Below are 58,949 nucleotides of genomic sequence, written 5' to 3'. Positions count from 1 at the left end.
AGGAGCCGTTTCTTTCACATGAAGATCGCATCATTAATTTGTGTTCAAACAAATGACCTCACAGCGTAAACAAGGGGCTCAGCAGCTCATTAACATAATCAGGTCCGTTTTAAAGGAATATAAGTGGAAATTATTCACATTTTTGCAGAGAGTTATACGAGAATATCAATCTACAAGACACACATGAAGCTACAGCCAGCAAGAGACAATTAGCTTAGCTTAGCACAAAGACTGGAAACAGGTGGGAACAGCTAGCATGTCCAGCAGCTCCCGGCCGTGACATCGTCACACACGGCAAAACTGCAAACTTTGTGTTAATTAAGGAGCAAAAAGTTCAGGAACTAAACTAGGAACTGAACGTCTCTTCTGAACGTCTTGTTTAGGTTTCCAGCCGCTCTAAAGAACTGTGAAGACAAATTAGATCCCTGGTGGATTAAAACACCATCATGTGTTGTTCTTCGTGTTTATTGTTTGATGTATTGAATAAAGAAATGCAGAGGAGGAAGAAGAGACTGAAGACTTCAAAGCGTCCGTCTCCCTCAGTGGAGATCTGCCCAGCGTTCATTTAATTCTGCTTTTATAACGTGAACACCATGAGCCCATTAAGTCACGTTCAGGCCGGGACTGTGCTTCAAACGGGAATACACGAGAAGAAATGTCCAATCCTCATCCTCATGTCTATACTCGAGTGTAAACCTCAAAATGTCCACAAAGAGACACAACACAACTTCAAAGAGACACAACACAACTACAAAGAGACACAACACAACTACAAAGAGACACAACACAACTACAAAGAGACACAACACAACTTCAAAGAGACACAACACAACTTCAAAGAGACACAACACAACTACAAAGAGACACAACACAACTACAAAGAGACACAACACAACTACAAAGAGACACAACACAACTTCAAAGAGACACAACACAACTTCAAAGAGACACAACACAACTACAAAGAGACACAACACAACTACAAAGAGACACAACACAACTACAAAGAGACACAACTACAAAGAGACACAACACAACTTCAAAGAGACACAACACAACTACAAAGAGACACAACACAACTACAAAGAGACACAACACAACTACAAAGAGACACAACACAACTACAAAGAGACACAACAACTACAAAGAGACACAACACAACTACAAAGAGACACAACAACTACAAAGAGACACAACAACTACAAAGAGACACAACACAACTACAAAGAGACACCAACAACTACAAAGAGACACAACACAACTACAAAGAGACACAACACAACTTCAAAGAGACACAACACAACTTCAAAGAGACACAACACAACTACAAAGAGACACAACACAACTTCAAAGAGACACAACACAACTTCAAAGAGACACAACACAACTTCAAAGAGACACAACAACTACAAAGAGACACAACACAACTACAAAGAGACACAACACAACTACAAAGAGACACAACAACTACAAAGAGACACAACACAACTACAAAGAGGCTCCATAACATACAGTCTGGCTCCTGGGGGAGAGCTGAGGCCTTCATGTCTGTATCGAGGGGCCCATTGTCTCATAATCCACCAACGATCAGCGTCACTGGTCTGTAAACTTTGCCTCCAAAGTTAAGTTGTGCTTTATATTAAGAGTTAAATGAACATTTATAGCATCAGATTTGTTCGCAGGTATAAAGTAAATATAAGTTTTATTCTCTTTAGACGGAATATTTCTGTTTTCTATTCAAACATCTGACAGGATTAAAACAACAACATCTTCACTGCAGCAGACGACTTCATTCACAGCATTTACTGTGTTTACGTGTGTGTGTGTGTGTGTGTGTGTGTGTGTGTGTGTGCGCGCGCGCGCGCGCGCGTCGGGGGGTCTCTGTATTCAAAGGTGTCAGAGGTCAGCTCATCTCAGAGGGATGATGTGACAAAGCTTTGAGACAGTGTCACCTGCTGCTATTAAAGAGTAGAAGAAGAAGAAAGATACCAGGAAGTCTTGTGTTGAGTAACGTCTCCACTTCATGACTCACATTAACACAGTTATCTTTTATATTACAAGTGTTCTGAAATGTGATGTTAAATATGTAAATGAAGCATTATGTCATTAAAGATGTGCTGATGTGCTCCATGTCCAGATCTAAAGAGAAGTTGGATGAAGCAGGTTCAGAGTGTTGCATGTTGTTCACATGTCAAAGGTTTGTACAGATTCTGGATCTGTCTTTGTATCACTCCATAAATCACTGAATCCTGTCAACACACAGAACTCTGTGCATCTCCTGCATGTAGTGAGTGTAGCGTGTATAACATGAGCTGTGAGTGACATGTGAACAAAGCCCTCTGCACAAAGCTTCAGAATATAGAGAGGATGTTTAAATATTATGTAACTGTTGGTGAGTTTAGGACACAAATACACAAAGTTAGTAAAATAAACTCCTAAATATGTTTGAAAGAAGATGTGTTACAGAAGCTACATAACCTCCCCTGATTGTTTTAGGAGCCTTTGAAATATATAAAAATACATATATGAAAGAGAGAAAAAGACAGAGAGGAGAGAGAGAGAAAGAGGAGGGAGGGAGAGAGAGAGAGAGAGAGAGAGAGAGAGAAGAGAGAGGAGAGAAGAGAGAGAAGAGAGGAGAGAGAGAGGAGGGAGAGAGGGGAGAGAGAGAGAGAGAGAGGAGAGAGAGAGGAGAGAAGAGAAGGAGAAGAATAGGAAGAGAGTAGGAGGCGAAGAGAGGAGAGAGGAAGAGAGAAGAGAGGAGAAGAGAAGAGGAGAAGAGAAGAGAGAGGAGAAGAGAAGAGAGGAGAAGAGAAGAGAGAGGAGAACAGAAGAGGAGAAGAGAGGAGAAGAGAGAGGAGAAGAGAGAGAGAGAGAAGAGAAGAAGAGAGGAGAAGAGAAGAGAGAGGAGAAGAGAAGAGAGAGAGAGAGCGAGAGAGAGGAGAAGAGAGAGAGAGAGGAGAAGAGAGAGAGAAGAGAAGAGAGGAGAAGAGAGGAAGAGAGAGAGGAGAAGAGAGAGAGAGAGGAGAGAGAGAGGAGAGAAGAGAAAGGGAGAGAGGAGAAGAGAGAGAGAGAGAGAGGAGAAGAGAGAGAGAAGAGAAGAGAGGAGAAGAGAAGAGAGGAGAAGAGAGGAGAGGAGAGAGAGAGAGAGGAGAAGAGAGAGAGGAGAAGAGAGGAGAGAGGAGAGGAAGAGAGGAGAGAGAGAGAGAGAAAGAGGAGAGGAGAAGAGAGAGAGAGGAGAAGAGAGGAGAGGAGAGAGATGGAGAGGAGGAGAGAGGAGAAGAGGGAAGAGGAGAGGAGAGATATAGAGGATATGATAATATAACACAGTATATAGAAAGATTAAGAATGATAATATATATATTATAATATAAATATATTATAATATAGAATTTAAGATATTATAGATTATAATATATATATTATATATATATAGATATATACAGTATATATAATATTATATTATAATATACAAAGTATATATTAAAATAATATATTATAGAACACAGGATATATATAAGATATAATAATATATATACACAGTATAGTATATTATAATATATACATGTGTAATATTATAATTAATATATATATATAATATACAGTATTAATCTATAATATATATATTATAATCAAAAGTATATATTATAATATAATATATTATAATATACACAGTATATATTATAATATAATATATATTATAATATACACAGTATATATTATATATATATATATTATAATATATACTGTGTATATTATAATATAATATATATTATAATATACACAGTATATATTATAATATAATATATATTATAATATATACAGTATATATAGAGTATTATTTTTATTCTAAACACATGATTTAAAAACCAGCCGACATATTTGCTGTTCATCTTGCAGTCAGCAGATGGCAGCAACAGCTTTGTCAAAACATACTCACACACACACTCTCTCTTACTCACACACACACACACGACCTTTGACCTTCACAGTGCTTCATTTTGTTTGTTTTCAGGTTTAAAAACACACAAACGCTTACTTCAACACACACACACACACGTTGTAATTAAGTTTAGTAAAACGATGTATATTTGTTACCATGTCAACGCTCTATTCTGGAGGACCGACCTGATTGGCCGGTGTGGACTGGGAAGGCGGGCTCTGTTGCTGAACATGTGACTGCAAACATTAAAATATATATGTACAGTTTGCTTGTTTATATATTCATTCAATTCTGTATATAAAACTGTTATTTTAAAAAGGTATGATTGTTATTAAATTTAATCTCACAGGATAGATGAGGACAAGCTGCTGTGTGCACATCTTCGTCCTGCGTGAGAAACGTCCGCCGTTAAAACCACAGCGAGTCCAAATCACTCGTTCTACACAAACGTCCTGAAGTTATCTCCTTCACTATTGAGGTTAATGACAGGTTATTACTCGCTCTGTACGGTTATTAAGTCTCTGAGGATCTCAACTCACAGGTGCGTTACATTAAGTCAGTCAGGTTCAGCACAATACGCATGTATCGCCCCCTAGTGGCCCGGAGTGGAAGTATTCTCCATGAAAACATGGACCTTCGACTCGTTACAGCAGGAAACACACAGGTAGACACACAGGTAAACACAGGTGTAAACACAGGTGTAAACACAGGAAACACACAGGTAGACAGGTAAATCAGAGGAATGAAGGAAACAATTAACATTTCATCTAAAAATATATAAAAGTATAAGAACTTTAACGCCGTCAAGTCCCATTGCCCATCTCCTAATCCATGCATACACACACAGAGTTAGAAGTACCCCCCCCCCCCCCCACACACACACACACACACACACACACACACACGATTTATCCTACAATTATGTACAAATGTATATATTTTTAAATCAATGAGGTTGACATAAACATTTTTAGATTATTAAATAAAGTAATGAAACTTAAAAAATAAAGAAAATAATGACATAAATGTAATATAAAGTACAATAAAAATGAAAATAATATTTTTTTTAAACATTTAAAAAACGTAAAATCACAAGTAAACATAAAATAAACATAACAATAAGTTGTATTGCTCTTGAGGTTCAGTTGTAGCTTCATATCAACTGAATAATACAAATAAGCAATCAATAATGCAAATCAAATAAGAAACTATTAGAAATCTAGTCAAATGAAAATATAAAAAAAGAATATGTCAAATAAATGCAAATATAACAAAAAAAAGAAGTAAAAAGTAAAACATATTCTAAATAAAAACATTAATACAAAAAAAAGACAAAGATCTCAAATTTCTAATGTACTTTACAAATGCACGTTTCACTGCCAGTGTGGGCACACTTACCTGACCTTTGACCTTTACGCTTAAAAAACCTAAAAACGTTTAAAAAAAGTTTTTATTGTGTAAACAAAGAAGTCTTAAAGGTAAAAAAGCAAAAGATAACTTGTACAAAATGTTTCTATTGTAAAGCGTCTGAGTAATTATTATTATTATTATTAACTTCTTTAAAATTAAAACTTCATCTTCATCGCTCTGGAAGTTATATTAACGTTAGAAACTGGAGTTGATATCTGAACCTTTCTGCACAACATCTTTTAATCCAGATACATTCTACTTCTTATCGTTTACTCGTTTGTATATTTACAGTTTTTGTAGAATTGTTTTGATTTTATGATATTTCTGTATTTGCTCTTATTTTACATTTTAATTTCTCTGACTTTATGTTTTATACACCAAAACAAATTCTGATTCTGAATCCAGCGGGGAAAAAGACAAATAATGAAAGAAAGAAAGAAAGAAAATAAAGAAATAAAGAAAAATAATGAAATAAAAAGAAAGAAATAAAAATAAATAAAATAAATAAAGACAAATGAAGAATTGGGACACAGTTCACAAGTTGAGACATGTCAGTGAGTCCCGCTCTCCTCTCAGAGTTATGGGTCGGTGGATTCTTCTACTCTCAGGAGCCAGGTGGTCTGGGTGCCTCCCTCTCTTCCCCCTCCTGGATGAGTGGGCTCTCTTCAAGAGGCGTTCAGGGCCCCAGCTGCTTGGCCTAATGCTTCTCCAGAGAGCCGAGGATTAAACTGAAGGGAGTCTGCAGAGACGTGAAAGGAAGCGAAGAGACAGGAAACGTAAAAGGAGGGTTAGAGTGCCCCCCCTCACCCTCCTCACCCCCCCTCCCCCTCCAGCCTCAGTCTGAGACATGAGTCAACGCCACAGGTGGAGAAAGAAACAGGAAAACTTAAGTAAAAGTCCTGAATTCAAAATGTTATTCAAGTAAAAGTACGTCAACAAAATGTCCTTAAAGTATAGAAAGTGAAAGTGAAAGTAAAATTAAAAGTGAAAGTGAAAGTAAAAGTGAAAGTCCTCATTATGAAGAAACAAACATGCAGAGTCCCTGCAGGTGGAGTCACAAACAGCTGACTGAAGCTGCAGCAGCTGTTTAGCATCATCAGCATCAGACCAACACAAAGAACAGCTGAGGAAACATTCAATCTAAACACGGGACGCATTAAAACTTCACACAATATTCTGAGGGAGGCTGAATATAATATATATATATATAATATATATATATAATATATATAATAATATTCTGAGGGAGGCTGAATATAATATATATATAATATATATATAATATATATAATAATATTCTGAGGGAGGCTGAATATAATATATATATATATATATATATATATATATCTAATATATATAATAATATTCTGAGGGAGGCTGAATATATATATATATATATAATATTCTGAGGGAGGCTATATATATAATAATATTCTGAGGGAGGCTGAATATAATATATATATATAATATATATATAATAATATTCTGAGGGAGGCTGAATATAATATATATATATAATATATATATAATAATATTCTGAGGGAGGCTGAATATAATATATATATATATATATATATATATATATATATATAATAATATTCTGAGGGAGGCTGAATATAATATATATAATATATATATATAATATATATAATAATATTCTGAGGGAGGCTGAATATAATATATATATAATATATATAATAATATTCTGATGAAACCAAAGAACTGAGGTTCAGAGGAAACACAGCCAGAAGTATTAATATCAAAATATAAAGTAAAAGCATTATGCAGAACGAGGAATAAAATATATTAAGTTACTGAATTATAATTATGTGTTTGTTACTTTAATGTCGCAGCTCATTTTAAATACTTTGAATAATAATAATAATAATAATAAAACATTTATATTTTCTATCAACATTCTGAATCTGCAAAGTTACAAGTAAATACAAGTCATCAAATTCATTTAGTAAAAGGTGAAATATTGACCTCAAAATTGTATTTAGTTTCTTACCCGAATCAGCAGGACAGGAAATATAAATGTTGGTAAACTAATATGAATCTTTACTATGTGCATAATATATATATATATATATATATATATATATATATATATATATATATATATATATATATATATATATATATATATATAATTCAACCGGTCAGTCGACTACTTACTTTATTGACTTTACTTTTTATTATCGTGTCGTGCGAGTTTCTTTCACAGCTGAGACTAAAATGTTATTTTATCTTAAATAGCGTTGAAACACGTCGAGCAGCTCAGAACTGTTTGAAGTCGTAACTTAACTTCTTAATAAACAAAGTTATGAAAACTACGATGACTGAAAGTTTGTTTCATTAGAAAGAACATTTATCACTAACGTTGATATAATACTTAGAAAGTTAGATTTAACCTTTAAACATGAACTTAAACTCCTCACAATCTCAGCTGCTCATTTACACATGTTTCCAAATCACAGAAACAAAAACAAATAAAACAATTTTAATAAAAGTACAAAGTTATATAAAACCTATTTCAGCTCTGAAGCTATATACATAAATATAAATATATAATATATATATATCACTTGAAATCCAGTTTCCAGTCTGAATATTTGTGTTGACACAAAGCAGGTTTTTAAATTAAGTTAAATCAGGAACGTTTGTTTGGTTTTGGACATTTCTGAATAATTAAATGTTAAATAAAATCATAAAACGCTGTTTAATCAAAGAGAAACATCGCGCAGAGATCTTACAGCTGTTACAGTATTTTATCTCCACTGCTTATACACTCACTTTTAAACATTAAAGCTTCGTGTTCAGAGTTCACGCTCTTCTTCTGTGGTTTACAGGATCTCTTACTTCATTACAGACGCAGAAGAAGAAAGTTCACTGACCTCCAGAGACTTTGAGGTTTAGGAAGAGAGAAAGACGTGAATTCTTCTTCTGCTTCTTATTTACTGACATTTCTTCTCTGATCTTGTAAACGTTGAATATTTTCTACAGGAACATTTTAAAGAAACAGGAAATGCAACTTAAATGTAAAATATGAACTGAAACAGGAAGAATGAAAATAAATAATAAATAATAATATTACAGAAGATGCAAGAAACTAAATGTCACATTATCTTTATTCAGTTTCCGAACATGAAGTTAAGACAAGACGCATTAAATACAATGATGAGGAATAAACGCTAAATAATGTCTTTATTTATGTTTTGTTGTCCAAAACGTGATTAACTAATCCGTTAACGCCAAAGACACTTAATGTACAAATATAAAGATAAACAGATTTTAATGTCTCAGTTATTATTCATGAAAACAAGTTTCTACTAATATTAAATAATAAGAATAATTATTAACACTTATACCTGAGAATATTCTGTGTTATGATAAATGAGGTTTAAACTTCCTGAGAACCACAAACCTCCACATCTATACTTTAATAATAATAATATAATATTAAGAGTTAGAAACTGATTTTAGTATCAATTAAACATCCAATTAATCATTAATTAAGACCCCTTTAAATAGACACTTATAATATAAAGTATGCAATATAATAAGAATAAAAACTAAACTTTATATATATATATATATATATATATATATATATATATATATATATATATATATATATATATATATATATAATATAATAATATAACATGTAATCTTCACGGGAATATAATTCAATCATAAAATATTAAAGTGTTAAACGGCCTTCAGTATAAAAGATTCACCATAAATCATGAGGTAATAATATTATAACATTTAAAAACACATTCTACTTTATTAATCTGTATGTAATATTATAACATATAGTGTATATTCAGGGTTAAACACTTCAGTATCGTTTATTCACCTTAAACTGATATAATAATAATAATAATAATAATAATAATAATAATAATAATAATAATAATAATAATAATAATAATAGTAATAGTCCCCACAGAGACTTTATAATATTAAGTCACATTTGAGTTTTTATACTTCTGTAACACATTAATACAGTTTAAGAATTAAAACCTTTCAGCTTCAGTTATTATAATTACAAGTTAAAAAGGCTTCCAGTATAATTACGTTATAATAAAGTGACACATTATTGGGACTGTTATGATATTAAAAAGCTTCTTTAAGTCAATAAACATCAGACACAAAGTAACATGAAGTGTCTTTAGGAATATATAATAAAGGATATTATAAGAGTTAAAATCACCTTCTAGTAGAATTTAAACTGTAAAGGAATATTATGAATATTAAGTCGACATGAAGTAATTAAACATTATATTATTATAAACATCTATAATATAAGAATTACATTAACTCTCAGCTTTAACCGTCAGCTGGGAAACATCCCGGTCCTCCCCGGCGGGTTACCTCTCTCTGATCCCGGGGTGAAGCTCCGGTGAGGTCCCGGTCCCTCCTGCAGCTGAACGGTTCACCGGAGAGCCTCGTTTTTAATCAGCCGCCGGAAACTAGGAAGAGAGCACGTGAGGTGACGTGACGCAGCAGGTCAGCAGGTGATTGGCTGCGGAGGCTGCACGTGTGAAAGGTGCATGATGATGATTATTATTATCATTATTATCATTATTATCATTATTATTATTATCATTATTATTATTATTATTATCATTATTATTATTATCATTATTATCATTATTATTATTATTATTATTATTATTATTATTATTATTATTATCATTATTATCATTATTATCATTATTATTATTATTATCATTATTATCATTATTATCATTATTATTATCATTATTATCATTATATTATTATCATTATTATCATTATTATTATTATCATTATTATTATTATCATTATTATCATTATTATTATTTTATTATTATTATTATTATTATTATTATCATTATTATCATTATTATCATTATTATATTATTATCATTATTATTATTATATAAAGAGGAACATGCAGGAGAATATATTTAACTGCTCAGTGAGAAGAGTGGAAAAAGTTTTAAAATTATGGAGGAGAAAAATATATTTAATTAAATTAATTCAAAGTAAAAAACTGCATTCAAAGTTTAAATCCTGCAGAAAGATTAAAACTCTTTAATGTTTCTGAGGATCAATAAACTTCTGATCATCACTTTTTATAAATAAAGAATCAAGATATACAAATATAATAAAGAAACATTAAATATGATCATAAATGAATAAAGTTTCTGTGGTTAAGTAAACAAACAGACTTTAATGGCACGTGAAATAAATAAACAGGCCAAATAATAAATACATTTGTTTTTTCAGCAATTTTAAAATACTTGTGACAAAATAACTGAAATTCAAGGTAATAAATGGACGAAAACTAAATCAGAACATTAAGAAAGTTGAATTAAAATGTTTTTAAGACTTTTATCTTCACAATTAGTGAAGATAAAAACAAACTTTGTATCATATATACATTAACAGCAGTCAATGTGTTAAAGAGAACAACACTTTTAATATCTACTGTCGAGTTTTAAAGACTTCAATCACTAAAAACTCAACAAAATACAAATAATAATTAATGACAATCTCACTTCGCGTAAAGTGATGTAGAAAACGTATCTGCAGCTTTCATTCACTTCCATTCGTGCGTAATTGGAGATGAACCGGAGACGACACGCGCACAAACAGACCGGAGCTATAAATTGGTCAACATGAAACCGTAAAGTTCTGTTAGTCTGAACATGAACTTGCTTTTCCAAACAACGAATGATCCCAAAATGTAAATACTCAAATGTTTAGCTGCTTAATACTATAATATTAATAAGTGTCTCCAGCTCGCAGTTCAGGGATCACCGTTACTTATTAAATAGGATTACATTCATCATGTATGAATTCACAGGAAAGTGAAGCTCGTCTGAGACTTTGGGAATTTGTGCATCCGCGTTTTTGTTTGGGTCAAACCTCAGAAAGCAAACAGCATCCGCAGAAGAAGGAGAAAGTAGGTCCAAACCATTTTCTCCACTTACCTCTGTAATGTCAACTGCCATTGTTGGCTGATGTGTCCGAGTCGCTCCGCCCCTCCATGTGTTGAGTCCGGCGGGATAAGGGCAACTCGTCTCCTCCTGCAGCCGATCAGCTGGACTTCTTCCCAGGGACACAGAAGCAGCACGAAGCCGGAGGGAGGGAGGGGGACGCAGGCAGAGAGTCTCCCGGACAGACCCGACCACATCCAGGCAGAGCACGGGGTGTCCACCGCACCATGTCCTTCAGCCCGAAGCACTCCACCCCCTTCTCAGTCAGCGACATTTTGAGCCCGATGGAGGACAGCTACCGGAGGTTTGGAGGTATGGAAGCCGCAGCGGGGAGCCTCGGGTCCCAGCTGGGCGCCTACCGGCAGCCGCAAGTCTCTCAGCCCGGTACGCAGCACCATCTACACCACCAGGCGCAGCAGCAGCATCAGTCGCCTCATCTCCATCATCACCACCACCACCATCACCATCACCACATGTCCTCCTCTTCATCCTCATCCTCCTCCTCTTCCTCAGCAGCAGCAGCCGCCCTGGGACCCGGCGGGCCCTACCATCACCATGTTCCCCACGGAGTGCCGCAGTTCTCCGGGGCCGTCGGAGGATTCTGCAACGGCGGCATCGGGAACGTCGGAGACCTGCCGTCCTACCAGGACACGGTGAGGAGCGGGGGGGCGGCAGCGGCGTGGTACAGCAACCCGGAGCCCAGATACCCGACAAGTAAGAGCAGCTTCAAATAAAACTTTATTCTTTAGTTTTAAATCGGAGAAGTTTTCAAAAGGAGAAATGTTCCTAAAAATGTGTCCCAACAGGAGATTAAATGGGCCTTTATTTTAAGGCCCAAACATTTCTACTATTTCATCTCCACGAGCACCTGAAGCAGACAGTCACCATTTAATTATTGCCTTTAATTAGAAAAGTTTGTCGTCATTTAAAGATTCTGTGGATTTAATAACTTGTCATTTCTAATCATATAGAACATTAAAACATCGGAACACGTGACTTTAGGTTTTCCCTTTTTAAATAAACTTAATGTATTCAGTAATAACAGCTTCGATAACAGGATATAATACTAACATTAATCAGAAGTTTAAAAGATGTTAACTTGTTTACCACTAAACTTTAGGCTTTTTTAATTTTATTTTTCTTAAATGTTAGTCTAATAAAATTAACTTATTTAAAAACAAGCCATTACATTAATCAAGATACATTTAAGGACGTGATTAATTATGTTTTCTTTCTCCCCTTTATTTATTCAAACGTTGATCATTTCTTGGCTAAGTTTCCAGATTCATGGGCCCCCCCGCCGGGATGAACATGTCCGGCATGGTGGGCAGTTTGGCCGGGATGGACTCCAGCGCCAAGTCTATGGTGTCGCTGCACTCCGCGCCGCGGAGGAAGCGGCGCGTGCTCTTCTCACAGGCGCAGGTGTACGAGCTGGAGCGGCGCTTCAAGCAGCAGAAGTACCTGTCCGCGCCGGAGCGGGAGCACCTGGCCGGGCTGATCCACCTCAGCCCGAATCAGGTCAAGATCTGGTTCCAGAACCACCGCTACAAGCTGAAGCGGCAGTCCAAAGACAAGACCGGGCAGCCGCTGCAGCAGGACGGGAGCGGCGGCGGCGGAGGAGGAAGCGCTGCGGGTCTGTGCGCGACGAGCCACCGCTCCTCCTCCGTGTCCCCGGTTCTCAGCAAGAACGGTAAAAGCTGCCGGGACGACTCCAGCCACGGAAACCCACAGAGGAGCTCGGTGGAGATCATGACTGCGACCCCGCAGCAGCAGGTGAACCAGCTGTCGTCCACGGAGGAGCTGGAGGATTTGTCCCAAAGTCCGCCGCTCGGCCTGCACGGTCAGATCAACATGACGCAGACGGACGCGGCGCTAATCGAGTACACAAACAGCATGATCGGCTCCAATTTACTGTACGGGAGGACTTGGTAGGGACACCGGGAGGCGGACAGACACGAGCGGGCCTGTGGGGCATCATTCCCGGGTTGGATATTTTGAGAGAACCGGCTCGAGGACAAAACAAGCACCAACTTTCCGCGCGTAACGTTCTGGTTTCTTTACGCACACAGAGACTCAAAAGACACTCCGTGGTTATGAGCAATAAGGTGCAACAATAAACAGTATAATAGAGCCTCGGACTGAATGTTAAATATGTATTTTCTTCCTCTTCATATTTGTTAAGTCTGTTTTTGTAACGACATGTGACTGCTGCTGCGTTTCAACCTTAACATCGGAATTTAAGGGGATTCAGGATGAGGCACGCGCACTGTGCTTCCCATTCATTTACACGTCAAATTAAATTATTGCAGGTTTATATATAAAGTTAATACAAAGTGAAGCAATAGAGGCCGGATGGAAACATTATTCCGCAGTTTCTCGGTTCGGAATTAAACGAAGAGAAATATTTTCATTGGAAGTAAAATCAGTAAAATCTTCTGTCACAATTTGTTTCCAGTATTGAATAAATGATATTTTCATTTTGGACATTTCAATGTTTATTTGTCGAGCCTCAAGCAAACATGTTTAAAACGGTGTTATTGTGATGTGCGGGATAAGTGCGGGACACACGCGGGATGTGGATAGAAACGCGCTGTTTGTCCCGTTTCAGCCAAAGAGTTTCAAAATGCGTCAAATAATCTGCAGCTGAATCTAAAACATCACTTTTCATAACGAAAGCTCAACTCGGGAGGTGCGAGTTCTAAGTGTTGCTGTTTAAGAGTAAATGTCCCTCAGATGAATATAAGCCCAACATCAGTTATTCTTTTATTCACCCCCCCCCCCCGGGGAGATAAAGAATGAACACATTGGACACTTCGTCCTTGACACACTTGTATTTGTTTTACAGGCAGTTCGTCTTAAAAATCACAAGTTACATAACAATTTTTTTTTTGTTGTAAGTAGAATAAAAAGAAAAAAACAAATTTAATTGTTCAAGAAGACAATTGTGACGTTTCTCCCCTAAAAACAGTGCCCCCCCCCCCCCCCACACACAGTCCCAAAGTCCAACATTACTTTGAGTTTAATTCCATTCATATCTCCTGGAGGCGGGGGGAGCAGGGTAACCTCGGCCGGCGCCGCCGTAGCCCTGAAACACAGAATACAACAAGTTACAACAAGTTCATGAGAAGATTCTAAATCTTTATTATAAGTTCGTCTTTAAGGTTTGATCCATCTTCAAATCCAGAGATTTAAAACGGTTTCATTTCATTTAATTAAAATTGGGTCAAAGTAAAATAAACGATCTTTAATATGAACGATCTGCAAACATCTGAAGTTACGAGTGAACGACTCTTTAATACATTTAGGTTTTAAAAACTGAAAACTTTAAACATATTTATAAAAACTGTGTAAATGTGTTAAAGTTCAGCTTAAAGAGTTTCATGAAAGTCAAGAACATATCAAGGAAACATTTTATGATAAATGGAAACAAGTTAATCTTTTAATTTATGATCGACAGACAAACGTCTCACGTGACGATGTTATAAGATTTTAATTAAAGTATTTTCAAAGTCTCCTGACGATTTAACTTTTCCCCAATTAACTGGAAACATTTCCTTTTTTTAGACCATTCAGACTTTAAAACAAAGTAAAATCCAACTCAGAATAAATTAATCAAGAATGTAAAGAGATTAGAAATTAAGATTTGCGAACAAAATGTTTCCTAAAAGTCACAAACACTTCAAAGAGTTTATTTTAATAAAGCAGTGAAGTGGGAGGAAGTTCAGCAGCCAATCAGAAGGCTTCATGAGTCAGACTGAACTTTTATTTCTCATTTGTGCCCAAAGACGAAAAACCACAATATTTGTTCTGATTGTTGTAAACTGACGTTATCTTCTTAAGTTCTGCAAACATCTACTTTTTATGTGTTATTGTTATCTCATAGAATCACACTTTGATCAATAGTCAGGATTTCTTTTCAAATATTGTGTTTATTAAACGTCTTTCATATGAATTGGTTTTATTTTCACTGATGCTCAGATACAGAAAGGTTCAACATGTGAACGTCTCAGAGTTCCTCGTGGTTTGAGGAACAGACACTTTGTGAGCGCACGGCTTCAGTCTGAGGCCGCGTGGAGCTCTGCGTGTGTGCAGATATGACGAAGCAGGGAACGCTACGTTTACGGTTCCTACAGCGCAGAACGACGACTCATTTTACGTGCAACCTTCCAGCGTTTCAGATCTTCACGAGAGAAGCTTTTGGGAAAGAGATTTTATAATTCAACGTGACAAAAGATTGACTCTTAAAATCCTACTTCATTTTTAAGACTGAAAGATCTTTTAAGACATTTTAACCAATTAAGGTTTTATTAATGAATCCGATGCTTTAAGACTTTAAATAAAATATAAAAACTTTATTCAGATTTGTTCTTCTGGCAAAGTTTAGAAAATTGAAATTGAATATTTCACTTACGGGAACAAATAAAAGTTTAACGATGTTTTACTGCGTCAAGCTTTTATCTACAACCTGCTACAAAGCTGGAGACGGGACTGTAACTCCGCCTCCAGTCAGAAGAACGTGCAGCGTTACCTGATGCTGCCCACCCCGGTTGTCCCTGCGGTCATCGTAGCGCTGTTGGTAGCCGCCTGGCGCCGCCCTGCCCTGTGCTCCTTGTCCTGCCTGTCCACGGCTCATGTTCTGCTGGTACGCCGACGGCTGCGACTGCGTAGCCCGATTCCAACCGTGACCCCCGCTGCCCCCGTACTGCTGCTGCTGCTGCCGCTGCTGCTGCTGCTGCTGCCTGGAGACACCAACACAACACACCTGGTTAAGTACTTCTAAGGTCTCAGTACATATCTTCTAAGAGTTGTTTCTGTGTGAAGTGGATATAAAGACCTTGGAAGAATAAGAAGTACCTGCAGTGGAAATTCAAAACATCCCATAATCTGTTACTGCAGTGCAACACTTCACACGAAACAATAGTGCATTACATCAGCATGTTCAGGTAATCTCAGAAACTCGCTCCCGCAGGTTAACGCACAAGGACGAGGCCATTTTAAAGTGTTACAGCATGTTGACATCATCGCCTTTTATTTAATTTCCCATGAAGCTTTTACTCAAAGAGCGCCGCTCTTTAGTGGCTGAACAGTTTATCCAGCGTGGAATAAAGTACAGAGAGCACGAATCAAAACCAGAGACAGCTTGCTTTATTATATATTTATATATTACAGGGCTTTATTTTATTTATTTATTTATTTATTTATTTATTTATTTATTTATTTATTTATATATATATATATATATATATATATATATATATATATATATATATATATATATATTTTACAGGGTTTTATTATATATTTATATATTACAGGGTTTTATTATATATTTATATATTACAGGGCTTTATTATATATTTATATATTACAGGGTTTTATTATACATTTATATATTACAGGGTTTTATTATAATTTATATATATTACAGGGTTTTATTATAATTTATATATATTACAGGGTTTTATTATATATTTATACATTACAGGGTTTTATTATATATTTATATATTACAGGGTTTATTATACATTTATATATTACAGGGTTTTATTATACATTTATATATTACAGGGTTTTATTATATATTTATATATTACAGGGTTTTATTATAATTTATATATATTACAGGGTTTTATTATAATTTATATATATTACAGGGTTTTATTATATATTTATATATTACAGGGCTTTATTATATATTTATATATTACAGGGTTTTATTATACATTTATATATTACAGGGTTTTATTATAATTTATATATATTACAGGGTTTTATTATAATTTATATATATTACAGGGTTTTATTATATATTTATATATTACAGAGTGTCATTATACACGAGTTCTGGAACCAAATTATTTCTCTGAATACTATTGTTTGAAAGTAGAAACATGTGGTTCCATGCAGTAAAACAAGCCCGTCTTCAGTATTTTAAACAAGCTGACATAAAAATAAGTGAAGAATAAACTATAAACTATATATAACCAGCAACTATTATGATAGATTCATCTGTTCCGTCAAAAAGCTCCAAACATCTTCATGTTTTGGTTCTTCAATGAAAGATCTCACAGCTTCTCTAAAGTTTGAAACGGGATCTGTTTTTGGACGTTTGGTTGGTAAAAGATATTTGCAGACAGTTTGTAAACTGGACTGTTTTTATTAATCTGAGAGTCGCAGTTTAAACTGGAAACAGGAAGTGTTTGACTCCGAGTGTTGATGTTAAAATCACTTAATATTTTAAATGTATTTATCCATCAGATAAAATGCTGGAGCTTCTGATGAGGCGGCCTTCGACTCGGCTTTGAAGTGACCTCCCTTGAAATCCCCATCGACTGGCGTTTAGCGAGGGATCGCGCTCTCGAGGAGATAAAACGTCCTCTCCTCTCAGATGACTTTGCAAAGATGCACATGAAAGACCAGAGTATGAAATGAACCATATTCACATACGGCTCGGATCACCTTCATCCCTGAAATGAGGCGTCCCGCATGGCCTCCGTGGGACCGAGCGTAGAGTCGGCACGCCACGGCCCTCCAAACCGCCGGCGGACAATGCGTCAATGCAACAGTGATATTAAAAAGTCTCTTTTAAGTAACAATGAGGAGAGAAGAAACTAAGAGCAGCAGCCCCATCCCTCATTACTGAACCATGTCACACCCGATAATCCCCCCTCCTCAAAGTTCCTCCTGCATTTCATTTGGTCCGGTCCTGAGTAGTTAAAGAAACTGTGTTCAGTCGCCGCTAATAACTACTGACCCCAGGTGACACGGAGCCACAATGGGCTTGAAAAGTTGAACTGGAGAACCTGATTAGGACTTCTGAGAGGGTCTGCAGCCAGGATCAATAGCAGGACTGTGCAGCGGCGGCGGCACAGAACGCCGCCGCCTCCAGCAGCATTAGTGATGCCTCATTAAGTTGCACAAACCTCCTCGAGAGAAATTAGTTTTAGAAATCTTAATTCAGCAGCAAAACCCCCGACGGAGGAAGGCCATGCGCTGGTGTAGAAAGGCTTCACATGTTTCATGATTGTAAAAAGATAAGAATATTCTCTAAACTCTTAATGTTACAAAATCTAAACTTCGCTGACGGTTTAACAAAACACTAAATCCTATTTGTATCAGTGTTTATATCCAAACCCTCGGAGCAGTTGAAGCACAGCTCCAACACGGCAGTCATCAACTTTACTTTCCAGAAAACCCAGATTCACAAAAACCCAGCAGACCAAACGGGCCGACTCACCTCGGGTACTGGGGCTGGTGGTAGGAGGGGGGCGTTCCCAGCAAACTGTTCTGCCTGGAATCTGCAGAGAACAAAAGACGACATGTTCAGAAGAGGTTCTGCAGAGCTCAGTCTGAAGCGTTGGAAGAAGCAAAGGGGGGGGGGGGGGGAGACTCAGGACGACAATTCAGCCTAAATGTGACCTTTTTATACAAAATGAAAGCAGCAGGTTTAACTTCAACATGCGACACTTTAAAAACTCAACAGATCCCAGAACGAAAAGAGGAAATTCAGTAAAACTGAGAAAATCCTCCAATTTTATTGTTTGGAAGAGAAAACGTTAAACCGACACCATTTAACCAAATATATCAACTATTTCATTTCTGTCATAGACACAGAACGAAACAGTCGTCATGATAAGAACTTAAAGTCTTTAAAACGTCGAATGGCAGCGGCTCTATAGGGTGGGGGGTGTGGGGGGGCGAGGGAGAGCCACATTTGCATGTTTTGTTCAGAAAATGAAATAAGCATTCAGCCGGCAGCATTGTGGACACCTCAAGTACCCGGGCTCCATCGCTGCGAGCCCTTCACAAAGACACACTTTAGAAAAAAAAGGAGCTAACTGCTTCTTCCAGATTCGCTGTTGCCAAGGCGATGACCAGCTGCGAGCCTGCGGACTTGTTTGTTTATCGGGGCGGGCCGGCTGAGTGGCTCGGCTCAGGGTGGGTGAAGGGTGCCATGGAAAGCACCCGGAGGCTCACATTTACAAACCTGGGGAGAAGTCGCCGTAAAAACATGAAGTCGATAGCGAGTGTCGATATTAGAGCTGCAGGTTCATCAGAACATATACATCACGCACGCCGGGTCCCGTGTTGACCCGAGCACAACACTCAGGTCGGGAACAAAACAACTCTTCATTTAGCTTCATCAGGACAAATGGAAAACATTATTCTCACACACACACACACGCACACGTCAGAGCAAGGAGGCTCCACGAGCAGTTTGGTTCTTTGCTCAAGGGCACGAGGAAGTGGACTGGCACCTCTCCAGCTACCAGTCCACAATCTTTACTTGGTGCGTGTGGGGACTTGAACCGGCAACCCTGGGACTGAGCTGCTTCAGCCCAACACTTTGGTTTATGACCAAATGATGTCCCGTCAGTGTCAGCTGTGCTTTGTGTTCAGTGCTAACTATGCTAACAAGCTAAACTAACATAATAAACCCAGAAAACATTTCACCTGCTAAACAACATGTTAGCATGCAGATGTTAGCATTGAGCTCAAAGCCCCCTGTACAGCCCGACAGAGCAGCTCGCTGTCGACGCTCAAGTCTCCACGACGGTCTGCATGTTTGAACCTTTTAAAGCTCAAACAACTGATTTGACATTTGTACGACGTACAAAGTAAAGCCGGGCGACATGGAGACTATTGATCTGATCATTACTCACCAGTAATGTGGATATAAAGTGGATGAAGGCAAATAAACCGTTCGGTAAACAGAATATTTCATCACTTTACTGTCGACTGTGTAAAGCAGCCGTAACCACGAAAAGTCATCTTATACCATATCACAATATTGATATAATACCGTTATATAATCCACAGCCAGTTAGAAATCTGTAAATCCTCTATAGTTCGTTTCCAACATGATGTGCATTCTCTGGACACCAAAACTATTTAAGCCATTTAACTAACACGAACCCGACACAACGTATCCTACTGTAAATTAAGAATGTAATTAGAAATAAAATGTCTGATACTTATCAAAGGACAAACATCAGTAGAGACTTTGGACACTAATGAGACTTCAGCGTTCTGGAACTCATTAAAAAGTAAGAAAACACTGAATCAGTTTTTATTTCTTAAATATTCCACCTGTTCTGTTGCCAAATGTAGTAAATACACACAATCACCAGCCGGCAGGCCGACTGCTGTCGACACATCATTTTGTTTTTGTCGTTCAGTTTCCATGTTTGATTATCTCCACCAACAAACTTTAAGTGGACCACCCAGTTGGGCTCCAATTATAACTCCACAACACGCCGGTCTTCTTGTCCTCTTCGCCAGCGATGACTCAAAAGAGAGAATTACAAGTGGACACCTGTCAATCTCCTTAATTAACAATGATCTGAAAGTGTATAGACCTCCAGTCTGCGCCGGACAAAAGCCAACAAGGATTACGCTTTAAATCCTTAAAACACGCTGCGTCCACTGTATTAATGCCGGGATTACAACCGCTCTAAACAACTAAACGCCTCGCTCCACCTCTTTTCAATTAGTTCAGAGACTGTTTGACTCAGCTCAGCGTCCAGCCGGACTCACAAACCTTCTTCTGCTGCTGCACAACCAGAGACTTCATTTTCAGAAGAGACGAAAACATCTAAATGAGAGACGGAGGAGACGCGTTGGTTCTGATCTGAAGATTTGTCTGGTGGACACATAACGAAGAACCATCAGGTTCATAATGTTTGATGTCATGAAGCAGACGATATACGACATCCAGGACAAAGACAAAGCAAGACGCAGTTCTAAAAGGCATCAGTGTTTAATTACGCTGCACATGAGCGAACATCCAATAATCCGACACTAAACTCAAAATGACGGACAAAGGTTCTTATAAACAAACGGGTTTGAACTACTCGACTGTCTTATAAAAAGCGTGTTTTCAGTTTAAATAGTACAAGTACGAGGACAGCAGCAAGTAATAGGACTGCAGCAAGTACGAGGACTGCAGCAAGTACTAGGACTGCAGCAAGTACGAGACTGCAAGCAAGTACTAGGACTGCAGCAAGTACTAGGACTGCAGCAAGTACTAGGACAGCAGCAAGTACTAGGAATGCAGCAAGTACTAGGACTGCAGCAAGTACTAGGAATGCAGCAAGTACTAGGAATGCAGCAAGTACTAGGACTGCAGCAAGTACTAGGAATGCAGCAAGTACTAGGACTGCAGCAAGTACTAGGACAGCAGCAAGTACTAGGAATGCAGCAAGTCTAGACTGCAGCAAGTACTAGGATGCAGCAAGTACTAGGACTGCAGCAAGTACTAGGAATGCAGCAAGTACTAGGAATGCAGCAAGTACTAGGACTGCAGCAAGTACTAGGACTGCAGCAAGTCAAGTACTAGGAATGCAGCAAGTACTAGGACTGCAGCAAGTACTAGGACAGCAGCAAGTACTAGGAATGCAGCAAGTACTAGGACTGCAGCAAGTACTAGGAATGCAGCAAGTACTAGGACTGCAGCAAGTACTAGGAATGCAGCAAGTACTAGGACAGCAGCAAGTACTAGGACTGCAGCAAGTACTAGGACTGCAGCAAGTACTAGGACAGCAGCAAGTACTAGGAATGCAGCAAGTACTAGGAATGCAGCAAGTACTAGGACTGCAGCAAGTACTAGGACTGCAGCAAGTACTAGGACTGCAGCAAGTACTAGGAATGCAGCAAGTACTAGGACTGCAGCAAGTACTAGGACTGCAGCAAGTACTAGGACTGCAGCAAGTACTAGGAATGCAGCAAGTACTAGGACTGCAGCAAGTACTAGGACTGCAGCAAGTACTAGGACTGCAGCAAGTACTAGGACTGCAGCAAGTACTAGGACTGCAGCAAGTACTAGGAATGCAGCAAGTACTAGGACAGCAGCAAGTACTAGGAATGCAGCAAGTACTAGGACTGCAGCAAGTACTAGGACTGCAGCAAGTACTAGGACTGCCATCTCTGCGGCAGAGTTCTCGCCATCATTACGGTTGTTGGTTATTCCTCATTCAGATCGTCCTCATGTTACATTTTCCATCAATGAAAGTGACTCCAGTCTTACGGTGCGCTGAGAGCAGACGGCCGCCCTTTACTATTCAAAATATTCTTTGACAGCCAAAGACACATTTTGCTCGGTATTCAAAAAGTATTGAGCCCCGAAGCCTTAAAGATCCCGAGAACGTTGTTCCACCCTTAAGATTTATATCCAACAAAACCTTTCATACGCCTTAACCTCAAACTTGTGAGCTAATTTGTTTGTTTTGTTCATCACGACGTCCTTGGAGTCGATACATATTGAGTTGTCGTCAAATGCTCAAAGACCTTGTGACCTCGTAAAGTTTCAGTTTAAGTCCCCGATGTTCTGAAGATGCTTCTGAAGCGGCAGAGCTTAAATCAGTGAGTTTCTACACTACGCAGCGAGACGAGGCTCCAGGAAACTAATCTCTTGAGGAAAACAACAAAAGTCTCCTGGATTGTTCAGAAGTTTTAAAGAATAAATATATGTTTTATAAAATATGAGAGAGGTTTTGTGAAAATAGAAATCCTGTTCTGACCAAGGCCCCATGTATGTGGTGCCTCCTTGTTATCCTTGTGGTCCAGCAGCCATTATGTGCAGTTGTTATTCTCAAGTGGTCGGGGAGTTCGGGGGCTTATCGGCCTCTGTGGCCGCTGGATGAATCCGTTACTTTGCTTACCCTGGTTAAAATTTGGTGTCACTGTGTGTCAAAGACAATAATGGCCACCAGCAGAGCCTCCCCGGCCGGTTATTAAACACCAGCTGGTCTGGCTGTGGCGCACAAAGCCCCGCAGCATGTTTCAGAGGCAGCGTGTTGACACATCACCGCAGGAGGTAGCAGCGCCGTCAAAGGGGGAAGTTAACTTTGGTTTCAACCCTCTTCAGAGCATCTCACACCCAATCAAACGGGGTCCTCCCGGATGCTTTTATCAGAGTGGGCCACTGTGTCCAGCGGAGCCACTCGACAGTCTCATTACTGGCCCGGGTCTCCCACAACGCTAATCAGCAACCAACCCCCCCCCCCCCCCCCCCAAAAAAAAAAAATCACAAAAGCCCAGAGCGGCAAAGCCTGCAGTGATTACTGGCCGAGCAGAGGATCGGCCCTGAGAAAGTGTTATCTGGACAAAAGCCCGGCTCCGGCCTCCTGCGGCAGGATCAGGCCTACTTGTGTGGATAATCACATTCCTCGGGATACCAATATTACATTTTCTCTGTTACGTTTTGATCTGTTCGTTGCCATAAAGAGAAAATAAATGATTCATTAGGAGCTTTACAGTGTGCAGACCTCCTTTGTGCATTTGTTTTGTCACTGGATAATTTCCTCCACACATCTGCGTACGTGCAGACTTCACCAGCAACGTCAAGCAGAACATTCCCAGAGTCATTTGCGATCACCACTGAAGGAAAGAGTCCGAGGTTTACAACTTTAGAAGAAGTAAATCAGCAGACATCAAACGTACCAACAGAGCGACCGCCAACAACAGCGTTTAAGCTCCATGTGCTTGATGCAATACACGATACAATAACAGAATCAGGCCGAGAATCACACACCAAGTAATCATTTGCCCAAACGATGATGGAAGAAATATAGGGATTAAAAAAAGAATATCCTGTTTCACTAATTGGAAGATTAACATTAAGAACGAGCAGCGGAGGCCAGGGGAGGTGCTGCTGCGATTCAGAGGAGCCAAAACTCCCCATTTGCATCAAGTGCCACCAGAATAGCTGCGACTCCCCCGCACGCCATCAGTGGGCAGATGAGATTATTCATCTACTTGCAAATTGGCACATCAAAGTCAAACTGGAGAAGAGCTGGCAGAGGACCGCGGGGTCGAGGCCGAGCGCACAGCGTGACCAGGAGCCGGGGGACAGATTCTGCTCCAACATTATGTGTTCTCAAAGAGCCGGAGTCTAGCAGCTGGTACAAAGTGAAATAATAACAGTTCATATTAGAAGAAGACAAACTGTTGTTTGGCATGTTAAACCCTCCATCTTTGATCACGTCTCAGCCTCTTACCCTCAGGTTCTCTCGTCGGTCATGAGAAACGATAATTATCGGTATCAGCTAGCAAGAACAAACCTATCGTCACAAAACGTCACTTCCTTGAGTTCCTGTTGTAGGAAGACGACTTCAGAGGAACATGTTGAGGGAGGAATGTTCCATCTGAACGGCACCAGCATATTAAGTATGGTTGTAATAATACAGACCATCAGATGCATTGTTCAGTACAAGGCTACAGCCCAGAATCCAACAATGCACACAATTTAAAATGGTTTCACATCCTGGGGGAGGGGGGGGGGGGGACATGCACTGAACATGAAGGCCGGATTCAAATAACAGATTCACATCTCTGTGTGTGTGTGTGTGTGTGTGTCTCTTACGTTGGAAAGGCTGGTGTCCTCCGCTGTGAGGCGCTCGGTAGTTCCCTTGCTGGTAGGCGTTTGGCGGCGGGGTGTTGCTGTACTGTCCTCCGCTGCCACGTTGGTTTCTGTTCATACTGTGACTGAAGAGACACAAAGCGTTCAGAGTCAGAAGCTCGTTCACATTTTCCTCATCGTTATATTCAAACGTTGCACTTGAAATGTGTTTTTAAGTTCAGCAGCGGCAACTTATTTAAAAACTTTTATTGCGAGTTAAATATAATGTTCCTGTTGCAAAGTAATCCAGCAGGGAGAAGCGCGTGCAGGTGTTTGATTGGTCGCAGCGGCGCCCTGCAGGATGGAGTCGCAGCGGTTGACCTTTAAGGAAACATCCCACATGGAGGAGACGGTCAGGGGTCAACACGGCGGGCCCTGAAGGTCCGGGTGGTGAGAGTACTTTCGTGTCCCTTCCTTTGTCATCGCTTCTCTATACATTTGTATCGACTGACTCGAACAACTAAACGAGCCCCGAGACGTCGACGTAAAGAACTGTATTAAAGGTTAACATGAAGCACATCTTACAAACATTTATTACCTTCTGCCACTAAACTATTCTTAAATACTTCAAGTTATCGCCGTTTGTTAATCGACGACCAGTCGTGCAGATTTATTTGACTCGACATAAGAAGGCTCTCGTCTACATGTTGGACGCTGAATGTTGCTCCCGATTTAATATTCAGACGACGATACTGAATACTCAACATGTAACCGCTCAACTCGTGTTGCGTTTTCTGTAGAGGTTTCAGACGGGAACCTGTCAGAGTCCAACACTCAGTCGCTCAACGACTTGAATTCAAAGCAAAACCGTTCTCCAGGTTTCCCTGCTCCCCAGCCTCCGAGCAGCTGCCCGTTTGGCCCCATCAAAGCACATAACTGCCTGAATTAACGACTTAGTTTAGGAGGGAAAACAGAAAACATTTGGAAAACATTCGCTTTCTTCAAAGCCGTGCATAATTAATTCCCAAACGCGGCGGTCGGACCGAGCCAGATGTTCAATTATTCACATTTCCTTAATGATAATATCAACGTGTGGAGGAGAGCGCTGAGATCATAATCAAGGATGGCTGGTTAATGGGGAGCGTTGTGGTGGTGGGGGGGGGGGGGGGACATTTAAACATTTTCCTTTTTAAAGCACGGTACAAATCTAAACACTGAGTCACTGCAGAATCAGCGGCCATTGTTTAACACAGATGACATCATCGCACCCTGCAGGTGTGTTTGCTTGTTTATTAAACTGCAGACACGGGAAAGCTTTCACAAACGTTTCATAAGTCACATCATGGGACAGTGGAAGAACTTTGTTTTTTATGTTATCTTTCCCCCACTCGTCGATCTGCGAGAACCTTTCCAACAAATGAAGTCACAGCTTCAGACAGATGTGACTTCCTAAATGCTTGAATGTAAACGTAGCAGAGGAACTTACCCCAGAGACCGGAAGCCGGACTGGTCCAGGTGAGCCTGCTGTCTGTGCTGGTTGAAGCCGAGCTGGGGTCTCCATGATTCCCTGTTCCCCTTCTCCCAGTCCCCTGGCTTCAGGACCTTGTTGGGCATCCTTAAAAACACAGCGAGTTAAAACCTCAGACTTTAAATGACAGAGAGAAGCGTGCCGTCATTCCTGCAGAGACTCATTCATTTCTAATAAATTAAACTGGCAATAGATTCCTACAGACACCAAGTGTTTGTAGAACTCCAACACAATGAGCGTCGCTGCGGGCTCCTCCATTGGCCACGCATTTGTTCTTATTTACACGTTTGATGAAAACAACTGAAAGACGAGTAACGAATACAAATTATAATAATTAGCTGAAAAGTGAAATTCATACAAACTTTTTATTCAAAGAAGAATTGGACCAACGCACGCCTCGTTCACACACACACACACACACACACACACACACACACACACACGTCTTGTGATATTTTGACAATACGATATTAAAGAATATCGCAGCCTTTAATAAAACTATTCGCACCTGAACACGAAGAGTTTAAAAAGTTTAATAAAGAAAACCCGCTCACTTGGCTCCAGAGAGAAGAACCGCCTTGAACACAAACTCATCTGCAAAGTGTGGATCCTTGAACTTCACTCTGCAAAGCAAAAGACTTGTTAGTTCACATTGTTCAAAGCCTCAACAGATGCTGAGCTTGTGAGGTTTGATGTGGAGGATAACGCTTGTGATGAAGTCTGGAGATGTAAGTAGGATGAACACGGGAGTGTGTGTACATGTACACAGAACAGTGTGGGACCAGATGAGTCGTTGTGACGTCATTCAAACACGCTCAACTGTAAACTGTTCTCAGTGAATGTTGAGGAGTTTCTTACCCGATGGCGCTGTTCTGAGAAATGTCACGCAGCGTTGGGATGGGTGACGTCACCAACCTGAAGGAGACATGTCAGAAAAAGAGTTAACAAGTCGGTGTCGTCCTTCAGTTGAGTTTGTTAAACACAAAGTGAGAATGAAGCACGTCCTCACTTGTCTGGGAGGATCGGGCTCTCGTCAAGATTTAACGTCCCGAGGATCCCGTGGCACAGCTCTGCAGGGATCTCAGTGCTCTGGAGGAGGAGACGGTGCGTTTCAGGGAATACGTTATATTTACCGACCAGAACAAACAAACACATCATTAGAATCCTCCAGTTTGAATGAAGCGCGTGGTCTTAGTGAATAATGTGAATCACAGATAATTACTTCAAGTCGTTTCTATCCCGCCGACATGAGAACACTCATCATGTTTATCCCCAGAGGAAGAACTCTTCCCATTCTGGACAGCGTGTCAGCTTTGCACAGAAGACGCTAGTCACACGTGAGTAATGTCTCTAAACTGAGCCTGAACACATCGCGCGCGCGCGTGCGTGTGTGTGTGTGTGTGTGTGTGTGTGTGTGTGTGTGTGTGTGTGTGTGTGTGTGTGTGTGCGTGTGTATATAGACGCCACTCTGCTAACGTGCTGCTTTACTTTGTAAACACTCGACAGCTTTTCATTCTAAACTAAATCTTGAATAAAATAGGGAAATCAAAATGAGTAATTTATGTTTCTATTCACGACTGAACACGACACGGGGAGTCGGAGATCATTTCACATTAAATCATCGCAGAAGATGCAACAAGATGACGTAATGTTCTGAAGACGCCGCGAGAGATTCACCAGGAGACACTTCAGCTCGACCATCAGTCAGACTTTAAAACAGTGAATCTGCATTTCCTTCGTTCTTTAGGACATCGTCAACACTCGAGTAGATAAGAGAACTTCAGATCTGCATCTTGTTCTCAGTAAAGTATCCGTCTCATCCTGGTTCACGTGCTTCTGTATTGTTTTGCTTCTCTCGCAGACGACACCTGCTCAGCTGCACAAACATCTGCAGCAGAATGACGCAGCGAGTAATGCAGATGTCTTCCTGGAGGTGATGATCATCATTATTACAGACACGTGTTAAAGCTGAGAGGAAGCTGCATGATGCATTACTCCCCAGTAAAGATATCAAATGGAAATCAGCAATGAAGCTAGTTGCTATATAATCTAATTTATTGTGAAACTCTTCAGACGCTGTGTGTTGGAGCTCCCATTCAGGAAGTAATCAGAAGTTTTACTTCAGAAAAGCATCAATACAACAACGTAAACATTTATCTTTTCAACGCAGGACTTTTACTTTATAGTTTAGAGTTAAGCTGCAACGATTATTACAATTATTAATATGCTCATCACTTTATTGGCTCAATTTAAAATCACTTAATTTACTGCTGGGCAGCTCGTTCAGCTCGTTGTTTCACCAAGGAATCAATAAAGTTTTAGCTTTATTGATTCGTTAGTTACATTTTCATTACGTGTTCATCTGCAAAGTAACTAAAGTTATGAAATAGATGTATTATAGATAGTGGGGAAGAGTTCAACATCTTCTGAGACGTCGTGGAAGTACAAGTACTTGACCAAATTAAGACTACATTTCCCATCAGCCCCTGTTGCTTCCCGTCTAAAAGTGCATCGACTGTTTGAGGCTTTAAAAAGAAACTCAGGTGATTTTCCGAAGACAGACGCTGAAACACCAGCTGTGAGTCGAGTTCTGTTACCTCCTGAGATTCTGTGCGGTAGAGTTCATGGATGAAGTCGAAGAGCGGGTGAGACTTTCCGAGGAACATCAGGTCGCTGCCCATACTGTTTCTTCTCCCTGAAACAGAAGAGAAGAAGCTGTGCTCAGGGAGGGAACAACACGACGTAGAAGACAGAGGGAATGGGCGGAGAGGCCGAGCGAATGAAACAAGACAAACACAGACGAGCCATGTCGGAAATAACAAACAGAAGACTTCATTCTTAACTGCGCTCATGGCAGCTGGACAATCGCTCCATCACTTCAGATGTGCAGCGTTGTTGCTCAGAACTACAAATATAAGCTCAAGCTATCACTGAAGTCTAAACATTAAATTAACACTAAATCACGTCAACACAAACATCTGGTTCACTCACGTTCCTCAGGTGTGAGGTTTGGGTAAACGTCAGCCAGAGCCGCCCACAGCCGGCGTTCATCCACGAAAGGCAACAAGGCCACACCTTCAAAATAAAAGCACATATACAGGAAAGTAATGTGCCACTGAGTGACATGAAGAAAGTAGATCTAATAATCCAACAACTGTCAAACTACACGCTGTCCTTCCAAAATAAAAAGATTGTTCATCGCCTCAAATCTGTTCAGAAATAGATTTCTGTGGATTGTTCAGAGGGAACAACAAAGTAAATCAGCAGGCGGCCATGTTGCTTCCTGTTTATCCAGTCACGGCCAACAAGCGAGCGGTTAATTATGTCCCTTGTAGATTCATGATGTTAAAGATACAACCTTTAAAAGTTATTAAGTAGTGATAACTATATTAAGTAAGGGACTCACCCTGCCAGGCGTATTTCTTGCCGTTGAGATCAATGGCAAAGTCGTCGGGGTAGAAGTCGATGATGGAAGACTCCTGTCACAAGAAGCATTTAAAATAAATGTGATGAGACTCGAAAAGAGCCGCCTCATCATTTCACGCTGAAGTCGAGTGAAAAGAAGTTTATTCCCTGCAGATCTGTTCTTTTATCCAAACATATGTTGAAACCTAACACTTTAAAGACCTCTGAACGCGACACTTACAGGACTGCTCATCAGGCTCCTCCATGTTGTGGGCAGGAAGTTACCGCTGGCAGCAGGAAACACTCCCATCAGCTGCTCCAGTGGCTTGAACTGCACAACAACACAAGTTATTCTTGTTTTTACCATTGTAACGAGGATTATTCATGTCAAAGATCTTAAAGGTAACCATGAGTTCTTCCACAGGGCTGCGAGAACATATCCAGAAGACAAAGCAGAGAAACAAGTTCAGTCCATTCTCACCGGTTTGGTCTCCTTCTCAAAATCGGTGAACATCCCTTTGATGTCTTTGAAGTCGGAGGCGAACGGAGCGTAGTGGAACGGGAAGTACCACTTCCAGGAGGCGCAGCCCTGCAGAGCAACACAATCAGACGGATATCACTTCACAGGTCGGGAGGAATCAGAGAGCTGAGCATTTAGCAAGATCTGTGGATCTTAACGTCATCAAGTCTGTTACATGAAGGTTCAAAAATACAAGTCACCATCCCCGACTCGTCTTCACGTTTTGTTCAATAGTCCAAAGATTTTTAATACATTTTGAAATAAACCTGTAAAAAGGAGCAAATCTGAGACTGAACCACAGTTTAATTAAAGACCTGCACAACGGCAGAACATTTAGAAGTGTTACAAGTTATTTCTTGACTGATAAAATGAGAAGACACTTTAAAGACGTCGAGGAAATAAAAGCTTCTTTGCCCTTTTTCTCCACAAAAGTTCCAACGCAGCATAAATCTTAAAATCCAGCCTGAGCAGACCAGCGTGCAGACGCTGACATTTAGAGACCTTCACAGGCCTGAATCCTGATCACAGGGTTTTAAACTGTATAAAGGAACATGCATTTCAAACTTGGTGGTGTGTGTGTGTGTGTGTGCTGCGTGAACTACAGCGGCGCAAAAATCGACGAGTCCTCGGAGGACTGGACTGCACCGTTAACGGTCGAGCGTCTGGGGGTGAGAATGTTCTGCAGCACCGTCTGAGAGGCTCTTGCGTCTCAGAAATAATTCCCCTCCTCATGTTTGTGTGGTAGCGAAGAAGAGGAGCAGCAATAGAAATCTAACCCTGCATCGGACCACTTATCCTTCCCGAGCAAACACGCCTCGCACCAAAGCACGACCTTCACTTCCCACAATCCACCTCTGAGAAAACGAGCCCCTCGCTGATGCGTCCAGCGATCCTTACATCTCAGCCGGTCTCTCCATTATCATCTCATTCAAATGATAATACGAGACTTTAGCACGAGAAGCTGGAGGAGGCTCCAGCCTCCACACAAATAATCACAGATCATTTATCTTAATGAGAAATGTTGTGAGCTCGGCCGGTGGGTCAGAGACCACAACAAATAAAACATTCAATGAAAACAGCTGACTGAAGGAGAAACGCTCCGCAGTAAACGAGCTTCACCGTCCTCTCATCAGGATCAGTCACTCTTATCGTCCGTTATAAAAACACTTCCGTTACCAATTAAAATCTTCATCATGTTTTCTGATGAAGTCGATTAAATGTGACGACTAACAAATGTGCAAAACCAAAATGTGTTCCGACAATATAAACAACTAAATCCTCCCGCGAGGAACTAGAACATTTCTGACAAACAAATTGATTATTAAATAATAAATCCTTTTTAAATAACCAATTCAGATTTAATCTCAAGATCAAAACTGGAAATACAGTTCTCTCAGTAGTCGCTCATTTGTTGATAAATTAATCAATGACTTGTTGAAAGTTTTGTCTGATGCATCACTGAATATCAGTCAGTCAATTAATATATATATATATATATTTATCATCTAGTATCCAGGCAGGCCTGATTTGTGTTTCTCCCACTTAAATGCATTTGAATTCTTCAACACTGGAGTAACTCAGAACAAACTGTTTGTGCAGTTTCAGGTAAATCTTAAAGAAATGCTTCTGACGTGTTTAATATTTTGTTGAGGTTGGTCCACAAATGTTCCAACACGGAACCACAGCACAGAAACAAAAGCTGAACCTGGGATTCAAATACAATTCAAGTAATTAAGCGGAAAAACTTCTAATTGATTGAGAATAAATCAGAAACGTTTGTCAGTTTTATAACTAAAGAACAGATCTCTTTAGGTGTGAAGGCGGCTCACACACATCTGAGAACAAAGTGTGAATGTTTTGGATAAACCGCTCTGATCATTTGGCGAGGTGTGCGTGACCATAACTCTGCGGCGGCGGCGGCAGCGGACAGAACCGTGAATGTGTGGCAGCAGAGCGCAGACACGTCCCCGCCCGCCGAGGGCCCGCTAATGAATTCATCCAGAACGGCCCCCTGAGAGGGGCTTTGGATTGGCGAACATGTGGAGTCAACACCGAGCGTGCATATAGACAGCTCACAATCAGCCCGGACAAATCCCCCCCGGCTCAGCCCGAGACGCCCCGGCTCTTCTGAAGAGGGCCCGCAGCTGATCATTTCATTTCAAGATAAAGATAAATATTTTACAACAATAAAATGATTTAGTGTATAATCGCACTGCAAACAATAAAGTGGAGACCCTGAAGTCTCGGCTGTGTGGAGGGTTGTGTGTCGAGACCCTGAAGTCTCAGCTGTGTGGAGGGTTGTGTGTCGAGACCCTGAAGTCTCAGCTGTGTGGAGGTTTGTGTGTCGAGACCCTGAAGTCTCGGCTGTGTGGAGGTTTGTGTGTCGAGACCCTGAAGTCTCGGCTGTGTGGAGGGTTGTGTGTCGAGACCCTGAAGTCTCGGCTGTGTGGAGGGTTGTGTGTCGAGACCCTGAAGTCTCGGCTGTTTGGAGGGTTGTGTGTCGAGACCCTGAAGTCTCGGCTGTGTGGAGGGTTGTGTGTCGAGACCCTGAAGTCTCGGCTGTGTGGAGGGTTGTGTGTCGAGACCCTGAAGTCTCGGCTGTGTGGAGGGTTGTGTGTCGAGACCCTGAAGTCTCGGCTGTGTGGAGGGTTGTGTGTCGAGACCCTGAAGTCTCGGCTGTGTGGAGGGTTGTGTGTTGAGACACTCGACAGGAAGTCCATTAGACGTCTTTCCTTCGGCCAGAACGAGTGAAAAACCTGAGATCAATTCTAAACTGAATTTGGTTAAAAATAATAATTTAAAAAGAGACTGAAGCCTCATCAAACTACCAGAGCCTCAATCACACGAGTACGTGTTAGGACTTCTACAAACAGAGTAGAAACTTTACAGCAGCTGGTATAAAGTCATTCTTTTGGTTAAGTTGTTTACTTCCTGCGAGTGTTTTGTGGTGAACTGTTCAGAAAACAACATGAAATACTGAAAGGACAATTCTATGATTCAAATGTTGGTTTAAAGAAACCAGCTTTCTACCACTTTGAATGTAATCAAACAGGAACATGGCTGTAATACCAGGCCGTCAGGCAGCTGTTCTTCTTCTCTCTGTCCTGAGCAGCTGCAGTGACTCACTATCACCTCTAGAGGAACACGTGGCATTACAGCCTGGACGCAGCGCAGCTAGCTGTTAGCATGCTACCTTCAGGAGATATCTGACACACAGACGTGTTTAATTTCAACACTGTGACCTCTTCACACTCTGATGATGTTAGTTAATTCTGGCTCATCTTACACATTGAACCTTTAAAATCAACACAATCATACGAGTGTTAGTAGACTAAGAATGGAGGACGGCTGGCTGTAATGAACATTGCAGTTCTATTTTTAAGTTTACTTTTAAGTGTAGACTGCACGTCTTTAAATGTATGAAGTGAATCTACCTCAGTGTTCTTGTAGCAGAGAATCGTTACCCCTCTGCAGTTCAGGTCATGACACTGTATCCGTGCTTCAGTGTTACCTGGTAATAGTAGCGCAGCACCCAGCAGAGACCCTCCACGTACGACTGCACCACCTTCTTCCTGAAGTCGTCATCAGACGCGTCCACATCAAACTTGGTCTTGAAGTATCTCTGCTTCCAGCCATCCTCCCACAACCTGCAGCACAGACATGCAAAGTGCACATTATACTTTACTGACTAAACTCTTAAAGGAACAGCGCTGAAGTATAAACGTATAAACCTTTGCAGTCAAAGACATTGAGAGCAGATCCTCTTTGCTGTATAGTAAATTATAGTATAGTAAATTATAGTATAGTAAATTATAGTATAGTAAATTATAGTATAGTAAATTATAGTATAGTATATTATAGTATAGTATAGTAAATTATAGTATAGTATAGTAAATTATAGTATAGTAATTATAGTATAGTAAATTATAGTAATTATAGTATAGTAAATATATAGTATAGTAAATTATAGTAATAGTATATTATAGTAATATTAGTATAGTAAAATTATAGTATAGTAAATTATAGTATAGTTATAGTAAATTATAGTATAGTAAATTATAGTATAGTAAGTTAAATTATAGTATAGTAATTAAATTATAGTATAGTATAGTAAATTAACTTATAGTATAGTAAATTAAATTTAGTAAGTAATTCTGTATAGTAAATTAATAGTATAGTAAATTCTAGTATAGTATATGTACATTATAGTATAGTAAATTATAGTATAGTAAAATTATAGTATAGTATAGTAAATTATAGTATAGTAAATTATAATTATAGTATAGTAAATATGTATAGTATAGTAAATTATAGTATAGTAAATTATAGTATAGTAATATAGTATAGTAAATTATAGTATAGTAATTATAATTATAGTATAGTAAATTATAGTATAGTAAATTATAGTATAGTAAATTATAGTATAGTATAGTAAATTATAGTATAGTAAATTATAGTATAGTAAATTATAGTATAGTATAGTAATTATAGTATAGTAAATTATAGTATAGTAAATTATAGTATATAGTATAGTAAATTATAGTATAGTAAATTATAGTATAGTAAATATAGTAGTAATAGTATAGTAAATTATAGTATAGTAAATTATAGTATAGTATAGTAATATTATAGTATAGTAAATTATAGTATAGTAATTAGTATAGTAATTAATTATAGTATAGTAAATTAAATTATAGTATAGTAATATAGTATAGTTAAATTATAGTATAGTAATTAAATTATAGTATAGTAAATTATAGTATAGTAAATTATAGTATAGTATAGTAATTATAGTAAATTATAGTATAGTAAATTATAGTATAGTAAATTAAATTATAGTATAGTAAATTATAGTATAGTATAGTAAATTATAGTATAGTAAATTATAGTATAGTAAGTTAAATTATAGTATAGTAAATTAATTATAGTATAGTAATAATTCTAGTATAGTAAATTTTATGTATAGTAAATAATTATAGTATAGTAAATTAAATTATAGATAGTAAATTATAGTATAGTAAATTATAGTATAGTATATTATAGATAGTAAATTATAGTATAGTAAATTATAGTATAGTATATTATAGTATAGTAAATTAAATTATAGTAAATTATAGTATAGTAAATTAAATTATAGTATAGTAATTAAATTATAGTATAGTATAGTAAATTATAGTATAGTAAATTATAGTATAGTATATTATAGTATAGTAAATTAAATATAGTAAATTAATGTATAGTAAATTAAATTATAGTATAGTAAATTAAATATAGTATAGTATAGTAACTTATAGTATAGTAAATTATAGTATAGTAAATTATTAGTATAGTAAATTATAGTATAGTATATTATAGTATAGTAATTAAATTATAGTATAGTAAATTATAGTATAGTAACTTATTAGTTATAGTATAGTAAATTATAGTATAGTAAATTATAGTATAGTAAATTAAATTATAGTATAGTAAATTATAGTATAGTAAATTAAATTATAGTATAGTAAATTAAATTATAGTATAGTAAATTAAATTATAGTATAGTAAATTAAATTATAGTAAATTAAATTATAGTATAGTAAATTATAGTAAATTATAGTATAGTAAATTAAATTATAGTATAGTAAAGTAAATTATAGTATAGTAAATTATAGTATAGTAAATTAAATTTTAGTAAATTAAATTATAGTATAGTAAATTATAGTATAGTATAGTAAATTATAGTAAATTAAATTATAGTAAATTATAGTATAATATAGTAAATTATAGTATAGTATAGTAAATTAAATTATAGTAAATTATAGTATAGTAAATTATAGTATAGTAAATTAAATTATAGTAAATTAAATTATAGTAAATTATAGTATAGTAAATTATAGCATAGTAAATTAAATTATAATATAGTAATTATAGTAAATTAAATTATAGTATAGTAAATTAAATTATAGTAAATTAAATTATAGTATAGTAAATTATAGTAAATTATAGTATAGTAAATTAAATTATAGTATAGTAAAGTAAATTATAGTATAGTAAATTATAGTATAGTAAATTAAATTTTAGTAAATTAAATTATAGTATAGTAAATTATAGTATAGTATAGTAAATTATAATAAAGTAAATTATAGTATAATATAGTAAATTATAGTAGAGTAAATTATAATATAGTAAATTATAGTATAGTAAATTATAATATAGTAAATTATAGTATAGTAAATTATAATATAGTAAATTATAGTATAGTAAATTATAGTATAGTAAATTATAGTATAGTAAATTATAATATAGTAAATTATAGTATAGTATAGTATAGTAAATTATAGTATAGTAAATTATAATATAGTAAATTATAGTAAATTATAATATAGTAAATTATAGTATAGTAAATTATAATATAGTAAATTATAGTATAGTATAGTAAATTATAGTATAGTATAGTATTTACACCACTGGAACGCAAGTTAGCGGATCAACTGTCTGGACGCTGTGGCTTTAAACACTTCCATCGTTTGCGACCTTGAAAATATAAATTATTCCACCTCTGAACGTGAGCGTAAGTGACTCTTGGATGAGACAATCACATGTTTGTAGAGCAAATGTACCTAAACGATACATTTGCTTATTAAAAGGCTGCGTGTTGTTCTATAGGCTGGAAAATGCATTAACTTCCTCCCTGCTGCTGGAATAGTTTAATGGCTTTGACTTCTTGGTAGATTTGGGGCGGAGATATCGTTCTGCACACATAATCAAGGCCGTCCGAGCATCTGTGTCGTGGATCCTCGGCGCAGCCCGCGGGGAGCGCCGGCTCCTGAGAGGAAAGCCTCCATGAATACCAATTTAGCCCGATGGATTTAGCAGCTTTGACGAGTGCGTCAGAGGAAATTACTCGAATATTCCTGCTTCACATATTAATCACATGCAGAGAGAAGTGGGGTGTGGGTGTGTGTGTGGGTGTGTGTGTGTGTGTGTGGAGAGAGTTAAACAGCTTGTGCTGCAGCCCTGTGGCATTAATGAGTGAATCTCTGCGGTTGTGTTTGTTAATATGTTCCCTGATTTATTTTAAAGACATTTTATTAACTACATGCCGTCTGGTGACACTCACTGCAAACATACTGCTATACCAGCTATTTGTGTCTAAAATAATGAGTTGTGATATTATTATTTTGTATTTAGTGCAACATACGGTCATTTGATTGTAGAACATGAAATATTTGTATCAGAGGATCTTTAATAATAATAATAATAATAATAATAATCCAACCTGTAAATCCTGTAAACAGATTCATTTTCTTTCTAGATGCTTCAAAAAGCTGCAATAAGTCAGTAATTAACCGCGTCATCACGTGTGCAGGTGTGATGAGTTGCTTTGATTGGTTTACGGTTAGAGATGATGTCAGAGACAAAGTGTTCGAGCGGTTTGACGGCGATGCTAAAGATTTATCTGCTAAACTTTTACTGTAGTTTTGTTTATTCATCTTTTGCATCACGAGAGGAAAACATTTGAGAATTAGAACAAGCCCGCTGCTCATCATCGCTCCAGGATACATTAGCCGCTACTAGCATAACACATCACAATCCGACTGAGCTGCTGGCAGACGAGTTGCATTATGGGTAATGTAGGCGCCATGGTTAAGAATGTGAGGAATAATAAAAGTGTTAACTGTAATTCTGCAGCATCGATTTATTATAACTCTTTTAAAAGTAACTCAGGTACTCCTGCCTCCACTAAGACCCCTCCCTCCACTAAGACCCCTCCCTCCACTAAGACCCTGCAGGTTTACCTGACGTTGTCTTCGGGCTCCGGCTCGCTGTCACTGTCATCAGCTTTCCTCTTCATGCCCCTGCCGTCCGTGCTGCCGCTGGGCCCCGCAGACGACTGAGCGAGAAAACAAAAACATACAAAAAGTCACAAACATTCGTTTTTATGATCCGAACAAACATAACTTCAAAAGTCACATCTTATCGTACGATTGTACTTCTCCTCCGGTACGTTTGACAACTGAAACTACAGGTCATTTAACTTTTACGAGCGGTGTGAAGTCCCTCAAAACATTTACATATTAAACAAAACGTTAATTGTTTGAGGGAAAACACAAACAACATTCAAAGTATTATTTAAAATGGTTTGATTTAATCGTTTGTCTTTTTTGTTTTAGGGGGAAATTATTTAAACTGTCAATTTAGATTTGTTTTAAACTCGTCTTCTTTACATCCATTTTCCTTTTTAGGGAGAAAACAGTTTGTCACTTAAATATACACAAAATAAATGCAAATGCATCCAATACTATAAGAGCTGCAACTTAATGTAACCGTCATTATGGATTAAGTTGCTCGATCAAATAGTTTGTAAAATCTGCATCAACATTTAAAAATACCAAATATATTCAGTTTATTACCACAGGAGACAAAAGACACTATAAAACTATTCTGAGTGAGTTCATTCATTCATCTCTAACATTTGATCCTTGGCAGACGTGCTCTTTAACACACTATATTCTGTGAAGACACGATCAGTGACGTCTTTAATTTAAATATATTTATGAATATAAACAATTACAGTATGTTATGGTCATTGTAGCACAAATGAAGAGTTTCAGGAGCATGTGCTGTATTTGTTGCTCCATCATACAAACAACCAGAGGATTATAATGTGAAGACGTTAACTCTGCTTCCCGTCTGAATAAAAATAAATCTCTACTTCCTTTTATTCTGAAACCTTTGTGCGGTTTTTCATTCATGTGCTAATGCGAGGCTGCCTATTGTCAGTGGGTGGGTGGAAAGGAAAGAATATATATATATATATATATATATATATATATATATATATATATATATATATATATATATATATATATATATATATATATATATATATATATATATATATATATATATATATATATGAAGAACAGACGGTTCAGTGCAATCCGTCTCAACCTAACTGAGAATACCCGCTAAATAAAAAGGAGCCAGTTTCAAAACGACGACACATTTTAACCACTTTAAGGTTTACATGTTTATAGTTTGTTAAAGGAAAGGTGGCTTTGATTTTGGACATAATGTGTTTTGAAGAAGTAGAAATCAATATTTTCAGATTTCCATCAGAATTACTATCAAACACCGAGTGGATGATCTCTGCCGACTCCTTCAGCTGGATTAATGAACATAAGGAAAGCAGAATATGGTAAAGTCAAAGTGTTTGAAGACGACAGGGAAGACTCGTCCACTAAGGATTAATATGATGATTAATTAACCCGATTAAAATCACTATTAAATCAACATTTGCTTTGAAAAGCACCAAATGTATTTGTCATATTTAAACTCAGCACCACGGCACACGAGTAAACCGTTGACCAGAAATATCAAAACATTTGCCGGCGGGTGAAGAGGGAGGCGCACATCGATCATCTGTACAGAACGCCCTCAACACATCGACACCGAGCTGCTTGTAAATCCAACGTCATGTGGCCACGAGTCTGTTTTTAAAGTAGAAAGCCGACGCACGTATCGATGCCCTGTACTGCTGATTGTACCATCAGTTACTCATGTATGTGATGATAAACTCTGGCTGCAAGTCAGAGAGCAACATAAGTGCGTAGTCTTCATGCTACTTTATATGTTGTTGCTCTCTGATATGCAGCGTCATTAGAGACACGGAGGGAGCCGACTCGTAATGTCTTATGTAACGCTAAGTATTATGGGCCTACATTAACATTAACATTAACATTAACTGGAATGAGCGTGTTCCAGAGGATTCGCATTAGAAAGACTGATCGTCTTTTATGATGTTGCACAGAACTCGCTTAGCTCTCAACGCTCGACTACAGCCCTCGTCTTGGACTCTACGCTCGACTACAGCTCTGGTCTTGGACTCAACGCTCGACTACAGCTCTGGTCTTGGACTCAACGCTCGACTACAGCTCTGGTCTTGGACTCTACGCTCGACTACAGCTCTGGTCTTGGACTCTACGCTCGACTACAGCTCTGGTCTTGGACTCAACGCTCGACTACAGCCCTCGTCTTGGACTCTACGCTCGACTACAGCTCTGGTCTTGGACTCTACGCTCGACTACAGCCCTGGTCTTGGACTCTACGCTCGACTACAGCTCTGGTCTTGGACTCAACGCTCGACTACAGCTCTGGTCTTGGACTCTACGCTCGACTACAGCTCTGGTCTTGGACTCAACGCTCGACTACAGCTCTGGTCTTGGACTCTACGCTCGACTACAGCTCTGGTCTTGGACTCAACGCTCGACTACAGCTCTGGTCTTGGACTCTACGCTCGACTACAGCCCTGGTCTTGGACTCTACGCTCGACTACAGCTCTGGTCTTGGACTCTACGCTCGACTACAGCTCTGGTCTTGGACTCTACGCTCGACTACAGCTCTGGTCTTGGACTCTACGCTCGACTACAGCCCTGGTCTTGGACTCTACGCTCGACTACAGCTCTGGTCTTGGACTCTACGCTCGACTACAGCTCTGGTCTTGGACTCTACGCTCGACTACAGCTCTGGTCTTGGACTCTACGCTCGACTACAGCTCTGGTCTTGGACTCTACGCTCGACTACAGCTCTGGTCTTGGACTCTACGCTCGACTACAGCCCTGGTCTTGGACTCTACGCTCGACTACAGCCCTGGTCTTGGACTCTACGCTCGACTACAGCCCTGGTCTTGGACTCTACGCTCGACTACAGCCTCTGGTCTTGGACTCTACGCTCGACTACAGCCCTGGTCTTGGACTCTACGCTCGACTACAGCCCTGGTCTTGGACTCTACGCTCGACTACAGCCTCTGGTCTTGGACTCTACGCTCGACTACAGCCTCTGGTCTTGGACTCTACGCTCGACTACAGCTCTGGTCTTGGACTCTACGCTCGACTACAGCTCTGGTCTTGGACTCAACGCTCGACTACAGCTCTGGTCTTGGACTCTACGCTCGACTACAGCCCTGGTCTTGGACTCTACGCTCGACTACAGCTCTGGTCTTGGACTCAACGCTCGACTACAGCTCTGGTCTTGGACTCAACGCTCGACTACAGCCCTGGTCTTGGACTCTACGCTCGACTACAGCTCTGGTCTTGGACTCTACGCTCGACTACAGCTCTGGTCTTGGACTCAACGCTCGACTACAGCTCTGGTCTTGGACTCTACGCTCGACTACAGCCCTGGTCTTGGACTCTACGCTCGACTACAGCTCTGGTCTTGGACTCTACGCTCGACTACAGCTCTGGTCTTGGACTCAACGCTCGACTACAGCTCTGGTCTTGGACTCTACGCTCGACTACAGCTCTGGTCTTGGACTCAACGGCAACCTTTTGCTAATAAAGGGATGAACCTCCTCTCATAAATGACTCCAGGGTTTAACTCTGAAACGTCAGTAAGGACTTACATTGCCACCGTTCTTTATCGTGGCCTTCAGGGACTGAGCTGCATCCTGGAGAAACAAGAAGAGAGTAAAACCTTCTTCCTTACGACTGCACTGATGCAACATGTTGAACTCAGATCAGGAGCCCTCCCCTTCGGACTTAAAATGAGATATTATTCACTTATATCAGCTTCAAACTGATAAAAGTCTATAACATGATGAAAATACTTTAAAGTTTTTAAATCCTGAAACTTCAGAATCATTTATCCAGAGCGGCACAGAAACTCAACGTCTGACATAACCGACGAGTCGGACCTTGTTGGATTGCATCCTCATGTCGAAGGCCTGGTGCCGGGCGTTCTGGACGGCCTCGGGTCGGTCCCTCCTCCCCAGAGCCTGAGGGGCAAATTGGCCCGAGGTCATGTGGGCGGGGCCGCGCTGCTCCACCTGTCATAATGACAAAACAGTCCGTATATGAGCGACAGCTGCCGAAGAACCTTTGAGTGTTCGGCCCAGTTAAATGTAGACGGCACCGTACTCTGAAAACATTTCATAAAAAGAAAGAAAAATGATGCGATTAAAATGTCAATAAAATAATCAGAAGTAACGTTTGTGTCAGTCAAAGTATGTGTGCGTCACACTCGCTGGAGGATTCAAACACGGGGACATGTGTTTACTGAACACGGCTCTAGATTTAAATACTGACGTTTCTCTTCTACATGATTTTATATCAGGGAGTTTTATCAGGTAACATTTTCCAGCTTGTATTAAAAGACAAAACCGTTTCATCATCTCTTTACTCACCTTCATCCTCTTCCGCTTGTCTTTCATTCTTCTCTTGAAACCTTCCTGAAGGAAAGAAGACGTGAGACTCATCAGTCGGAGAACATTTAATCAAAGTTCGACAAACCAAGTTATCATCGTGTAAACACGAGAAGTCCTGCAACAACTTCAGTCTAACGTTTGAAAAGTTATGATTTTAATTCAACGATCTCCGTGTGAAGCTGCTGAAGTCTTACGTCGTCCTCTTTGCGTTTCTTGAAGATGTTGTCCTCAGCCACGCCCACCGCCTGCATGATCAGCTCCACTCTCTCCAGGTTGACGTAGCCATTCTCCGTCAGGTAGCCCTGCAGATAAACGCGGGCTGTTATGTCACAGTGCCGGGTCTGCTTTACACAAAGAAACCCACAGCAGGAAACACTGAGCGACACAAACACGTGCTGAGAACTCACTCCAGTTTTGTGCACAATGTCTTTGTAGATGTTGACCAGTCGATCTATCGCTCCCTCTCTGCAAGACAAACACAACACCGGGGAAGGATTAAAGAGAAGTCGTTGAGTCAGGACATTAAACAGCAGCCACGTCCATTTTATCCTTACACAAAGCTTCTTTACCAGTTTTCAGTCTGATTAGTGTTGGAGGTTAAAGTGAAGTGATGGCAGATCACTGCAGAGATAAACAGCCTCATTACTCTCATAGAGTGAAGCAACACAACTGCCCTGCAATTAACCCGGTGCTTGTGAAGCTTAAAGAAAGCACAAGTCTTGAGAAACTCTGGAATATTTGAGTCTGCGTAAAGAATAAATCCTGTAGCTGCAGAAGTGCATTTATTATACATCCGTACTTTCTATCGTCTTGAAATGAGACAGCGCGCCCTGAAGCTCACCTGATCTCTAAGGACGGCAGGTGTGGCAGGAAGTCATTTCCAACAAAGAAGCACATGAAGACCCAGTCGTCGATGCTCCTCTCAAAGTCGAAGGGAAACGGGAGACTGGCCATGGTGAGCTCTCTGGCCAGGTACTGATAACATGGAGGGAAGGCAGAATTATTTCATGACTAGAATGAAAGAATAAATGCGATGAGCAACATAAACAAGACAGAGCATGAAATGTAGCACCTCTGTGACATAAAGTCTAATGACAAACATTAGTTAGACTTTAATTAGAGGACTAACGTCTACATATTGTGTGACCTTCATTAAAGACGCACTGTGGCGCCACACATGATTTATTCCTCCACAGAAGATTAACATCGTACCTCGCGCAGCACACAGAGTCTGATGAATATGAACTCCTGTTCAGACGCCGGCATCGAGTCTGCAAACTCATCGTGCTGAACGAGAAGAAAAGACAGAACGTGTCATTTCTAAATATAGAATCGGAGAGTTGAACACTGAACAATAACGAATCTGCAAAAATGACAAAGATATCGTTGATACATAAACAGTCAAAGTCTCGGCCGGACGGGAAATGATAGCGATCACAAGGCGGCAGGAGAACCTTTCATTTTACATTCACGTTGCTGTGAAACGTCCACGTCGCTTCACAGCACCGGCTGACTGACATCAAAACGCTTGTGACAAAGTTCATTAAAAACATTTATGACAAATTAAAACAAATATCTGATGTTTTCTTTGTATCTAAAGTAGAGTTTTAAATACGCAATTTCTACTCTTAGTTCTGACATTTAAGCAAAAGTTCTGTCACAAAGGGACTGACAGAAGCTTAGACTCCAGGCTGAGCTCACCTCTCCCTGTTTCTCTCTGGCCGTCCCCTGACAATCTTTGATTTCATGACCGGTCTGCCCGCAGAGCGCACAGGGCCGGGGTTTGTTGGGTTTGAACTCCTCTCTGATGATGGTGAAGTTCGGCTCATGGGTGGCCAGGCCCAGCATGATCAGGTCAGCTGATCAGTCATCACAAGGGAAGAAGAAAAACGTTATTTCCCGATGCGGTTGTTTACAAAGTAGTCGAACGCTAAATCAAGGTCCCTTCTGACTGACTAGAATAGATTCACATCTGACACGTTCTCATTGCATTTACTCTGACTTACCGTCAGCGCCACACAGGCAGTGGTGCGTGTTGGGGTCGTGGTTGGGTTGAGCTGCAAAAGTGAATCACAAACAAAAGTCAACAAAATATGTGACTGCAGACGTTTCTGCCCCTCAGATCAAAGTCTCACATGAGATTCAAAAACTAGAAAACTAGAAATAAAGTGCGATATTGATTTGTGTGTCGTCTTGCGTTTTGCATTTGCTTTTAAATTCATATTTTATTTTTTTGCACGTTTGGTCTTTTCTGTTGTAAAGATACGAGGGTGGTATGTGTGGTTTTACAACATTGGTTGTTTATGATGCATCCTGCCAGAGTACAAGTGCTTTACGGTGCTCCTTTGTATTACAACAGACATGAATCATTAAAGCTCATCAGAGTAATCAGAGTACGGCAGCTGTACCTCTCTGTCTCCGGATGTAGTCCATGATCTTGTGTTCACCTTCACCGGGAACGCTGGCATCAGACAGCAACACCTGGATAATAAGAAGGAACTAAAGGTCAGTGACTGAACACAACCAGCGTGCAACACACAGCTCAAAACATTAAGTTCAAAAAAGATCAATTCATTGTTTATTAATCTCTCAACTGTTTTTCTGTTTGAAGCATTCAGTTTATAAAACACGTGTAAATACGTTGCATATCATGTGGTTGTAGCTGATAATTATAATAATGTATAATATGTAGGGCTGTCATGTATCAGATCTTCACTACACGATGATGGTGGCCAAAACAATTATAGCCCGATATTAAAACATACAAAAATAAAGAAATGTAAATACTAGAGGCACTCGATCGTTGACAAGTTACACACCGTGATGTTCCTCCAGCCGGGGTCATTGCTGAGTCTGTCAGCGACGTAGTATCGGAGACACTGTGCCAGGTTGTCCATGAACTCTGTTCCCTGCAGACAAGTTAAAGATATAAATAACATGCGTTTCCAAGGCTGCCAATTTTGCATCATGAAAACAGTAAAAATAATAATAATAAACAAACAAATAACAAACATTACAGTAGTTTAATATCCAGTAATAAGTATGAAAGACTAAAAAGATGCATCTCACTTACTGGAGTGATGCAGTTGCTGTCAAATCTCTCTTTAACCCCCTCCGGTGGAAGATAACCTCCTGTAGAGGAAATGACACAACACGTGAGGCTGCATGAAGGGTTAGAGAGGATTCAGTTACCCATCCAGAGTGAGTCCATTCAGGTATTATGAAGTTACAATCAATATGTTCTGCCCTGAAGCTCAGAGAAAATACCGTCCTGGAGGAGGAAACGTCCTTGTAGGGATTTAAAAGAATCACACACACCTCTCTGGATGATCTCCTCCCTGATGCGATCCTTCTCCTCCACCAACTCCACTCCTTCTTTGGAGGCTCGGAACCGCCGAGAGCGCTGCTGGTTCATCTTGGCCCGTGGAGCCTGGTGGAGTTAAACAGGGAGAGCACAACTTCTCACACCAAGCGCAGATGTTCAGACACACCTCCATTTCAGCGAATAAATGTTTGATCCAACTTGAAGTCATAACAAATATTGATGTCACCTCAAGTGGACACAGCTTTAAATCTAATAAATGTTTCTCTGACAGAAGTCAAAACGTTGCTCTGCAGGTTTCCGTCACTGAAGGTTTCTTACCACTCCATCGATGGCCATGTACAGAACTCTCCTGGGCCGCACAATATTGAAGAGGCGGTCTATGTACTCGAAAATGGCGACCATCATCTCGTCTTCATTTTTGGGAGCCGCTCTGTGGACAGCAGAGGTCAGATTGTGAAGTATGTATGTATGGGGGGGGGGGGACTTGTGCTTGCTATGGTTTCATTTTAGTTTTCCCATTTACAAAAGTGTCCTTTCATCACTCTGAATGCAATCTGGGGCTGCAACTACTAGCTTTCAAAAATCAATTAAATTGTTTATTATTTTTCACCTGCAACGAACCCCCCCCATAATGTCTTAATGTCTGCTACTAGGGGGTGGCCGGCTGACAAAGGGCATGCATTTAGCCAACAAGGAGGGTGACATGCCCCATTATCACACATTCCACTAAGTGTAAGGACTGCCGATAATAAAAACAGACAATGAAAAGTTAAGCATTTGGCTTTTTTTTGTGTCATAACAGAGAGAAAGGGGTCAAACCAAAACGGTGACCCAGACACAGAACAATAACAGTTATCCCTAAAATAAATTGCAAACATAATGTATTGAGTTTCAAATGTCCAAACTGCACAGAGGTCCCTACTTGTCCTCTGGATGTGTACAAGGGTGAATGATCCCGTTCATGTCCAAGTACAAATTGTCGAATTCCACCTCGTTGGGGTTTGGCTTGGTCGTATCAACAGGAATACGGACTCCATTGCATTCTTTCCCCTGCGAAGATAAACAACACAATTCACTTTTTTTGAAGAAATCAGATCTTAAATTTTTTTTAACCGGCCTAGACAACTGACACTCATTACATACGACAAATAGCTTTTGAAAGAAATTGCACCTCGACTTTAATCGAATGAGTGTTTTTATTTCATGATATTGTGGTAGTATTTATGGTGTTAGCTAATAGCTGAGGTGGTTTTTAGGTGTGTCTGCAATGCATCTGCTACACCTCAGCTTCACCACAATCTGTATAGACATAATGGTTGTAAGACAGGAAACATTAACATTAAAGATTTATAATATTCTAAAACTATAAAGTGTACCAGAGCCTGTCTGACAGTAAAGCTAATGTGTATTAATATGCACTCTCGCTGAGAAATAAAAAGACACATCTGCCGTGTGTTTTAAGAGTTATATTAAATATAGAGCTGGGAGCATGGCCCCCTGTGAAGACACGGCTGATTAACCTCAAGAATCACTGCGCTAAATAAATACGTGTTTGTTGGGAGTCCAAAGTTAAGTATAAACAACGCAGTTTTGTTTACAATCTCACTTAGAAGTCCACAAACTTCCGGCTTTAACGTGTGGTTTGAGACGAACAGTCAAAACACGACAAATGAATCGACGACGCAGCATTGACGGCCAAGAAAACACATAACAGCCTGAAATCAGTTTAAAAAAAAGATTTATAAAGATATAGCACGTTAAAATCTTCCCGCCAACGTTAATGCGACATGTAAACGATGTCGGCTGCTAGCTAACATGCTATCCCCTTACCTTCTCCTCAACACAATGCACAACGATTGACGCATATTTTCGGCTAAGCCAACGGAAAAACGCCGGGACTCCCATCTCCGGTGAATAATTGCTTCTCTGTCAGCTAATAAAAAATTAGAAATTGTAGAGAAACAGTTAAAATAGCTTAATTAAAACACGAGAATTGTTGTGGATGAGTACAACACTTCGGCTACATGCTGTTGGCCATGGCCGTAAAGTACAGTTTCCGGTTCATGTCGGCTGTTTCCGGAGTATTCAGCAGAGCCGAACGTGCCCACAGCGACTCCCAATGGCTATAAACGGTACTGCAGCAACAAGGAAGCATTCTGTACAATGTTTTATTTAGGTATTCTCAGTTCTCAGTGGTGGAAGAAGTATTCATCTTCACTTAAGTAAAAATACTTACACCACACTGTACACATATTAGTTAGTCAAATCTAAAATTCCAGCATTGAAAATGTTACTTCAGGAAAAGTATGTAAGTATAATCAGGAAAATGTACTTAAAATAGAAAGAATGTCCCCTGTGACTGTTTTACTATTATATATTATATCATTACATTATTGTTATGACTAATGCGTTCATATAAAATCTGATTTTTACTGTTGTAGATGGTGAAGTTCATTTTGAACTATTAGTTTCTTTTTTTCTATTGATAGATCTTTTGCAAAAATTGTGAGAAATGCTGTCACAATTACCCAGAGCCCAAATTGACACTTTAACAATATTTATTTTGCACAACAAACAATGAATAGTAAATAGTAACAAATTGAAAAAATATGTTAAATGACAAATACATTTAAATAGTTAAAATAGTTAAAAGGAAAAGCAGTAATTCACATTTGTGGACCTGGAACCATGAAATGTTTTTGCTTGAAAAATAGTTGCCAGTTGATTTTCTGTCAATGTCTAAATCTTAATTAATTAATAAAAAGTAAATAAATAACTATTAAAGGCAAAACTTTACAGTCAACAATTAGCCATAAAAAAACAATTAAATTAAATTCCGTCAGAAAGAATGACACGCTCTTAAGTATAATGGTAAATAGTGTTGATTTCTTTGAATACAAAGCTTAAAGTTTAAATGTAACAAACCACCAAATGTCACCAAGTGTGTGAAAGGTGTGAAAGGTGTGAAAGGTGTGAAGGTGTGAAAGGTGTGAAAGGTGTGAAAGGTGTGAAAGGTGTGAAAGGTGGTGAAGGTGTGAAAGGTGTGAAAGGTGTGAAAGGTGTGAAAGGTGTAAAGGTGTGAAAGGGTGTGAAAGGTTGTAAAGGTGTGAAAGGTGTGAAAGGTGTGAAGGTGTGAAAGGTGGAAAGGTGTAAAAGGTGTGAAAGGTGTGAAAGGTGTGAAAGGTGTAAAAGGTGTGAAAGGTGTGAAAGGTGTGAAAGGTGTGAAAGGTTGTAAGGTGTGAAAGGTGTGAAAGGTGTGAAGGTGTGAAAGGTGTGAAAGGTGTGAAAGGTGTGAAAGGTGTGAAAGGTGTGAAAGGTGTAAAAGGTGTGAAAGGTGTAAAAGGTGTGAAGGTGTGAAAGGTGTGAAAGGTGTGAAAGGTGTAAGGGTGTAAAGTGTAAGGTGTAAAGGTGTGAAGGTTTGTAAAGGTGTGAAAGGTGTGAAAGGTGTAAAGGTGTGAAAGGTGTGAAAGGTGTAAAGGTGTGAAAGGTGTGAAAGGTGTGAAAGGTGTGAAGGTGTGAAAGGTGTGAAAGGTGTAAAGGTGTGAAAGGTGTGAAAGGTGTAAAAGGTGTGAAAGGTGTAAAAGGTGTGAAAGGTGTGAAAGGTGTGAAAGGTGTGAAAGGTGTGAAAGGTGTGAGCCTTGCAGACTCCACATCCCTGTAATTGTATTGTGGTTGAACCTCCATCATCCACAGTCTGATGTTACATAATGTTCCTTTAATGGGGACTCTCTGCACAGATGCCCTCACGCTTCCCAACCCGGCACCACCACATTTAAGGTGAATTAGATTTTTTCTCCCTCATCTCTGTGGTTCATGCAGGGGTGGGAGTAGAGAGGGGGGAGAGGTCCATTAGCCTCCCCTCTTCAGGCAGGGCGGGTCTGACATCAACACTGCAGAATTATTACTGCAAAGAGCTGCTGATGGAAAACACTTGGCCTGCTCTGACGGGCCATTTCCAGAAACATTTACGCCGGAGTTGCAGGTAATAGGACGAAACCGTCATTTCAATGTTTGTGCAGGGAAACAGATGAAGGGAAATATGATGCAAATCCCCAAACAGAAAGCTCTCAGTCAGACGGCTACAGCTCAGGAATGTGACATGAACACAGATGATGCATTCACTGGATTCATGCACAAAAGAAAAAGTGCTTTCTTGCTGCAGACCGACTTCTGTGAAGATGTTGTCGTTGAAAAGTGGTGATTGATTTCACCAAAACAAATTCCACCAAGAAGTTTCAGGATTCCAGGAGTCAGAAGTGAAAGCAGTGAACAGCTTTCGTTCTTCAGACAGGTGTGTGTGTGTGTGTGTGTGTGTGTGTGTGTGTGTGTATGTGTGTGTGTATGTGCGTGTGGTGGCGTGTGGTGGCGTGTGTGTGTGTGTGTATGTGCGTGTGGTGGCGTGTGGTGGCGTGTGTGTGTGTGTCTGTGTGTGTGTGTGTGTGTGTGTGTATGTGCGTGTGGTGGCGTGTGTGTGTGTGTGTGTGTGTGTCTCCTGACCTGATTTCATCCCACACGCAGATGACTTAAAGAGGGAGAGCGCCCTCACCTGGTGGTCATCACCATTATAACCCGTATGAAGCTTCACAGCATGTGTGTGCGTGTGTGTGTCTGTGTGTCTGTGTGTGTGTGTGTGTCTGTGTGTGTCTGTGTGTGTCATTTCTATTGTGTCTTATTTCCAACATAAACTCCACATACAGCTGTGAACACTGTCTATAACATAATGTCTCATGTATCTCGTTATGTGAAATGTAAATAAAATCTCACACACACACACCCCACACACACACACATACACACACACACACCCCACACACCCCCCCCCCCCACACACACACACACACACCCCACACACACACACACACACACACACACACACACACACCCCACACACACATACACACACACCCACCCCACACACACACACCCCCCCCCCCCCCCCCCCCCACACACACACACACACACACACCCCACACACACACACACACACACACACACACACACACACACACACACACACACACACACACACACACACACACACACACACATGCGCTGCAGCTCTCGTTTAAGTATTCAAACAACATTGAATCTTCGATGGAGTTGATTTCCCGCACCCGGAGCTTCAGGGACTCTTTCACACACGTGTGAACCATTTCATTAAAAGGACGTTTAATAAGAGAGCTCGTTCGTCGAGGGAAAATGATCATGTCAGTGCAATTCAAACGGTACTGTAGTTTCCTGCTAACAAAGCCGCCTTTGATTCGCTGATCCCTTCAGCTGCACATGAAAAGCTCAGCAGGACTTCTCAGGATGTAAAGCAGCAATTTGTGTCTCCGAGGTTGTGATGTGTCGCCGGCGGCTCGCCGAGCGTCTTCACATCTGAACCTCTTTGAGTCTGTTTCTGCTCATTGTTGAAGAAAGAAAAGCTCGGGTTCAGTTTCACATCCCGCCCATAACACACACACAGACACACACACACACACACACAGACACACACACACACACAGACACACACAGACACACACACACACACAGACACACAGAAACACACACTGACACACACACACACGCACACACACATACCCACACACAGACACACACACACACACACACACACATACCCACACACACACACAGACACACACACATACCCACACACACACACACATACCCACACACACACACACAGACACACACACACACACACACACACACACCTGGTTCACATTGTGAATTCAAAGTTAACTCCTGGTTTGTGTTTAAATCAGCTCCTGTAGCTCTGCAGCTCTGCAGCTCTGCAGCTCCTGTAGCTCTGCAGCTCCTGCAGCTCTGCAGCTCCTGCAGCTCCTGTAGCTCTGCAGCTCTGCAGCTCTGCAGCTCTGCAGCTCTGCAGCTCCTGCAGCTCCTAAAGCTCCTGCAGCTCTGCAGCTCCTGCAGCTCCTGCAGCTCTGCAGCTCTGCAGCTCTGCAGCTCTGCAGCTCTGCAGCTCCTAAAGCTCCTAAAGCTCCTGCAGCTCTGCAGCTCTGCAGCTCCTGCAGCTCCTGCAGCTCCTGCAGCTCTGCAGCTCTGTAGCTCCTGTAGCTCCTGTAGCTCTGCAGCTCTGCAGCTCCTGCAGCTCCTGCAGCTCTGCAGCTCTGTAGCTCCTGTAGCTCCTGTAGCTCTGCAGCTCTGCAGCTCCTGCAGCTCCTGCAGCTCTGCAGCTCTGTAGCTCTGCAGCTCTGCTGATGTGAACACTCTTGGCAGAGGTAAAGCGCTTTAATTGAGCAAAATTTGTCTCAATGAAGACGTTCACTTAGATGCGAGAGTCGACCCCGGCAGCGGGCCGGGTGAGACGAGAGGTTTTACCTGCACATTAGAGCAGAAGGCATTTTAATAACAACAACCCCCCCTCCTCCTCCATTAGCATCTCATTGGAGTGGGACTCAATTATTGTTAATGGAAGTTCACCGCACATTTTCAAATGGAGCTCTCATGCTGCCGACGATCTGTTCGCACAAACACTCGAGAGACAAACTGACTGGGGAAGTGAAACAAATGAAAATGTTTCCTCTCGGACACATCTGGCACCTTCGTGTCTCAAAGTCTAGTTTTACAGCAACCAGAGCACAAAGTGGTGCGGGGAGTACATTTGTTTTTCTTTATTTAACGGCTGTCTGTTTGTCCCGCATGGAGGGATAAATAAAGTTAATCTTAAATATCACTTATTAGAGATGAAGGTTGTTCCACATAATTCTAACATCTGTAACGTTATATGTATTTTGTAATGGTGGATATATTTTGCTCATGCACATTACATTTGCTCTTGATAACATATATGACATATTAAAAATAAACATGATAGAGAGTGACACGGAAAATTGATAATTATGTAATTCTTCTTATGTACTTTTATTTTTAATTTTTCGCTATTTAACGTTACTCATAGTTTTGTCTGTACAAATATGTGTGTGTATGTGTGTATAGAGGTTTGAGTCCTTTCTTCACTCTGTTGTTCAGTAATGTACATTTGATTTCTATTAAAGAATAATCTCTTATAATTCATATTACAGCGAACAAAAACACTTTAACACACACAAGAAATATTAAAGCCTCCTGCTCTCATGCTGCCTCCTGCTGCCCCCCGGTGGTGAACAGCTGCAGCAGCACCTTTGGGCCCCGCGGCGCTGAGGCCACTCTGGGGGGGTCGCAAAAGGTCACGATTGCAAATCCAGAGCTGTGTGAGATTTGGTGTCGTCGAGTTGTTTTGTGGACTGGAAATGACTCTTGTTTGGGCAGAAGATTAAAAGAGACTCACACGAAGCTGCAGCCGACACACTTTCCTGTGTGTGGAAGTCAAACTGCGAGAGGTTCTTCACGAGAGCCCACGAAGAACAATATAATCCCTGCTTTCTGTCTGTCTTTAAAACCTGGTGCAATGTTAATGTACAATAAAATGTGAAACAAACCTTTATGAGCGTATTTAAGTGAATTAAGTGTTTTTATCAGTTGCCAATAATAATAATTTAAAAAGGGATGACAGCTCCTCTGTTTTTAGACATAAAGTTAATATACTTAATATACTACATTAAGTAATATAGCCAACATAATATAATATTATGCAGAATTAAGGAGTACTTTTGGTACTTTAAGTACATTTTGAATGCAGTATTTTTACACTTGATACTTTAATTGTGTGTTCAGAACTTCTGTTCAGCCTCAGCTGCAAATATATAAAAACATAAAGAATGTTTTCTTTGTCACTGCGAGCATGTTAGCATGCTAACGTTAGCATGTTAGCATTTAGTAAAAGAATCCTGACAAATGATTGTTGAGGTCTCTGGTGAAACGCTCGTGGCTCAGTGAAGCTGCAGATGGTACATATGCTTTGAAAACAGGAGACTAACATCTATTTCTCACATCCCCACATGTGAGAGGACAATTAAAGGGAAAAGTTCTCTTACGGAGGTTTCTGCCTTTAAAAGGATTTTTCTTATCTGTGATAGTTATCCTTCACAGCGGTGGCGTTTAAAGAGATCGTGGTCAACCGGCTCCACGCACATCCAGCAGTGATGTGATCTTGTGAGTGAAACAGATAAACACGTCTGTCTGATCTCCACAACAGAAACAGCCGAATATCAGCGAGGAGAAACATGTTTTTCGTGCTGGTCGACTTCGAGAGTTTGAGTTATTTATCTTCCAGAACTCGTCTTCTTCAGACGAGAGGAAACACGAGAACATGAGAGTGTGTGTGTAACTGTGTGTGTAGATGTAAACTCTCCACAGCTACATTACATAACGCCTCATGTACATATTAAACACTTGTGATATAAACTGTGTTGATGTGAGTCATGAAGTGGGGAAGCTTCATGATATCTGTTAGTTACATGTTTGACCCTGTTCACCTGCAGTGTGTACAACATGTATGACCCTGTTCACCTGTAGTGTGTACAACATGTATGACTCTGTTCACCTGCAGTGTGTACAACATGTATGACCCTGTTCACCTGTAGTGTGTACAACATGTATGACTCTGTTCACCTGTAGTGTGTACAACATGTATGACCCTGTTCACCTGCAGTGTGTACAACATGTATGACTCTGTTCACCTGTAGTGTGTACAACATGTATGACCCTGTTCACCTGTAGTGTGTACAACATGTATGACCCTGTTCACCTGTAGTGTGTACAACATGTATGACTCTGTTCACCTGTAGTGTGTACAACATGTATGACTCTGTTCACCTGTAGTGTGTACAACATGTATGACCCTGTTCACCTGTAGTGTGTACAACATGTATGACTCTGTTCACCTGTAGTGTGTACAACATGTATGACTCTGTTCACCTGTAGTGTGTACAACATGTATGACTCTGTTCACCTGTAGTGTGTACAACATGTATGACTCTGTTCACCTGTAGTGTGTACAACATGTATGACTCTGTTCACCTGTAGTGTGTACAACATGTATGACCCTGTTCACCTGTAGTGTGTACAACATGTATGACTCTGTTCACCTGTAGTGTGTACAACATGTATGACTCTGTTCACCTGTAGTGTGTACAACATGTATGACTCTGTTCACCTGTAGTGTGTACAACATGTATGACCCTGTTCACCTGTAGTGTGTACAACATGTATGACTCTGTTCACCTGTAGTGTGTACAACATGTATGACCCTGTTCACCTGTAGTGTGTACAACATGTATGACCCTGTTCACCTGTAGTGTGTACAACATGTATGACTCTGTTCACCTGTAGTGTGTACAACATGTATGACCCTGTTCACCTGTAGTGTGTACAACATGTATGACTCTGTTCACCTGTAGTGTGTACAACATGTATGACTCTGTTCACCTGTAGTGTGTACAACATGTATGACTCTGTTCACCTGTAGTGTGTACAACATGTATGACCCTGTTCACCTGTAGTGTGTACAACATGTATGACCCTGTTCACCTGTAGTGTGTACAACATGTATGACTCTGTTCACCTGTAGTGTGTACAACATGTATGACTCTGTTCACCTGTAGTGTGTACAACATGTATGACCCTGTTCACCTGTAGTGTGTACAACATGTATGACCCTGTTCACCTGTAGTGTGTACAACATGTATGACCCTGTTCACCTGTAGTGTGTACAACATGTATGACTCTGTTCACCTGTAGTGTGTACAACATGTATGACCCTGTTCACCTGTAGTGTGTACAACATGTATGACCCTGTTCACCTGTAGTGTGTACAACATGTATGAATGTTACAATACATATCTTTAAAGGAGCTTTTCTCTAAAGGAGCTTTTTCTCACACTCTTCAGCAGAAGTCTCCACTTCAGCAGCACTTACATACACCAAACTTTCCACTTTCATTCCTCTCTATATTCTGCAGCTTTGTGCAGAGGGCTTTGTTCACATGTCACTCACAGCTCATGTTATACACGCTACACTCACTACATGCAGGAGATGCACAGAGTTCTGTGTGTTGACAGGATTCAGTGATTTATGGAGTGATACAAAGACAGATCCAGAATCTGTACAAACCTTTGACATGTGAACAACATGAAACACTCTGAACCTGCTTCATCCAGACTTCTCTTTACATCTGGACATGGAGCAGATCAGCACATCTTTAATGACATAATGCTTCATTTACATATTTAAACATTCACATTTCAGAACACTTGTAATATAAAAGATAACTGTGTTAATGTGAGTCATGAAGTGGAGATGTTTCAGCTGATATCTGTTTATAGTGTCAACCTGTACAATGTTGTTTCATTTCCTTCCATCTCTCGTCTGTTTTTATATTTATATTTCTGCATTTCTTTTATTCTTTCTCCTTCCTCTTACTTACACCTTTAACTCATCTGAAAACATGAACTTCTCTCCCAACATTGGAGCTAAACTTCATCATGAGCCCCTTTATCTCCAGAACATATCACCGCAGGCCTGTGAAGACAAAGTTCCTGTGGATGCGTCGCAGAGCTGAACAGAGTGATTATTTGTGCACAACTCTTCTGTGGGTGTGTTGAATGTTAAAAACTCACTAAACTTGTGACGACTTCCGCCCGCAGTGTTTGATGTGTGATGTGCTCGCGCCCCTCGGCCTCATGCTGAGACATTCAGACAGAGCTGCGTGTCATTAGCCCGCGAGCTCTTTGGCTGCCACATGAAAGCGAGCTGATGAGCGGCGGCAGCTCCCCGGGGGGGTCGGGGGGGTTTGTATCCCGTGCATAGGCCTGCAGCCGCCGCCACGACTTCTCTTGTTTCCCACAAACAGGAGGCTGTTTAGCAGTCGGCTGGCAGATGACCTGGGCTCGTTTGAAGCGAGGCGGAGAGGGGGCGGCTGACCAACAGAGTCCGCGCGCCTCTCGCACGGCTCATTACTCACACACATCACACGGACAACATGCGGCAGGGAGGAGAAGGTCCTAATGAGGACAAGAGAAGATACTAAACGGAGGAATTACGAGCCTCCTCGCCAGCTTCTCTGCAGAGACACAGATTCACCTGAGCAGAGCAGGAACACGCTGCACCTGTCAGCTGATCCCTCTCGCTCCATGCTAACTCACCTGCGTCATTATTAGACACGCACACGTTTAGAAAGTCCTCTGTGTGAAACCAAAAGTTTACTTATTGTTTGCTGACGACATTCAGTCCCGAGACGCTACGTCACACGTTAAACCTTAACTAATCTAATCTCAGCGTTGACCACGTGCAGAGCTTCTGTTCAAACTGATATGAGATGAGATTAGATGAAGAGAGAGATGAGAGATGAAGAGAGAGATGAAGAGAGAGATGAGGAGAGAGATGAGAGAGATGAAGAGAGAGATGAGAGAGATGAAGAGAGAGATGAAGAGAGAGATGAGAGAGATGAGGAGAGAGATGAGAGAGATGAAGAGAGAGATGAGAGATGAAGAGAGAGAGGAGAGAGATGAGAGAGATGAAGAGAGAGATGAGGAGAGAGATGAGAGAGATGAAGAGAGAGATGAGAGAGATGAAGAGAGAGATGAGGAGAGAGATGAGGAGAGAGATGAGAGAGATGAGAGAGAGAGAGAGATGAGGAGAGAGATGAGGAGAGAGATGAAGAGAGGGATGAGGAGAGAGATGAGGAGAGAGATGAGAGATGAAGAGAGAGATGAGAGAGATGAAGAGAGAGATGAGAGAGATGAAGAGAGAGATGAGGAGAGAGATGAAGAGAGGGATGAGGAGAGAGATGAGAGAGATGAAGAGAGAGATGAAGAGAGAGATGAGGAGAGATGAAGAGAGAGATGAGAGAGATGAAAGAGAGATGAGGAGAGAGATGAGAGAGATGAAGAGAGAGATGAGAGAGATGAAGAGAGATGAGAGAGATGAAGAGAGAGATGAGGAGAGATGAGGAGAAAGATGAGGAGAGATGAAGAGAGAGATGAGAGATGAAGAGAGAGATGAGGAGAGATGAGGAGAGAGATGAAGAGAGAGATGAAGAGAGAGATGAGGAGAGAGATGAGGAGAGAGATGAGAGAGATGAAGAGAGAGATGAGAGAGATGAGGAGAGATGAGGAGAGAGATGAGAGAGATGAAGAGAGAGATGAGGAGAGAGACGAGGAGAGAGATGAGGAGAGAGATGAAGAGAGAGATGAGGAGAGAGATGAGGAGAGAGATGAAGAGAGAGATGAGATTAGATGAAGAGAGAGATGAGGAGAGAGATGAGGAGAGAGATGAAGAGAGAGATGAGATTAGATGAAGAGAGAGATGAGGAGAGATGAAGAGAGAGATGAGAGAGATGAAGAGAGAGATGAGGAGAGATGAGAGAGATGAGAGAGATGAAGAGAGAGATGAGAGAGATGAGGAGAGATGAGGAGAGAGATGAGGAGAGACCAGGAGAGAGATGAGAGAGATAAAGAGAGAGATAAAGAGAGAGATGAAGAGAGACGAGGAGAGAGATGAGGAGAGAGATGAGGAGAGAGATGAGGAGAGAGATGAGAGAGATGAGAGAGATGAAGAGAGAGATGAGATTAGATGAAGAGAGAGATGAGAGAGATGAAGAGAGAGATGAGAGAGATGAGGAGAGATGAGGAGAAAGATGAGGAGAGATGAAGAGAGAGATGAGAGATGAAGAGAGAGATGAAGAGAGATGAGGAGAGAGATGAGAGAGATGAAGAGAGAGATGAGAGAGATGAAGAGAGAGATGAGGAGAGAGATGAGGAGAGAGATGAGAGAGATGAGAGAGATGAAGAGAGAGATGAGAGAGATGAGGAGAGATGAGGAGAGAGATGAGAGAGATGAAGAGAGAGATGAGGAGAGAGACGAGGAGAGAGATGAGGAGAGAGATGAAGAGAGAGATGAGGAGAGAGATGAGGAGAGAGATGAGGAGAGAGATGAAGAGAGAGATGAGATTAGATGAAGAGAGAGATGAGGAGAGAGATGAGGAGAGAGATGAAGAGAGAGATGAGATTAGATGAAGAGAGAGATGAGATTAGATGAAGAGAGAGATGAGGAGAGATGAAGAGAGAGATGAGAGAGATGAAGAGAGAGATGAGGAGAGATGAGAGAGATGAGAGAGATGAAGAGAGAGATGAGAGAGATGAGGAGAGATGAGGAGAGAGATGAGGAGAGACCAGGAGAGAGATGAGAGAGAAAAGAGAGAGATAAAGAGAGAGATGAAGAGAGACGAGGAGAGAGATGAAGAGAGAGATGAGAGAGATGAGGAGAGATGAGGAGAGACCAGGAGAGAGATGAAGAGAGAGACGGTCCAGCAGATGGTGGAAATGGATGCCAACCCCTTTAAAGTCACCTGGAGAAGAAGAAAGGTCGGATATCTCATGTGTTTCTCAGGAACAT

The 58,949-nt window shown here is 40.1% G+C and overlaps 3 protein-coding genes across 7 annotated transcripts; 1 reads left to right on the top strand and 2 right to left on the bottom strand.

The window, feature by feature from the left end:
* The first annotated feature begins 11,385 nt into the window (after positions 1–11,385).
* nkx2.4b (NK2 homeobox 4b) lies at positions 11,386–13,837 on the top strand. 3 transcript variants are annotated; one of them, XM_029462786.1, is made up of 3 exons: positions 11,386–11,730; positions 11,863–12,060; positions 12,623–13,837. In XM_029462786.1, the coding sequence occupies exons 1-3, from the start codon at positions 11,574–11,576 to the stop codon at positions 13,276–13,278; spliced, it is 1,011 nt and encodes a 336-aa protein (XP_029318646.1). In that variant the 5' UTR covers positions 11,386–11,573; the 3' UTR covers positions 13,279–13,837. The 3 variants fall into 3 exon arrangements, with proteins under 3 accessions (XP_029318646.1, XP_029318645.1, XP_029318644.1); XM_029462785.1 differs by having other exon boundaries at positions 11,860–12,060; XM_029462784.1 differs by having other exon boundaries at positions 11,386–12,060.
* Positions 13,838–14,096: 259 nt separating this feature from the next.
* On the bottom strand, positions 14,097–47,712 carry xrn2 (5'-3' exoribonuclease 2). 3 transcript variants are annotated; one of them, XM_029462782.1, is made up of 31 exons: positions 47,481–47,712; positions 46,573–46,700; positions 45,969–46,080; positions 45,644–45,755; positions 45,399–45,457; positions 45,145–45,234; positions 44,734–44,806; positions 44,332–44,382; positions 44,027–44,184; positions 43,538–43,612; positions 43,167–43,300; positions 42,733–42,790; positions 42,520–42,627; positions 42,305–42,349; positions 41,816–41,947; positions 41,525–41,569; positions 37,917–38,011; positions 33,650–33,785; positions 30,100–30,207; positions 29,860–29,949; positions 29,620–29,692; positions 29,205–29,288; positions 28,811–28,908; positions 27,223–27,302; positions 27,072–27,128; positions 26,768–26,836; positions 26,172–26,300; positions 24,710–24,831; positions 18,584–18,644; positions 15,875–16,082; positions 14,097–14,431 (listed from the first exon to the last, which is right to left on the bottom strand). In XM_029462782.1, the coding sequence occupies exons 1-31, from the start codon at positions 47,553–47,555 to the stop codon at positions 14,366–14,368; spliced, it is 2,931 nt and encodes a 976-aa protein (XP_029318642.1). In that variant the 5' UTR covers positions 47,556–47,712; the 3' UTR covers positions 14,097–14,365. The 3 variants fall into 3 exon arrangements, with proteins under 3 accessions (XP_029318642.1, XP_029318641.1, XP_029318643.1); XM_029462781.1 differs by having other exon boundaries at positions 15,875–16,085; positions 47,481–47,711; XM_029462783.1 differs by lacking the exon at positions 41,525–41,569 and having other exon boundaries at positions 15,875–16,085; positions 47,481–47,711.
* Positions 21,675–24,214, bottom strand: LOC115029004 (keratin-associated protein 4-5-like). Its single transcript, XM_029463002.1, has 2 exons — positions 24,117–24,214; positions 21,675–22,272 (listed from the first exon to the last, which is right to left on the bottom strand). The coding sequence occupies exons 1-2, from the start codon at positions 24,212–24,214 to the stop codon at positions 21,675–21,677; spliced, it is 696 nt and encodes a 231-aa protein (XP_029318862.1).
* Positions 47,713–58,949: the final 11,237 nt, after the last annotated feature.

Source organism: Cottoperca gobio, chromosome 24 (assembly GCF_900634415.1).
Source record: "Cottoperca gobio chromosome 24, fCotGob3.1, whole genome shotgun sequence".
Taxonomy (NCBI): domain Eukaryota; kingdom Metazoa; phylum Chordata; class Actinopteri; order Perciformes; family Bovichtidae; genus Cottoperca; species Cottoperca gobio.
This window is presented reverse-complemented; position numbering and strand designations above follow the sequence as displayed.

Excerpts from the sequence above, each read along its gene's own strand:
- LOC115029004 (XM_029463002.1), bottom strand. The coding sequence starts at position 24,214 with ATGTTGGAGCAGAATCTGTCCCCCGGCTCCTGGTCACGCTGTGCGCTC. Across the intron at positions 22,273-24,116 it reads TTCTCCAGTTTGACTTTGAT|AGATGGCAGTCCTAGTACTT; the intron begins GTGCCAATTTGC and ends ACTCTGCCGCAG.
- xrn2 (XM_029462781.1), bottom strand. The coding sequence starts at position 47,555 with ATGGGAGTCCCGGCGTTTTTCCGTTGGCTTAGCCGAAAATATGCGTCA. Across the intron at positions 29,950-30,099 it reads TTGAGAAGGAGACCAAACCG|TTCAAGCCACTGGAGCAGCT; the intron begins GTGAGAATGGAC and ends GTTGTTGTGCAG. Across the intron at positions 27,129-27,222 it reads AGCCCGATCCTCCCAGACAA|GTTGGTGACGTCACCCATCC; the intron begins GTGAGGACGTGC and ends TGTCTCCTTCAG.
- nkx2.4b (XM_029462784.1), top strand. The coding sequence starts at position 11,574 with ATGTCCTTCAGCCCGAAGCACTCCACCCCCTTCTCAGTCAGCGACATT. Across the intron at positions 12,061-12,622 it reads GGAGCCCAGATACCCGACAA|TTTCCAGATTCATGGGCCCC; the intron begins GTAAGAGCAGCT and ends TTCTTGGCTAAG.